Source organism: Pseudorasbora parva, chromosome 12, assembly GCF_024679245.1.
Source record: "Pseudorasbora parva isolate DD20220531a chromosome 12, ASM2467924v1, whole genome shotgun sequence".
In the NCBI taxonomy this organism is placed as follows: domain Eukaryota; kingdom Metazoa; phylum Chordata; class Actinopteri; order Cypriniformes; family Gobionidae; genus Pseudorasbora; species Pseudorasbora parva.
Window position 1 is genome coordinate 24420247 of NC_090183.1, and position 72089 is coordinate 24492335.

The 72089-nt window shown below is 38.3% G+C and overlaps 1 protein-coding gene across 1 annotated transcript; it reads left to right on the forward strand.

Moving 5' to 3' along the window:
- The first annotated feature begins 11842 nt into the window (after nucleotides 1–11842).
- znf644b (zinc finger protein 644b) lies at nucleotides 11843–43921 on the forward strand. The gene is made up of 6 exons (XM_067459553.1): nucleotides 11843–12429; nucleotides 29715–32465; nucleotides 32625–33173; nucleotides 40323–40448; nucleotides 40543–40648; nucleotides 40725–43921. Exons 2-6 carry the CDS (start codon nucleotides 29732–29734, stop codon nucleotides 40936–40938), a joined length of 3729 nt encoding a protein of 1242 aa, XP_067315654.1. The 5' UTR covers nucleotides 11843–12429; nucleotides 29715–29731; the 3' UTR covers nucleotides 40939–43921.
- Nucleotides 43922–72089: the final 28168 nt, after the last annotated feature.

The window sequence follows — 72089 nt, forward strand, 5'->3', positions numbered from 1 at the left end:
GAGGGACTGATCAACTAATTTAGAAGATAGCAATACATGACATGCCTAACCTTGCTCCAGTAGATGTAGCGCTAGTCTAATACCATAATTTTTAAATGAGCCCCAACCTACCATTGAGTAGTTATTTGAGTGACTGTTGCTTATAGGGCTGCACGATTAATCGTAATCGAACCGCAATCGCAATTTGCTCTGAGATCAGTAAATACTGCTCTGTCTGAAAGACTGCGAGTTTGAGTCACTTATAACATGCGTTTGAAAAAGCACGAAAGACGATGTGTTATTTTATAGTACTCCATACAGTGATGAAGTCTATGTCAATCAGCACTGCATTATAATATACTTTATTATTATGAAAATACCCTTGACGGCTTGAAGAACTCAAATACACCATTTTGCTGCAGTCGTGTTTATTGTCATCATGTTTAATCAAAGCGTCTCTATCTTCTGTTTACACCGCGTTAGCTTCACATCATTGATTTCCTGAAAAACTAACGTCAATTACTTTGAGGAAAATGTGGCGTTTTCCGCTCGAGGGTACCCTCTGGCTTTCAGTGTGAATTAAAAACTTTTGGGTAATCAATAATAAGAAAATAATACTTAATACATTTTAAAACTTAATAAACATGTTTTTCTTGTTCTTTTTTCCCCCCACTGTGGATGCACAAGAGGTTCATATTTTATATTAAAGACAGACTTTAAGATATTGATATCACAGATATACAACACACACACACAAATATATTTTTTTTTTACATTAACAGACCCATGGCCATCCAAAGCGCCTCACATTCTCTCATTTACACACCGACGGCGGTGTCAGCCATCCAGCTGGTCGGGAGCAGCTGGGGTTGGTTGTCTTGCTCGGACACCTCAACACTTGGTCAGGTGGAACCTGGGATCGAACCACCAATCTTCCAGTTTGTAGACATCTACATGAACCACTGAGCCATTGCCGCCCCTTATAGGCCTATATCAGGAAATGAGCCTTGCCACAATGCCTAGGGCAATATAAGTATCATTCACTGGTAAAGCAGACCTACTCTCTCTGAGACGGACCTGTATTGGATCACTGTAACACTCAGCTTAGGTCTTGCAACAGAGGCCCTGTGGCTTAATTCACTGAAGAACTGTCTGCATGTCTTATTTCTTGCAGTATTTCTATGTGTCCTTCTCATCTACTGTCTTTCTTCCCTAGAAGGATGTGACTGTGGTGGACAGGGAGAGTTTGAGCACTAATGATGTTTTATGGTGTCCGATTCCCCTTCTCTGGTGAGTTCCTGTTTACACCCTCGCAGCTGGACAATGTCCAGGCGCGTGTGTATGTGTGGAAGACATATATGAACTCATTTGTTGTTCTCTCAAGGCCAATATCCAAGGCAGATAATATAATCTATTCCTCTGAGATGTGTGAAGTGTTGAAATCAGTATCACAATGAGCATTATGTTTTCAGACATGTCTAGTACTCATACACATTTTTAAAATTAGTTTACTGTACTGGAACTCACTGTAATAAATGATGCTAGACCTTTACTCACATCTAGCTTCACTGTTCATATTGCAGCACTTGGTGTCAAGTTGAGTGTAATGTAGGCCTGTCTCGAGTCCGTAAATCAGCTACTTAAGAGTTCCTACTCTACTTGGCTACTATAAAATAGTTTTTGGCTGAGTATTCACTCGCACATTAAGCATGATAAATACATTTAATATCGTATAACAGAGTTATGTAAGATATTAGAGAATGTATTTGTAATGTGTTGCCACAGTGTTTCTGCTTTGTACGCAGTCATGCTGATCTTATTAGCTGCAGCGGCCTCTAGTGGTCATACAGCATTATTTTCTTCCCAGCTCATATTCACATTCACAAATGTCAGTCGGAAAACAGTTTCTCGCCATGTTTCGTGATTTTGGCAGTGCAGCCGCTTGTCTGTTTTGAGAGAGAGAGAGTGTGTGTTCACCATGCCAGAGTCTGCATTCCAGTCATTTGCCGTATGCTCCCTGAATATGTGCACATTTGCAGCTGGTTGTACAGGATGTTACTTGGCTGTCGTGCATTTTACGATGCCAGTGGAAAGAGACAGGGGGGCAAATTACTGAAATATAAACTGCCATTCTTCTGCACAATGAGACAACCACTCTAGGTTGAATCTAGGTTTCAGATTTGTCTAGCCTATAGCAAGTTAAATAGCCGATATTGTGCTTGTCTACTTCTTGGGAACGTTATCAAAAAGCTGAAGATCATAGTTGCTGATGATATACAGACCTTACTTGTATAATTTTAAAGTGAGCAACAACGGCGAGGATACAACCTTACCAGTCACACTTGTGATCTATAAACTAAACCGCACTAAATAAGAAGAATTGGCCAGTTGTTCAAAACGTTTAATCTGGATCCGAATTATATGGATTTGGAAATACCAAACTTTGTTATCCAGGATCAGGTAATCCATCTAACTTTTGCCAGTTTTTAAAAGCAAAATTGGGCTGGATCGCACTTTTTCAGATAATCAAATCTGGTTTACGAGTACTCTACGCGTTCTCTCACAAAGATCTTTTGACTGGTGGTCTTTTATGATTGTGGCAATGTAGTTTACAAACAGTGATAAAACACTCAATTTAATATAATATTTGTGTTGTTTGGGGATTATGGCACCAAAATCTGGTAAAAGTTTATTTTAGGGTCCAATTCAACTAGTTTCTTATTAGCATGCATATTATATTTGCTGTTTGTTAGTAAGTATTAAGCACATATGAATACCTTGTTTTGTATGATCATATTCTGCATCACTTAATCCTACCCAATACTTAAAGAGTTAGTTCACCCAAAAATGAAATTTATGTCATTAATAACTCACCCTAATGTTGTTCCACACCCGTAAGACCTCGTTGATCTTCGGAACACAGTTTAAGATATTTTATATCTAGTCAGAGAGAGTAGGCCTATGCAAGTGTATGCACACTATACTGTCCATGTCCAGAAAGGGAATAAAAACATCATCAAAGTAGTCCATTTGTGACATCAGTTAGTTTAATTAGAATCTCTTGAAGCATCAAAAATACATTTTGGTCAACAATCACAAAAAATATGACTTTATTCAGCATTGTCTTCTTTTCCTATTTTATTTTCAATCCTCAAATAAAGATTCAAAAGGTTATGAATCAGCGTATTGATTCATGATTCGGATCGCGTGTCAAACTGATGAAATCACGTGACATTGGTGATCCGAATCGTGAATCAATCAGCTGATTCATAACTGTTTGAATCTTTATTTGAGGACTTAAGCGATTCATTTGGAGCCATTAATGACATAAATTTCATTTTTGGGTGAAATAACCCTTTAAACTTAACAACTACATTACTGAGTCAGTACTTAGTAGTTTATTGAGGTAAAAGTCATAGCTAATAATTAGTTAATAGTGAGAATTTGAGCCTAATCTAAAGTGACCCAAAATCTCTCTCTTTTTTTTTTTTACTTTACTGTAGACTCCCAATAGGCTTAATAGGTAGCTTAATATCTACGTCTAACTTTATTACTTTAACAATTAAACTAATCAAGGGCAAAATAAAATAAAAATATATGCATGTGTGTGTGTGTGTATATTATATCACATGATGCAAATGTTTTTTGACCTTAAGCTTTATTACATTTATGTCTTTGAAATACAACCTTCTACTGGAATCCCAATCTTTTAAAAAAGTTTGGAACAACACAAACTGATGATTCGATCCAGATCAAAACCAAGATTGGATTTTGTAATTTTCTTTTTTCTTTTAAACAACCCATTTTCAAGATTTGATCCAATCTGACCCCAGATTACCGCTTATTTACTTGCAATTTATGTATTCATCATTGTCATTATACTGATATTCATATTTTTTTTAAAAAAGTGCTGTAGGGTAGACTGGGGCAAGTTATCAGAAAAATTATATTTCAGTAGAAACTAAGGTTTTAATGCCAAATAAACATTTCTCTAGTGATTGTATAGGTTTCAAAAATATATTTCAAATTGCCTTGCATGCATTACGGTATTGTTTTGTGAAACTAAACTAAACTTCTAAGAGCCTATCATCATATTTTTGTTGTTGGGTAAAAAAGTGAATTAAATCAAACCAAGACAGGGATTTATTTATTTATGGTTTATGTTTCCTGTCAAATCTATATGAAAACCCTGAAATAGACTATTCATTGGTGTTTTTTTTTTTTGACAACCTACCCCATATATGACAGCATATAATATAGATCATAAAAGGTCAGTGTGCTTGAATTGTGTAATTTTAATAATGGTGAAAATGTTTAATGGGGGTGGCAACTAGCCTCTTTCTCCCACTGATATAACATTTGTTTTCTATTTCACACTTTGCCAATTAAACTGAAAAGCTAAAATTGGATGATATTGTATGTAGAGAGCTGGGTTAGAAAAATAGTAAAACATAAACAAAAGAGGGCAAAATAAAAAGAGTGCCTTGATACATCATCATGGATTCCTAAGGCAGAGTTGATTCAACTTTGATTCCCCAGTGTAGTTATCTAGATCTCAGAGCAAATAATACACATCTGCACAGACATATGATACACTTGCTCTAATTATGTTTTTCTTTGGAAAAAAAAGAAAAGTTTTTTTTCCAAAAATGCTGCCTCTAATTGTCAAATAATGGAGATGAACAGACAGTGCAAATCTCTGACTTTCTGCTTAAAACGGAACGATCTACCAAAGGACTCAATTTATTTGACGGGACCCCATAACAAACATTCCAGCCAGAGGTCTTTTTTCCCCTCTGTACAGTGCTCCTGTAGCCTTGGCACAAACCCACCACTATCTTTTATTCTTTTGTAATAATACATTAAGTGGAAAACAGTGGGTCATTGACAATTCTCTTTCTAGAATGATCTGTAGAGGCGCAATACGGCTTATTGCAGTAATGAGCAACAATGGACATACCAAAATAATTTTTTCAGTCTTTTGAAGAGAAAAAGAATCGGTGATATGTAAAGCTCTTGTCTTTTTCTTCTTCCTCAGATATTCAGAGGAATGAAAACAAATATTACAGAAACATCCATTGCTGCCCTTATCTCCAGTGTGCAGAACTAATCAGTCTTCGCTTATTGCCCAAGGTCTCTCCATTTCTAATGAACATTGCTCGACCCCCCAACAAAGGCAACATCAAAGTTGAAGCCTTGCGATCAAAACAGCTCCGGCTTTGCAATCTACTTCAAATCCCGCATTTTTAAAACTTGTTTACAGAAAGATCAACTACAAAACTCCATGGGAAGACATCACTACCTCTCTGACATGAATAATTGAACTGGCGTGATAACCATAAACTCTCTGTTTTGCCATAATTGCTTTGCTAAAAACATTCACAAAGCACAGCACAAAGAATCGCAACTAAAGCTCTGCAAAGTTTACACACGTGCGATACTCAGTTAAAAGAGGTAGAGAAAGCCTCTGGCAGGGAAAGTTTTGAAACTCAGAGAACACTTTCAAACTAGGAAGAGAGACAATATAGAGTTGGAAAGTGAATGATTTTGAATGAAAACAAAAAGAAACAAACCTAAACCAAGAAAAATCCTGTCAACATTACCCACAACAACAAACTTCAAGAAGTTAAGTGGAGATTAATTCAAGACATTTACATGTAGTGACACTGAAAACAACAACTCACAGATTGACTACAAGGAGAAGCACGAGAAAGCAAATATCATTATTCTTTTTGGCTATTTGTGAGGGAACATCGTGTTTCTATTATAATAAAATGAAATGGTTATAAATAATAAATGCTGCAATTTAAATGATACCGTTTGATACACAGCACACAACACAAGAGAAATTGCCTGTCCTTCTTTAACAGTATTCCTTAAAAACATGAAAGCTATTGCAAAATGTTACATCTACTGAATTGTTGCATGAACACACTGGGAAGACTGATGCCCTATTAGGCTATACATGTATAATTTATCAGAATTCTTTTGAAGAATTCCAATTCATGTTGTCCAAGGACTTGCATGTCCATCCGCACAATGAGACTTTCTGCCACCTTGTGGCTTTGTCATCTTCTGCAAAGAGGAAGAAATGTTTTTGCAGTTCACATTGCATCTACTTATATGTTTCCATAATTTACACACACACACACACACACGCACGCACGCACACACGTACGCACACATATATTCAAAGTGATCAGGTCTTCAAAAGACATTATTAAACTGTGCCCCCACAAACATTGAACTTCTCCTATATCTCCCTTAAGGACAGGTGAACGCGAGACGAGTGACCTTGAATTGATGGGCGAAGGGAGTGAAAAATAGTCTTTCATTAATATGTTTAGGTCTCAGAGCTGCCAGTTAAAGAGGACGGATGAAACACGGTGTGCTCTCTGCGCTGCCCTGCTTTAAAGACAAACCACCTCTGGTGAAATGATGAACTCTCTAATCCTTTGTATTCATTCTTCTGCCCCCAGATTTAAACGGGTACACTGTCTCCTTTCTGCCTGTTAACAGGCAGCAGTATAATAATGTAGTTTCCTGTGATGTTTCGACACCATTGCTCCAGGCTCAAGCTTAGTCGGCAGCGTACGGGATCAAGAAAAAATGTGAGCCAGTGAAAATGGATAAAAATGGCCCATTGTACCCCAAGGTAGAGAATGATAACTACTAACGTGAGGCACAAACAGCATAATAAATTATTAGAGATTCTCTGCTCTTGTTCCAGCAGACCAAAATCAAACCTTTCAGCGTATGCTTGGCAGGCCATTAAAAGAATTACTTCATACTCTGAAAACAGAGGCCTAATGTTAATTTTGATATTTCATCAGAAATGTACAGTGCACACTCCAGATTAATTAACTTTGCTGTGTTTAATGTTCTCTGCAAGTAAATAAGGTGCTCCAGCATTGGACCCAGATTTTTTTAACTGTGTTGATTGTGTGTTGGTTCGAGGTTTACAGTCAGTTAATTTGATTTTGTTGTCTCATTACATGTCTCTCTGAACCCACGGCTCAGAAGTCAAACACATTTGATGCTAGTGCCTTGCGAAAGTATTCGGCCCCCTTGAACTTTGCGACCTTTCGCCACATTTCAGGCTTCAAATATAAAGATATAAAACTGTATATTTTTGTGAAGAATCAACAACAAGTGGGACACAATCATGAAGTGGAATGAAATTTATTGGATATTTCAAACTTTTTTAACAAATCAAAAACTGAAAAAATTGGGCGTGCAAAATTATTTCGCCCCCTTAAGTTAATACTTTGCAGCGCCACCTTTTGCTGCGATTACAGCTGTAAGTCGTGTGGGGTATGTATCTATCAGTTTTGCACATCGAGAGACTGCAATGTTGGCCCATTCCTCCTTGCAGAACAGCTCGAGCTCAGTGAGGTTGGCTGGAGAGCGTTTGTGAACAGCAGTTTTCAGTTCTTTCCACAGATTCTCGATTGGATTCAGGTCTGGACTTTGACTTGGCCATTCTAACACCTAGATATGTTTATTTTTGAACCATTCCATTGTAGATTTTGCTTTATGTTTTGGATCATTGTCTTGTTGGAAGACAAATCTCCGTCCCAGTCTCAGGTCTTTTGCAGACTCCATCAGGTTTTCTTCCAGAATGGTCCTGTATTTGGCTCCATCCAACTTTCCATCAATTTTAACTATCTTCCCTGTCCCTGCTGAAGAAAAGCAGGCCCAAACCATGATGCTGCCACCACCATGTTTGACTGTGGGGATGGTGCGTTCAGGGTTATGATCTGTGTTGCTTTTACGCAACTTGCAAACTTTAAACAACACTTTTTATGGATATCTTTAAGAAATGGCTTTCTTCTTGCCACTCTTCCATAAAGGGCAGATTTGTGCAGTATACGACTGATTGTTGTCCTATGGACAGAGTCTCCCACCTCAGCTGTAGATCTCTGCAGTTCATCCAGAGTGATCATGGGCCTCTTGGCTGTATCTCTGATCAGTCCTCTCCTTGTATGAGCTGAAAGTTTAGACGGACGGCCAGGTCTTGGTAGATTTGCAGTGGTCTGATACTCCTTCCATTTCAATATTATCGCTTGCACAGTGCTCCTTGGGATGTTTAAAGCTTGGAAAATCTTTTTGAATCCAAATCCGGCTTTAAACTTCTCCACAACAGTATCTCGGACCTGCCTGGTGTGTTCCTTGTTCTTCATGATGCTTTCTGCGCCTTAAACAGACCTCTGAGTCTATCACAGTGCAGGTGCATTTATACGGAGACTTGATTACACACAGGTGGATTCTATTTATCATCATTAGTCATTTAGGTCAACAGTGGATCATTCAGATCCTCACTGAACTTCTGGAGAGAGTTTGCGGCAATGAAAGTAAAGGGGCCGAATTTGTTTTTGATTTGTTAAAAAAGTTTTAAATATCCAATAAATTTCATTCCACTTTATGATTGTGTCCTACTTTTTGTTGATTCTTCACAAAAAATTACAGTTTTATATCAATCAATCAAACTTTTATTCAGGACACACACGGTCCAAAAACATATAAAACCAATACAATAATACCAATACACACACACACACACACACACACACACACACACACACACACACACACACACACACACACACACGTGTGAAAAATGTGGAAAAAGGTCGCAAAGTTCAAGGGGGCCGAATACTTTCGCAAGGCACTGTATAAGTTATCATGTGCTCATAAATCTACAGGACTGAGATAAGAGAATGAAAGCGAGCAAACAGAATTGTGTAATAATATATAAATTCACCAATAAAGTCCCTTTTTAGGGCCTACTGTATTTAAAAAAGAATTATGTAAAATCCAAATAAGTAAATATCTTTATTGCAAAGGGTTTAAATAATGTTTTACATGCGTGTTTAATAAACCACACTGTAAACAAAAAAAATGATCCGATTGAAAATTTTCTAGTGACTTAATGACATAATTTTTCAGTTGGCCGAATTGAAATTCTGTGAATTGATGCAATTTAATTCGCAGACATTTAATTCGGCCAACTGAAGTATGTAGATGTGATCATTCACTTGAAAATGTTCAATTGAAGACCTGCATTTTTTACAGTGCATAAACAATTATTTCACATGCACAGTCCTTAAAGGAACTCTGGTGAGAAATGAACCTATGGGTAATTAACAGATGGTTACTGAGTTGATCGTTCTCTGAGATGCGTTTTCATGAAAATCAAATGTAAAGAGTTGTATTTCTAAAAACAGATTCGCTTATAGCGCTTGTCTATGGGGCAAAGGTTAAGTGAAATTAAATCACTAGTTAATACCACTAACAAGGCTCAAAATAGCCTCACACTAACACAGTAGCAGAATGAGGGTCCCTACATGCAAACCGAAACATTGAGAACTTTGTTAGTGTACAAACAGTTTAATAAGAATATACTTTATAAACACAGTACATTACGCGTTCACAGACAGGCGCCATCTTGAAAAACAGTCTTGACGAGTCGATCCACGAACGCTGTGCTAAGTGAGCTGGTCAATAGGAATTAAAGGACAACTCCGGTGAGAAATGAACCTAGGGGTAATTAACAGGCACTCTGTTTACAACGTATCTTCTTATTAAACTGTTTGTACTCTTACAAAGTTCTCAATGCTTCGGTTTGCATGTAGGGACCCTCATTGTGCTACCGTGTTAGTGTGAGGCTATTTTGAGCCTTGTTAGTGGTATTAACTAGCGATTTAATTTAACCACCCTGTGTCTACCCTTTGCCCCATAGACAAGCATTATAAGCTAATCTGTTTTTAAAGATAAAACTCTTTACATTCAATTTTCAAGAAAACGCATCCCAGCAAACGATCTACTCGGTAACCATCTGTTAATTACCCCTAGGTTCATTTCTCACCGGAGTTGTCCTTTAAGTTTGTGAAAAGCTAATCTGTTTTTAGAGATAAAACTCTTTGATTTTCATGAAAACACATCCCAGAGAACGATCTACTTGGGGAAAAAATGCAGGTCTCCAATTGAACATTTTCGAGTGACTGATCACATCTACATTTTTTAGTTGGCCGAATTGAAAGATACAAACAAAGCAATAAACTGCAAATAGTAATGTCTATAATGTAAGATGCTTAAGACAGTGCTACTTGGCACTGTCGCTATTGTTTCCTGCCAAATTGGGCTTTTTACACTTTTTACACAACTTTTACACTGTTACCACGGGTTGTTTTTTTTAGTCTGCAGGTTGATGTGGCCACCTTCATTTGTTATGTTACCAAAAATCTGCACAAAATCAAATTGTTTGCATCTGAGCCACTTCCATTTTAAAACAAATACGTTTCTGATATCTGATCTTGTGTCTAAATGTATATATGATTCCCATTGGAATTCCAAGCCACCACAAGGCGAGGACCACACGTTTGCCCACAAAGCTCTTTAATGTCGTGAAGCACACGTGTGCTCACACTAAAACTTGTGGCTTTGTCTTATTGAAGTGGAAACTTAATATAAAGATTGTGCACACACATACACATTCAGGAGCATTGAAACTGGTTTAAAACCTCTGCCCTGTGAATTTTATAAATACAAATTTCTTAGCAATGAGGTGATACCTTCGCTGTTTTTGCAATTATACATTAAATAGAGATGCTGTATACAGGCAAAGGTAATTCTCTCTCTCTCTCTCTCTCTCTCTCTCTCTCTCTCTCTCTCTCTCTCTCTCGTTAATAGAGTGCAACAGTTGGGTTCTAGAAGTAAAAAAATTGCTTAATTTTCTCCACAGGGAAACAGATTTTTAACGATAACTCATAACAGATAAAATTCAGACAAAAACAATTGCACTTATATTAAAAAAATGTCCTAGCTCTTCCAAGCTTTATAATGGCAGTGAATGGGAGCCCAAAAAGTGCATCCATTCATTATAAAAGTAATCCACACGGCTCCGGAGAGTTAATGGCCTTATTAAACAAATTCATGGGTTTGTTTGCAAACAAGCAAAATGCCCTGGAAGATCTCTTTAGCTCTGCCCACTTTTAATTACGTAATAGAGTGCATATTTTGCATTAAACACAAATCCCTATGGGTGAAATGAATGGATATGAATATAATCTTACCATGCTATTTTACTTTAGATCTCTCAATCTAATGAAGCATAAATAAGCTGGTGAATATCCATTCAGTCAGATTTTGCAGAAACATCCATGAAAGCTTTTAATTGATCCATGCTGGCAAATAACCACAATAATATAATCACAATTTTATATAAAGTATTTTAATAGCACATCCATTTAGAACCAGAGGGTCAAAAATGTTGCATGGTACAGTTATCACCAAAAGAGTCATTTTGGGAGGATATTAATGTACACACAGATATTGGATACCACTTGAGCCCAAAGGGAATGTGACAGGCGGGACAACAAATCTGATATTTATCAAAAATGCAATGCGCTAACTGCATAACTGTGGTATTAGTTTAACTGTACATACTGTAAACACATGTTTTGCATAAAAAGGTGTTGCAACATGGCTGAGAACACCACTTCATCTTTCTTTTACGGTGCATAGTTTTATTCATGGTTTTTAAGGATTTCACACAGCTGGCATTTGTCTAATTTGTTTAGCTTCTACCAAGCAACACATGCTTTTGCGACATAATACCATAGTTTCCTTCCTGGTGTTCGAAAGGTAGTAAATTCATATGAATTTTAGGTCAAGGCTCACTAATTCTTCTACCCAGGGGTTAATATATATATATATATATATATATATATATATATATATATATATATATATATATATATATATATATATATATATATATATATATATATATATATATATATATATATAAAAAGATTCCAGTCACTAACAATGTCATGAAAGAAAACACATTTTCAAAACATCTGACATTACAAACTACAGTGAAAAGGAAAATGCAATTCAGGAATTAATTATTGTAACCCCACTAAAAGTTTAATATTTTTCAACAAGAAATGATTACAAGCACTTTCTGGTCAAATTTTAAAAAAAGCATTCCAGCCAAATATGATATTATTATTGACCACATCCTTAGGTGTGCAAGTCCACCTCCCCACCATCTTTTCTTGTCTTTTTTTAACACCAGCAGTAACTTCACCTAAGAAGAATTCACCCTCTGTCTCTGGAATAATCCATATCGCGAGCGGGGGATTTACAGTATGTCTCCACATCACCCCACTTTATAAAGACCCAATACACCAATACTCCGTGAAAAATAACACAACCTTATCATTAAAATATCTCTTTTAAAGAGCGTAAACATTTCTCTTGGTCTTAGTATAGGGTGTGATTTGTGTCCGCACAGACCGAACATCCCTCATAGAGTTTTAGTTCAACCTGCAGAATTTTAGGCAAAATGGCGACATTGTAACAGATGGAGGACGAAAAAGAGGACTGTAATCAAGTACCATGACTAACTTGTCCCATGTTATAGTGTCATTCTCTGGAAAGGTAGGTTTAAAGCTTACAAACGTCTTCCCTTGCCGGGTTTATGTTTAACCGTGTTGAGAGATGAGTGCGCGAGGAGTACAGTGAGTCCTTGCATGGGCACGAGAGCTTATAGACGGGCATCAGGTATGTCAACACCGTGCCAGTCACGAATCGTGCAAGCTAATATTTCACCCCTTCGCTGTCACACTATTGCTCTGAATAGTATTGCATTCGGGGGAAAGTTGGACGCTATTCTGCCATCTGATGTGTCTCGTTTCCCCCCTGCAAAACACTTTATACGCACTTTTACAAGGTGGGTGTCAGAATCGATCCAAAGCGGTGTCAGTCACTGCAGAGACGAGCCGTTTTTCCGTGTCAGCGGGGAGTTTGTGTCGCGGCCTCTAGTCGCGGGGTTGACACTTGAAGAGCGCAGACGTGTTTAGACGCTCTTCTTGAAGGCGCTCGGCGCGACCTTGATTGGAGGGAATCTGTACGCTACGCGTTTGCGCACCGCGACAAACAAACACGCCGGCAGCCTATTGCTTTCTCTTGTAAACCACAGTCGATCATTTTGAATGGTACTTAAAAATAGGGCCTATAAAAAAGATATTGCATGCCCCGTGAACTTTTAATAGGTGTAAATGCACATTTTATAGTCTTTTTCAATGAAATAACTGTACAGATATGTCGCCTACCCTGGTCGTTGAAATAATTTTGATAAATCCTGCTTCCATTAGTTATAGACTAGATGCACAAACTGTTTTGCTGCATGACAACTTTTTTGTTGAAGTAAAATCCAGCTTTCAAGTCACCATGAAATCAAAATGGTTTTATTTATTATAAATAAATTATTATAAATTATTATTATTTTAAAATTAGTGTGTGCCACATGTAATCTTCAAAATGATAACTTCTCCTCCCACTTTCAACAATAGGCTTGTTTGACCACATGCAGCAATGTGCAGACCGATTGGCGGCTGACTTGAAGCAGTGAATGCCAGGTCGAAATTTTGTCAGACGTGAGCGGCGACACCACGTGACTGTGATGTATGTTAATAAAGTTCCGCAAGACCTATTTGAGAGCAGCTGGCTGGTGCATTCTGCGCAGTTTCTTTAGAGTGACTTCACTGAAGTGGTACTTACTGCAGAGTCAAAAGACATTTAGTTACCTCCTCTCTGGAGCTCCAATGGGGTGGAGAGTTGTGGGTAGGGTTAGGGCGTAATTTGATATTCTAGCTCCACCCATTAGGGACAAATTACATTCGCCCCTCCTCTCTAGGACAACCTATCAATAGCAAACAACAACAACGATCAATCAATTCAGACAAAATCAATGTTTTTTTCTTGTTTGAGAAGCTGTTTTACTTGAATATGTCACAAAGAGGAAGAAAAAGACTGCCACAACTTCTGTTTCATGCTGACTTTAACCTTTTTTTTCTACCCTCTTTGCCAACCATGTCAAGATTCAGTGTTTTCATTTGCTCTACAGTCCAATGTTAGACTTGCAAGCATGCGACTTGTCAGCCGTAATTGAGAGACTTTCTACCTACACATAAAAGTTCACCTTTGATTATGTTTTTAATGAAAACTATAAATAACTGAAAAAATTAACTAAAATCATTACAAAGAGTGATATTGGACTGCATATTAGCACTGCCATGAGATTTAGGAAAGCATGAGGTTTATATTGTTATTTAAAAAAAATTAAAGTAAAAAGTAATTAATATCAAGTAATTTATGCTTTAGACAAAAAAGTGCTAGTTAGTCTGTATATTTCTTCTCCATCAATAAAAACAGTGCCAAATAAATAAATTAAAGAAACAAGTTAATTTAAGTCAATTTCAATTCCTGTGCTGTTATACAGTATGTGTATACATATACTTTATATTGGCAAACCTTTTGGGATGCCTGCCTTTACATGCACATGAACTTGAATGACATCTCATTCTTAATCTGTAGGGTTTAATATGGAGTTGCCCCACACTTTGCAGCTGTAACAGCTTCAACTCTTCTGGGAATACTTTCCACAAGGTTTAGGAGTGGACATTCTTTAAATTGTTTTAGAAGTGCATTTGTGAGGTCAGGCACTGATGTTGGACGAGAAGGCCTGGCTCACAGTCTATGCTCTAATTCATCCCAAATATGTTCTTTTGGGTTGAGGTCAGGACTTTGTGGAGGACAGTCAAGTTTCTCCACACCAAACTCGCTCATTCATGTTTTTATGGAACTTGCTTTGTGCACTGGTGAGCAGCCATGTTGGAACAGCAAAGGTCATCCCCAAAATGTTCCCACAAAGTTGAGAGGATGAAATTGTCTAAAATGTCTTGGTATGCTGAAGTATTAAGAGTTCCTTTCACTGGAACTAAGGGAGCAAGCCCCACACCATAATCCCCCCTCCACCAATCTTTACACTTGGCACAATTCAGTCAGACAAGTACCGCTCTCCTAGCAACCGCCAAATCCAGACTTGTCTATCAGATTTCCAGACAGAGAACCCCATTTCATGAAGTTTCCTACGCACTGATTTTGAGCTAATCCGAAGGCCACACTAAGTTTGGAGTTCTGTAGATTTTCTCTGCACACTCTGCATATGCTGACCCGGCTCTGTGATTTTACGTGGCCTACAAGTTTGTGACTAAGTTGATTTTGTTCCCAATAGCTTCCACTTTCTTTTGATACCACTAACTGTTGACCGTAGAACTTGACCACATCCCACAGATGCCGTTTGGATTGATATCTGGGGAATTTGGAGGCCAAGTCAACACCTCAATTTGATGTTGTGCTCCTCAAACCATTCCTGAGCCATTTTTGCTTTGAGGCAGGGTGCACTATCATGCTGAAAGAGCCCACAGCCACCAGGGAATACCATTTCCATGAAAGGGTGTACATGGTCTGTAACAATGGTGGTACATGTCAAAGTAACATCCACATGGATGGCAAGATTCCCAAGGTTTCCCAGCAGAACATTGCCCAAAGCAACACACTTCCTCAGCAGGCTTGTCTTCTTCCCATAGTGCATCCTAGTGTCATGTGTTCCCCAGGTAAGCCATGTACATGCACCCGGCCATCCACATGATGTAAATGAAAACGTGATTTATCAGACCAGGCCACTTTCGGATGCTTACGTGCCCACTGTTGGCACTTGTGGCTGTGGACAGGGGTCAGCATGGGCACCCTGACTGTACAATACATGTTGTACATTTTCCACAGCCCAGTATGGTTTGGCATTTGGCATGTTTGGCATCGGCACAAGTGACCAAAGGTTTGACTATAGCAGCCTTACTATGAATATTGACCCGGGAGTGCCCGTTGAACAGTTTTGGTGTAAATGGTAGAGTTGAGGTGCACATTTAATTCTGCCGTGATTTGGGGATCTGTGGTTTTATGTTTTTTGGATACAATCCTTGTGTGTTAGTTCCCGGACATTCCTTTCAGACAGCTTCCTGTTGCGTCGACAGTTTATACTGTTGGATTTGGTTCATTCTTTGTTATGGTATGTCGATATTACCCTGGATTTTGTGTCTGTCAATACACCAAAAAGACTGGCTGTCCTTGTCACAGATGAGCCAGTGAAACATGCACCAACAATTTGAACTCTGATATGTCTCCCATTATGTTGATCCTATTGAGCTGCTATAATTCAACCTTTACATTCTGGAATGTTGAATCAGTAAAGATTGGCAACCAGGCCGTTTATATAGTATCTTTAAACTCTGCTTGACCAATTAGGACTGAAACTACCTGTTGTATAAACATATTTAATAGCAAGGAAGGTTTGGCTTGTTGCTTTGAAGATTTTTGCTGCTTTGCTGTTGTTTCTGTGGACTGTTATTGCAAATGTGTGACTGACCCATGTATTGAGTTGCATATTTTTTTCCCCATATGCTCTAATTACCCATATTATGGATCATTAGTTCTTTGCAACTCTCTGTTTTCTCATTCTTAATTATCTAAGCATATGTTCACAATGAAGCTATTTTTACACACACAATGATCATACAGAAATCAATGCTTTGTTACCATATGCTGGATAAAGCAGCCCAGGAAAAACAAGGATATTTTCATGTTTTTATAATATAAAAACATATATTATATTATTATATATTATATTATTAGGAATTAATGCAATTATCCAATCAACCAATCACATGGCAGTTGCTTCAATGCATTTAGGGGTGTGGTCCTGGTCAAGACAATCTCCTGAACTCCAAACTGAATGTCAGAATGGGACAGAAAGTTGATTTAAGCAATTTTGAACGTGGCATGGTTGTTGGCGCCAGACGGGCCAGTCTGAGTATTTCACAATCTGCTCAGTTACTGGGATTTTCACGCACAAACATTTCTAGGGTTTACAAAAAATGGTGTGAAAAGTGAAAAACATCCAGTATGCGGCAGTCCTGTGCTAGAGGTCAGAGGTGAATGGGCTGACTGATTCGAGCTGATAGAAGAGCAACTTTGATCCATCATGCCTTGTTACCACTGTGCAGGCTGGTGGTGGTTGTGGTGCAATGGTGTGGGGGATGTTTTCTTGGCACACTTTAGGTCCCTTAGTGCCAATTGGGCACCGTTTAAATGCCACGGCCTACCTGAGCATTGTTTCTGACCATGTCCATCCTTTTATGACCACCACCTTTTATGACCACAGTCACCAGATCTCAACCCAATACAGCATATTTGGGATGTGGTGGAACGGGAGCTTCGTGCCCTCGATGAGCATCCCACAGATCTCCATCAGCTGCAAGATGCTATCCTATCAATATGGGCCAACATTTCTAAAGAATGCTTTCAGCACCTTGTTGAATCAATGCCACATAGAATTAAGGCAGTTCTGAAGGCAAAAGGGGGTCAAACACAGTAATAGTATGGTGTTTCTAAAAATCCTTTAGGTGAGTGTATCTATATCAAAAAGGCATTTTTGTGATAACCCCTCTTAGGGTAAACAGAACAGAACTAACATAATGTATTGCATGCAGATATCATAAATTTTTATATTAAATGTACAAAATAATTCAGGAATTTAGTCTGATTTAAAGGACAACTCTGGCGAATTTTTAAGTTTATCTTGATCGTTATATCTTTGTGAGTGCAGTCTATAGAAAAAAAAACGAACCGGATTGGTCCTTGCAACACAGAGTTATAACAGTTAATGCCCAGAGCCCCCACTCAGCTAAAACGGCGCTTTGGGGGCATAAACGTAAAGGGTGTCTTTGTGCCTCTTAACACACACAAAATAAAATGTCCGTCCAACATGAACAGGTCCCTCACACGACAACAAGATGCGTTTAGCCACTTAGCCATTGTTTAAATTCACCTGTTTTAGACAGTTAGCTGTGTCTCGTGCTGAAGTCCCGTGGGTAGACGGAAAAGCAGTTAGAATACCAACTCCTGCCTGGGTGGGGATGGAGGAGGGTAAATGAGCTCTGGAGAAACGTGATAGGCTGGTAGTACTGAAGGAGCTTATATTTGCTGGGATAGACGTCAAATTCCCATAGGTAGACGTGGTCAGCTGACATTCAGCTGATGCGAGCTTGACTAACATGCCACATTCTGGATAATGGATAATGTGCACATACCCCTAAAGCCACATAGCTTTTTGTCATGAGAAACTTCCAGTTCATTCAAAGTTCATGACAGAGCCCTGTCTCAGTCCATGGGTATTTGAGACTAGTCACATTAATATAATTTAAGCAGCAGTCTTAGCAGCGATTTAATGGGAAAAAATCTGATTACTAAAGCTAATTGAAGAAGGTCAAGACCGAGAGCAGGGCTCAGGCACACAAAATCTGCAACTCGCACGCTCACAAATTCATAATCAAATCCTATAAAGATAGATTACATAGCACTACTAAGTAAACAAAATACTTAATTTCACACAAATTGATTATGTGTCACTCAGCAAGGTCAAATATGTGCACAGACGCATTTGTGGAATGTGCAGAATGCTAAAAATCGGTCCCATCTTCCCCGTTTTTGCTTGGCTCCCAGTTCGCAGTGTTCTAAATGAAGACACGGGGGACTGTTTTAATGGAAGTACACTGGCCTGAATTAGCAAGCCAGCACTACTGCAGCTGGGCCGGAGAGATATTTCAGTAAGCTGTTGATCTAGCCAGAACATTGAGACCTGCATAAATCTATTAGTAGAAGAGGCCAAGAGAGAGATAGGGAGTGTGTGTGAGAGAGAAAGAAAGGCCTATTTATCCCGTGTTATGGTATGACTATTAACTGCTCATTCCATATCATTTAACCTCCAGCATGACCTCTCATTACAGCCAACAGACTCGTTGGTATATTACAATGCAATGTGCTCTATTACTTAAAAGAGATGGTAACCTTAATGATGAATGGGGCTGAGTTTTGGTGAATTAGATAGATAGAAAGATAGATAGATAGACAGATAGATAGACAGACAGACAGACAGACAGACAGACAGACATGTTATAATAATAGCAAATCCATGTTGCAGGTGGGTTTACAGGGAACCACAGAGTGACAATATTTTGGAAAAGACTGGTAGGGATCCTTCGGGTCATTGACCCGGAGATGAATATCTTTTTTCCTAAAAAATTTAATGTCAGCGCATTATACTAAAACATACTGACTTCACTCACACAGGTTATAACTACTTCTCCTAATTTTTTTTTATTTTTTATTTTTTTATACTTATTGGGGATTTTTCCCCAACTTGTTACACTTGTGATGTTAAATGACTGCCTTACAAAAAAGGTTAGATTATGTACCTCAATTTAACGAGGCCTATGGTCAATCAGTTTAAAATAGAACGCTATTCCTTCCCACAGACAACCCAAACCAGTGATTTTAGACTCGTCTTTTTTCATCAGCGATATTGCTTATTTATATAACGTTAGTCACAATGTAGGCTACACATGTGACTGTGATGTACTCTGCAATACGAGCATGCAAATGCAAAATGAATAGCTTTGTCAAATGACTATCGTTTTAACTTATATGGTGGAAAAGGTGACGTTTGCTAGAAGCTTTGCGTGAACAATCTGCAACGTATCTACGGTTGTATTTTATAATACAAAATAATATTAACCTTTGTCATTAGACACATGTTTTTTTTTGTATAGTACTTGGAGTTTCCTATTGTTACTGTACTAGCATCTTGCGTTATCTAGACAAGCTGTCTCTAAGAAACTTTCAATTTAATCAGAAATTGTTTAAACAGTCAATAAGTGATACAATCGCTACTTACTGCTTGCAGGAATACAGTTGTAATTGCCACTTTCTTCAGTTTAAGACGCTGAGCAAAGCTTGCTTGAAATGGGCCGGACAAACAAATGATCTTGAATTAAATTGTTGTGGTATCGAATTATAAACATCAACCAATACTGTTGACATTATTTATCTGTGGGAAGGGTAGAAAAGTCCTCACGTCCTCTGCACAGCCTGGAACATGATATGTGTCCATGAGAGCTGCTGTTTTTGCTATCCTTGCGTGAAGCTTGTTTACCTGCAGTCCCGATATTCGGCTCTGTCAGTTCCGCCTGACAATGAACATGATTGGACATATGCAAATGTTGTGCATATAAATGATCCCCAACGATTGCGCCACGGTTGGCGTTATGTTGAGAATCACTTAATTTTCTATGGTGTTTCATGCACAAGATTTACATAAGAAGTAAGAGGCAATGGTGTTTGAGACTCACAGTATGTGATGTCAGTGTACTGAACTCTTATTATTTCACTATGGCAAGGTTAATTCAATATTTCATTCTAGAGCACCTTTAAATACTAATTTATCGTCAACATTACTTTTCATTTTCCCCATACTTTTCATTGCAATTTTTAATTGCAATGATGAATGTTGTTATAAACCGTGAGGAAATGTCATTAAAAGAAGAGATAAAAAACTGACAGAATTAGGAAGGAAACGGGGAATGTAAGATTCGTGTCTTCGCTAATGTTGCTGGAAAGCTGGAGTGACAGTGCTCTGGCTGTCTGTACACAGCACCAGGGGTGTGTGTAATGTTCCAGATATTTGGTGGCATGTCTCAACACCTTGAGCTGAGGCACAGATGTGTGAACTGCTCTGATACTATAGCTGGGTGTGATCACCAGTCAAATTAAATCAGAGCTGTCAGTTACGCTTGTCAGAGGCATACTTCCCGTCAGCTTGGAAACCTGGCAACCTTCATCTTCCTCTAGCAGCCCTCCAGAAAAAGGCCAAAAAAAGGGGAATCTGGGTATAATGTTGTGTGAGCAAAACTGCCAAAATAATTTTGTGTAATTGGACAATGATCCAACAGAATCGAGATGATAGTGCGAAAAATGTTAACCTGTCTGCGTTCTGCATTCAAAAGATATCTTTGTCTCTGAAGTTTGTCTTGGGATGTGTGCCAAAATTATTTGACAGATGTGATTGTCACCGGTTAGTCCCGTTCCAAGTTGAGAGCTTGCCTCTCTCTTAGCGCAATTCTCACAACTTTGAAACAGATATGGCATGGGTGTCCCGGCAGTCAAGTAATCCACACCCTGGATAAGCAAATGAGAACACTTCTTCCTATTAAAGACATTATGAGGGAAGTTACATACACACGTAAAATCTTTCAGCTCACCAAATGCTACAGACTGGAGCTGCCTCAGGCTCCAGATCTCACGCTGATGACTTCACCACTAGGGGCCAGGATTTGATCACTAATGCTTTGTGGGGTGCTAAACTTGGTTACGGTTAAACATATGAATGCATCTGTCTGAAGATCTTACAGCTCTGCCATTCATAGTCTGTTTTAAATAATCATAGTTGTATCAGTATGAAATGTTGGTAGCAATATGACAGTGGATATATTTAGCTGGAAAACAGCTGGAAAATGAAAAAGTGTTGCTTGTTTTAATTTTTTTTGTACTGCATGATAATAGGTCAGTTGAACCAGTTATTATCCAGTTATCACAGGTTCTCGCATTAAAGAAAATTACCGCAGAGGAATACAATCCATCGGAACAGATGTGTTTGTAAGCGCCTACGAGAGATTCCAGAATCAATAGGACCAAGGCCGTAAGAATGTTCTATCGACGCTGAAGGGTGTCTCTTACTGAGCACCAATTAACCAAAATTAAATCCACTGTTTCTATTGATTGAAAGGGTAAAGGCAAAAGTTTGCCTGAGAATTAACTGTCAAGCCCCCAAAACCTTTTTCTTGCGAAATCCTTCAAGGTTGTGGTTCACCAATCTCATTAAATTTTCCAATTATTCCTGGAGTTGGATGTGATATTTTAGAGCTTTGAAAAGAGGTTGCAGGGTGATGTGTGATTATAGAGCATTTCTGTCAGGAAGAGATCACTGAATTATATGTGGTATTAAGAGACTAGATGAGAGTGTGTGAATGGTTTACCTTTAATTTGTACAATACAATTTTGAGCATGGCCGTGGAAGCAGAATAGCTATTGTTTATATATATATATATATATATATATATATATATATATATATATATATATATATACACAACAAATAAAAAGTCATGCTTGAAAGAAAAAGTCTCCACAAATACATTCACAGTTCACACAAACTTTTAAAAATTTTTTTAAAAAGTATTTTTCAACTATTTCTCTTACTTTTTTATTTATTTATTTATTTATTTATTTACATATATATATATATATATATATATATATATATATATATATATATATATATATATATATATATATATATATATATATATGTCTCAGTTTTTATATAGATATTTAAGTTGCCAGAGCCATCTGTTGGTCATCAGGGGTATTGGCTAGTGACCAAATACTGATACAGCCAGCTAGCTAAATATATATTTAAATTATTATCAATTAATTGATTGGAGATTTAATTGTATTGAATTTATTTAAATATGATCCGTACTTTACACTTTTGTGTGGCTAAAGTTACATTTCAAATGTGCAGATCTGTGACAGAGTAATATTTACCTTTTATGCTGAGTCCCACTTGCAAAAAGTGGGCACTTAAAAAAAAATAAAAAAAATTTTGCTTTCAAAATCAGTTCAGAATCAGTATATGTTATTGTTCCGAAATGCATATGTTTACACCATGTTTGTTTGTGTAGCTCAATATATGCTTTTTTTTTTCTTTTCTTTTTTTTAAAGAGATTGTCTTATCTCTTGCTTATCAAATTCTGTTTTTTGTTTGTTTTGTTTGGTTAGCTGCATTTCGACTTTGAGTACAACCAGACGGTTCACCAAGGAAAGTGGCTTCTGATATTGATAAGAGCACATTAATTGGAATAAAGAAGGAGGGCCTCTCCTTCTGTCTTTTGTATACATTTACTGTTATACTCATTAGCTTCCCGTCGTCTCCCAGCTAGCATCTTCTTTACAGCCTGCCGGGAGTCTCTCGGGAGGTTATTTACATCTCTCCATGGGGCTCTCTCTCAGGCTACCAAGCACACCCCCTACCTCTCCTCCTGCATGCAGGCAGCCTCCCCTTTGATATATTTGGGAGTTGCTCTGATTGAGTGGGGCTCTGGTGTTAATGACCAGTCTGGATGCAGCTCCACCCCCTCATTCAGCTTTAATAGATGCCATTGACAAGCAGCAGGGACTGATAAAAATGTGATGATTTTTTAATATCCTAAGGGAGCCTGTTCAAGGGGAGATGGACCACAAAGTGCAAGCTTTGCTTTATGTGGTTAAGAATGGGTCGTTTTTTTTCATTAGCAGAATGTTATTTTAGATTAAGTTTTGGTTAAACAAAATTCAGTTTGAATGTGTTTACATCCGTCAGTTTAGTCCTGATTTAGACAGGAATCCTCTGCCACTATTTGCCTTTTTCCACTTTTATTATGTTGCTCATCATGTCTTATAGCTTGCGCGGCACATTACGTTTTAAGAAAAGGTAATAAAAATTGTTTCATCCCGAAACCCGCGGCGCTTGACATTTCTCCAAATTTAAGCATATTGATGTCTGCTCGCTTAGACCCGATCCCGTCCTCAGCGCGTAGACAAGCGTCGACATTGACATGCTTTCATCTGATTGGTCACGTGTCTTCAGCAAAGCGGCAGTGACAAAGTTAGCTTTTTTCTTTCACACTACTCAAGCAAGACAGATGTATGTGAGTCTGCCCTGGATCACAGCGGCAGATACGCGCCCGTGCAGCCCCGTCGAATTTAAATCAGATCTCCAGTAATCATCACATTTCACATAAAGAAATATCAATGCCGTACAACAGCTGAAAAAGCGCCTGCAACTCATGACCTGAGAGGAAGTATATTTCATGGAATATCGCTTTCATATTTTACACAGGATAACGCGCAACAATCGATGTTTATTTTTCATCAAGAGATGTGATGCCTGGTAAAAGTAGCGGAATGATGCAACTGCCAGAAAACTTTCGCCCCCTTCTTTACGTGACAAACTCTTTGCATCATTCTTTAATGTGTGAGAGGCTACTGGTTTAAAGGCCTGTCAACCTGTGCTACTTCGCACCCACTGCCCAGCTCATGATAAGAGCGCCCTCATTAAAACTGAAACCCCAGACCTGCTCAGCTTTTTTCCTGCTCTCTTGCTCCCTTTTTAAAACAGAGAAGTTTTAAACTGACAAAGCCACGGGAAATCCCCATCAGACATCCCTCCCTTAATCCATCTAATTTTGAAAGGTATTGTTTAAGGCTTCAAAGTTTATATGGTTTAATCCTCCGCTAACACTACAGGGCAGCAAACGAGGCCATGTCAGCAGCTCTGGCACCACTAATCTACTTCACACAACAGAAAATCCTCCTTCTAGATAAGGTTGCATAGGTTTCCTGTGAACTCCCCTTTTGATGTTCCTTACCTGCTATTGAACATGACTTCTGTCTTAACCCAACTGTCACTCACTCCCTGTCCCCTTTTATCATGCCCAGTGACCCCCCTTTCCACTCTCCCCAATCCTAAATCTACCATCAGGAGGAGACGCCATTTCACTTGCTCTATTTTAGGAAAGAGTACTGAGGAGATGCACGTGACAGAGTCTTTGAGTACGTGTTAGCACTCTTTTAATTTGGGTTGAGGAAGGATGCGTTCTTTTGTTTTGAAATCCAGAGCCAAATTTGTGTGAACCGTTTTTAATCTGGGTTATTTAACAGAGTTGCATCACCTTGGCTATGAATGGCAACCCACTGGAAAATGCAACTTTTGCAGTGCTGTGGCGACCAATACCTTAGAGTTGGCAGCCTTGCTCTTGGTTAAGCAGCGGTTTGTTAGACACAGAGGGAGAGCTCGCTAAGGTAGCTGCCCCTGCACTCTGTGGAGATTGTGTATTGAAGCAGATTTATTGCTGAGCTCTCAATTTCCACACAGCGTTCAAAAGAAATTGGATTCTTGCCACTCTCTGCGCATCTTAGTTTCTTTTCCAAACGATGGGGAAAGAGGAGGGGGGAAACAAACAAATACATTTTCAAGGGCTGTAGTGTATGGAACCTGTATTGTGTGCAACGTATAGGGGCTTTCGCACCGGAGGAGCCTTTTCATAGTTCCTGGAACTTTTGGCAGAAGTACCCGGATTTTGGCATGTTTGCACCGCAGGAACAATTTTAGCTCTAGGAACTCTTCATTTAGCTCCTACTTCAGAGTAGGGTCTAACCAAGCACAACAGGAATTATAAGTGATGTAAGTGACCGCTGATTGACCCACCATTTTTAAAATAGCCGTCTACACACACACAGATTACAGCCTATATATTTACTACATAAACCAATAACACAGAAAACAGTGATAGATGGACCTCTCAACTAATTCATGATTGAAGCGGCATTGGACATAAACCACACGGCAAACGCTAATACTTTAATATTCTGTCTACTTTCTTTGTATAACAGATCTAATAATGTATTGGACAGGATACAGATCGTAAACGAATGAAGACGGAGAAATTGTTGAACATAACAGAAAGGCTGAAAGATACTTGAAAGATTTTCAAAGAACATCACATTATACACACCATGCCAAACAATAAGTGAGCTAAGACAAAAGAAAATAAAAATATGAAAGGAGAAAAAATGATTTTAATATGAGCGCGGTAAAGACTAAAAGGGATACAGCTATGGCCACTGGGTATGACACATCAACATTTCGTCATTTAATTACTGTATTTGCATTACTGTAAGGGTGGCTTTAGGGTAGTGGTAGGTTTAGACGTTAATATAACACAATCTGATAAGTAGCAAAATTATTTATTGCTATTTTATGTTGAGATTTTGACTTGTTATGCCTTTCTTGCCACCGTCAAAATAAAGGTCTGCCACACCGTCAAAATAAATGCCACAACAACAAGCGCGACTTATGTCACTTCAGAGTTTCTGGAGCAAATGCAACCAGAAAAATGGCCCTAGGGGAACGTTTAGTTTTTGGGGACCGGTTCGGGGAACCAGAACTGTAAGCCCAATATAACAGCTATCCAACGTATTTTCTTTCCAATAGCTCAGACAGTACAGCGACGTGCATGTAAATGAATGCCGTGTTTGAATAGTCAGACTTGTTAATTGAGACCTCTAAACTCATTTTACAAATCATTTATTTTATTTATCAAAATATAATATGACATTCCTGAATGTATCAGTGTTCCCTTGAAAAAATAAAATAAATAAATCCCAAAACATATCTTGTCCCATCAGCTTGTATGTGCTATAAAACCCAGTAAGAGTTTCCTCCTGTCACTGCTGCTCTGTTTGAGTTGAACTCAATGCTTTTCCTCAACATGGCAAGAAAATAAGAGAAAGACAGGCTCTCCTCAGACTCTGTGAGGTGTCAGGTTGAATAGCTACCTGTTTGTTTGCTCACAGCTGTGCTTTGTTAGTCTCTCACACTTGAGAGGCGGCTTCATAAATTCACAGTGTGTCAAACAAATCAATAACTCCCATTAACCAAGGAAGATTCTCTGCTCTGTACTTGAGGGGCCATGGCCTCTCTTCTTTGATTAGATGTGTTTTTTTTCTCTGTGATAGAGAAAGAGAGAATGGGGAAAAGAAGGACAGGTAAAATAAAAAAAAATAAAAAAAGAGAGAGAGAGAGAGAGAGAGAGAGAGAGAGAGAGAGAGAGAGAGAGAGAGAGAGAGAGAGAGAGAGAGAGAGAGAGAGAGAGAGAGAGAGAGAGAGAGAGAGAGAGAGAGAGAGAGAGAGAGAGAGAGAGAGAGAGAGAGAGAGTAATGGATAAAGTGAAATGGAGTTGGGCATGTTGCCGATTCACATAGACAGTTAACTGCTCTGACTTCTCCCACCTGGTCTTTCTGACTTTTGTTGTAGTCCTCTTTTAGGAGAAGAGTCTGAAGGAACTATGAGAGGTTTCACAGCTTCATCCAACTGAATGAGACCGAAATGTTTGGGTATTCAGTTTCTGTCTTGTAGCTTGCATGCATTAAAGGAAAGAAAGATACAGAAGAAAAATGTAATAAATGTCTTTGTTTTCACCCTAAGAAGATATTTTTTTAATAAAGATTAATTTGAGTTCTGTGACTGTGTCTCATATTTATAGAACGCACTTTATGTATCTCTGCATTTGTAGTACACCATATAATTGTATTCTTGGAACATACACTTCAAACTTTTGGCTTTTTGTCACCGAGTCTAGTAGGTGGAAAAAAAGTTAAAGATGCCAAAGTGGAACATAGCAAGTAGTTTGTATTCTCCTATGATTAATAAATATCCAAGAAAAGTTTACCTTCTGGGGTTCTAGAATAATGTGTAATGATAATATGCAATTATCACCTCTTATTTTTTTCAGCGGTAACCTCAAGATGAGGTGCAACTCGAGTGTTAGAACAAGTGCTGATGGAAAGAATAGGGGCTGAGAGAAAGGAGAGAGAGAGAGAGCACATGACATATGTGTGTCGTGTAAGTGTTAAGTGCTCTTTTACTTGTGCAGTTAATTTAGACTGATCACAGTGGGACCTCCTCTGATTCATTGTTGTTTGTGAATTCAAACATGTTCATTACTGAGCATATTTCAAGGAGAGAAGAAAGAGAGTTAGAGCGAGATTGAGAAAAAGAGCTAATCGCTTCAGATTGATCTCCGCGCCGAGCGTAAATGTATTTAAGCTCATAATCCTTGTAAATAGCTTCCAGCAAGGCAAAGGCAGCCTTTTAACATTGACTAAATGAAGTAAATAGAAGCGAATGAATTTTTAAAAGACGCATTGCAGTTGAACCCTGTTTGTTATGTATGGAACAGATCAGTGTGGAAACTGGAAGCTAATGAGGCCTGTAAATTTAAAGCTAAAATCATATTCCGAGGCTTTGCCACCCTGCTGTTTAGGGGTTTGCAGTGAAGTTCGTTTTTAAATGCAGAGCGTCTGTTCTCCCTACGAAAGCCCCTCACACCCCAACAGATGGAGAGAATATGGAGCTCGGAAGGTTTACCTAGGAGGTGGTAACAGTGAAGCCACTCATTAACACTGAATTTAACACTTCGTTAGCAACGCGGCTTCCTGTTGAGAGCAGCTAGTGCTGAATGTCAAATCCTCAGAGCATACACTGTGGCCTAGCAGGACAACAGCAAGCCTGGGCCCCTTTAACACACCCTTTAAACATAGTCCTGTTGTCCCACAGGTTTGCTGGTGTCGAGCTGTTGAAAACCATCAAATATAATTAGATCGGCTGATGACACCTGAGGTATATTTCTCTGGCTAGTCATGAGCGGGAGCGTTTCTACCTGAGTGTGTGTGTCTGTCTCTCTGTGTATGTTTGTGCAGTGTGCCAATTTGTCAGGTTTGAAGCAACAACAGTCTCGTGCTGGGATGTGCTTTGGCACCATCAGATAGTGATAAGACAGAATAATATGATCTTATTGGGGGTGTGCTTTGTTCCCATGGAAATTGGTCAATTTTAGCAGGCGGCTGAGAACTTTGGTGGGAGAAACAGGAAGGTTAGATCCCAGAGGTGCATTCACATAATTAAGCTTCCTCACCAGGACTTCCAGGGCTAACATTGGGGTGTGTTGTGAAAAGAAGCGGTGACAGTGGGTGTTTGGGAATCCATATTGTGTCACAAAAAAAAAGAAAAAGAAAAAAAAGACGGCCATTTTCTTTAGGCCACTATTAGTACATTTTAAAGAGCTCTAAATTATTTGATGCTCCCTGTATTTAGAATTCATTTTAAATACATGAATACATGATTTAATACAAAATTAACTCTTTTATGATGATTGATTTTAATGTTTGAATGAAAAAAAAGAGATTTTGGCCGTTACTGATAATTACTTAAAGCCACTTACTTAATTACTTGAAAGCCAACAATCAATGTATTGACCAATAAATCTTAATCCAAATTTGTTATATAATTTTTGAGAGTCTTATTACAAAAACAAGTCTCAATATTAAAAGCCATGTCCCAAGCACAATTATAATGTTCTCATTATAATATTATGTAGCCTATGTGACTAAAATACTGTATTTTCCTGTTTTGAAGTGATTCCAATTATATTTCAAGCTATTCAAAATCATCAATCAATCAATCAATCAATCAATCAATCAATCAATCAATCAATCAATCAATCAATCAATCAATCAATCAATCAATCAATCAATCAATCAATCAATCAATCAATCAATCAATCAATCAATCAACTTTATTTATATAGCACTTTTACAATGACTATTGTTTCAAAGCAGCTTCACAGTGTTAAACAGGACAATATTGCAACAAAATTAGTTTTGGCTAGTTTGATTTGGATAGTTTATAGAATGAAATATGACCTAATTAATACATTTTATTGGTATATTTAGTTGAATAACTTGGATCATAATTTTGGAAGTAAGGAAATCATCCGTTATTTATCGGCTTTAATAAATCAGTCAAATTTTCTTATTGGTCCGATACCGATTAATGTTAAAAATCAATGTATGAGCCGATACAGATATGTGGGCCAATACACTGTGCATCCCTAATTAAGAAATATTTAACAACTGTCCTGCTATCATATATTATAATATATTTAACAGAACTGCCTAACTGCTGCTTATTTGCTTAATTATTTTTGTAAATAATTTTGAGCAGCAAATGCTAATATGTGGTGCTGCGTACAAGATCATGGGCTTCAAACAACATACAGAAAAATGCAGAAAAAAAGATGCAACATCAAATGATATCAGAGAGAGGACTTTCTTCATAAATACATTATAACTTTTTACTTTATTATATTATTTTACATTATTTATTAAAAAAAACCCATATGAAACCAACATGAAAACAAATAGTACTTTTCTAAAATCTTGACACAAGTTTTTCCCCCCTTTTCTATATTACATAGTCCACCATGTCACTGACCCTTAGTTATATGGACATGCTGATTTGAAACTGATCACTTGTCTCTCTTTCACAGACCGTGTTGTCTCTGTTATGGCGGCAGTAAAAGAGAGCGCAGAGGAAGACAAAGAGGTAGAATCGTCCTATGACGCTCAAGAGTTGACAAGCACATCTTCTCCCAACAACAACAATAACAACTTGGATCCACCAGAGCCCCTGCCCTTGGACAGTCACCAAAACCCTTTAAATGGAGTCCAGCCGAACCCATTTGTCTGTGGTAGCTTCCCTGCTGCCCCCAGCACAAACGACTCATTGCCTTCAGGAGCACTTGTTAATGGAGCTGCTTCACACTGTACCTCAGAGGAGTCCTGCGTCCACAACAAAGACATGTCCCCTCTGCCTGGGACAGACACTAGCCCTGAGGTGTTACCACCTCCCAGTGAGCTTCAATCAGACACCCGGCAGAAAGCAGAAGGGTGCGCCCTAAAAGTGCAGCCCGCACGGGCCTCATCTGAATCAAACAACAGTGACAGTGAGGCCCCCCTAGATGTGCTGGTGGGGGAAGGCTTGGATAACAGGCCAATCAGTCGACTGTTGACTAGAAAGGGAATCAAAGCAGGGTGCTTATGGGACTTTGATTCTGAGTTGTCAGAGAGTTCTTCAGATGACTGTGATGGTATAACTTGGGGCCTGGAGGAGAAGTTCATGCGGATACTGTTGAAAAGCAGTGTAGCAGGTGATGAGGTAAGAACAAAGGTGGAGATTGATGGAGCTCCACCTGCCAACCAAAGACGGAGGATGCGTAAAAATCACGCCATGGAGAGGGCTGACACTGGAGGACATGTTTATGATGGCTTTGATTACACATCCCAGAACTCCCTATCTGACGAAGACTCCGATTTTGAGTCGTCCATTAACAAAGAACATGCCTTCAGGAAAGAGCCAGAAAGTTTGAAAGCATATGCCGGCTTGCGCCTGGAGAAATACTGCGACAAGTCAGCCGCCATGAAGGAGCTAATTTCAAGCGAGAAGGAAGAGAGATGTGATGAAGGTGGCAGCGACATAGAAACAAACACCTACATGGGTGAAAAATTGGCACGGTTAAAGACAGAGACAAAAACAGGCGAAGAGCTGTCCTTCTTCCCGTGTTCAAAGTGCAACGATAATTTCAAGGAGAAGAGGCATTTGCATAGGCATATGATGTATCATTTAGATAGGAATAAAGAGGTGAGACAAGAACACGTTCCCCGACCCTTTATATGTAGAGAGTGTGGGCGTTCATTCCGAGACCTAACCTCTCTGCAAAAGCACATTATAATCCACCAGGTGCGGAGGGAGAGGCTGATGGAAGAGATTAAAGGTTTCAGTAAGATAGATGTCGAGGGAAGAAGAGCTTGCCTTCAGTGTCCCCAGTGTGTCTTTGGAACGAAATGCCCCAAAACTTTCGTCCATCATGGCAAAACTAATGAGAAGGAGAAGTTGTCTTATAACTCAGAGAAATGTGATCACATGACTATGAGTGAAATGGAGGCACACGAGTGTACAGCTCATCACAATACATGTGGCAAGAATGGCAACTCTTTTGTATGTCAAAACTGCACATTTAGAACTACGAATAGATATAGTCTCAGAAAGCATGTGGAGCTCATCCACGGGCAGCCATATTATGAGAGTTATGAACCTCAGCCACATCGCAATATGGATGATCACGTAAAAGCTTTGTTTGACCAACCTAAAACCAAGGACCCATCTTTACTGATGCCAAAGAATCAAAGCACAAAGAACTGGTCTGTTAGGGACAGAGGTGAGCTGCCCTTTAGGTCCAATGGCTCAGCTGACCTTAATGTGAGAAGCAAAGAAACACAAAAAGCCAGTGACGGTTTCAGCTCCTCGTTGATCAAATGGAGCCCTGGCAGCCCAGCAAACAAGCTGTCACCATTCTCACTGAGAAGTGACAAGCCAAGCAAATTATCCCCTCTGCCTACAGAGAAAATAGACGTGACAACAGGTCTCCCGTATGTCGAAGAAGACAATCAAGAATATGAAAGCGCTGTCGCTGAAAAGAGGACAAAATATCTTTCCAGCTTTGACGTACATCTTACAGCGAAAACAGAGATCGTGAGTAAAGCAGCCTGTCTGAACCCTGGCACTGAGAGCCATCCCAAAGATCCTTCAACTGGCAGTACTTTAGCGCTGCAAACGCTGAGGCACAAAATACCATCGAAAAGAAAAATGTCAATCCCTTATCGCAACACCCATGCCAATATTCCTCATGTGCGTCTTCCAAAATGTGAGCCTGAGTCTCCACAATGGGACTTTAGCACACCACAAGAGGGAGATGACAAGGAAGGTGCTCAGGATTTTAGCGACTGCACCAAAGAGTCTCCCGATCAATTTTATAGCAGTAGCCCCAGTGATTATTTCATCCCTTTCCACAACAACATTCCTGACTATGCCAATCATACTAATCTAGACAATAGCAGAGTGGAGGACAGTGATGAGATTTGTACATTTATAGTGAAGGAGGAGTGTATTGAGAGTATAATAAGTGAGGATAACCCTGGTCATATTGTTTATCAGCAAAGTGATCCTTATGCAGAGTATATTGTCAACCCATTGTCTTTGGTGGGCAGGAAGTGCTGCCCCTACTGTCCTGCAGTGTTTGAGTCCGGGGTGGGCTTGTCTAACCATGTGAGAGGACACTTACATAGGGTTGGGCTGAGTTATGATGCTCGTCACGTGGTGTCACCTGAGCAAGTGGCATCTCAGGACCGCCAGCCTCGCATACGCAGAAAAATCCCCTCAGTGAATCGCAGAATCAGAAAAGGTGATTATTGTTCACCTTTCCTTGTTCAAGTCATTGTGATTTTAGATAATGCTCTCAAACTAAAATCACACATGCATAACCTATATTTATGTATGTGTACAAACATTTCTACAATGTAACTTATTAATTTAAAGTAATTATGTGCTTTCATCATGGCAGATAAGCCAGAGTCTAAAACCGAGCACACCTGTCCCCTGTGCCTGGGCTGGTTTGACACTAAGACCGGCCTCTCCAATCATGTGCGGGGTCATCTGAAGCGGATTGGCAAGCCTATTTCGGGCGCTAGCAAGTCACCTCTCTGCATTCTGACAGAACTTCTTCAGGATGAGGCGGAGTACAGGAACATTATGAGGGTGTTTGGTTCCAGACCACACTTATCAAAACCTTTTGTCTCTCAAAAGTTTGCCAACAGCGATGGACTGTTTCTTACATCCTCTGGCCTTCCCATGAAGATCCATCATGCCACCGGCACACCAGACGAAGGGCAATGGACTATGATCAGGCCCCCCCAGGTCGACAGGGAGAGGGAGAGGGCCGATAAGGTCCGATCTAGCACTTTAGAGGATCTGCTGGGAAGTAGGAAAGTGGAGCAGGAAATGGAGGTCGAAGGCCACTCAGAGGATGCCAGGACTCCTTTGACCATCTCCTACACTAGTGACAGCATACCCAGATCACTATCTGTGGAGATGGATCCTAACTGGAGCCAAGGTTAGGAACCACACAATCACTAAATCGTGCCATTTGCTGTTACCCAGAAAACAATACTACATTTCACAAGTTCACACTTACATATAATTTATAGAGTAAATTTAAATGCGTATTTGGCATGCTGTCCGGGGGAAGGGCTTCGAGCTCGGACTTCGGCCCAAAACCAGAGTACCCCCTTGTATGTAAGTAGTGATTTGGAACTAAAAAGAACAAAATGTGGAGAATTGGTGGTGGAGGGATGCTGATAAACTGTCAACAAAATGGAGGTAAGACAGCTGCGTATATATACATCTTTTTTGTTGATTAGCTGAGTACTCTCCACCTGTGTCAATTATCTGAACGAGCTCCTCCCGAACCTTGCTTAATGAAAGCATAATTTCTTTGATAATAGCCTTAAACAAACCAACAAGACAATGTTTGATATTCCTGAAAATCTTTATCTGGACTTCCATAAAAAGTGATAGTCCACCCAAATATGAAAATATCTCATTCTAACGTCTGTTCTATGGAAGCAAAAAATAACCTAATTATTACCTATAATTAATAAACGCTAATTGTGACTTTTTAGAGGAGATATAAAGAAGTTAAAATTGTGAGATATAAACTGACAATTTCGTGATGAAACTCGCAAATAACTTTTTTAATCGCGAGTTTATATCTCACAGTTCTGAGAGAAAAGTAAGAATTGCAACTTGTAAACTTGGAATTGCGAGAAACAAGCTTCCATACCTTCCTAATCAAAATGCAATAATAATAATTCATTTTTTGAGCTCTTTTTCACAGAACAACAGTTCATAAAGACTAAGTATTCAAATAAGTAAATAAATAAATAAATAAATAAATAAATAAATAAATAAATAAATAAATAAATGCACAACTCCAAACTGGTTTATTGAGGGGAAATGATCAATGTATAGCATCTTAATTTTTAATTGAAATATGCACGTCATAATAGTCTTTTGGAAAATAGCAGAAATTCAGTGAAAAGTGCTTCACCAAATGCCTTGCTTATGTTTAATTACATATGCCCATTTAGCATCAGGTTAAGTGGTTGAAAAATAATTAGGCTTGTAATTGGCCATTCATTTCTGTTTTCTTGTGCATTGTGAATGGACAAAGAGAGCTTGGAAGTACCATTTGATACTGAGCAATTTTAGTGAAAACAAAACCCCTCCATGACAAGAATCTTTTGCCTGTTCACTGACAGCTGAGCGTGTGATCTGTCTTGTTTCGAGTGATGTTGAATCAAAGAATCTGAGAGTGACAGACAGGTGAGGTTTTAGATATCTGGGTCACAATCCAGCGTTGAACATTCTTTATTCCCTATGCATAGGGTTTTTATTGTTGTTAGTCTTTTGTTAATAGTTATAGCCCTTGAAGTGCAAATAATAAAGTAGTTTGTTAAGTGCTGTAGCATTGATTTGAGATATTTACAGTAAGCATGGATAGAGATGATCAATACAGTGTAGCATGACTGCACAGCTTTGTTTTACAGCCGCTCTCACATGTTTTTCCACCTCTACTGCCTTCATTATTTACAGTGCACCTTAAAACCCAATTTCAGTCATACACTCCATATTAAATATGTATGACAGACGCCTCATATTTAAGACAAAGTTCTCTTCCTGTAACCTTGAAGTTGCCAGTTGATGCCATTAAAAGAGAGAGGGAACACAAGATTCAGAGAGTGCAGGGTAAAAGTTTGCCACTCATTGAAATATTGTACCAGGTACAAAAAGAATGAATGTCATCAAAAGTGGCTTTGAAATTCAAATGAAAAAGGCATAGTGCTCTTTTATGTACTACTGGAAACACATCAGCTGTATTTGCACGTTTTTGTTTCATGCGTTCCCAAATAAAACTCTCATTTAATTAATAAAAAAAGCTAATTAATGAAGTTTGACAATCAAATTTATTTCACATATTGATCATTTTAATTGTATATAAATTGATTAGTAAATTTGATTTGACTGTTTAACCAGATTCATATAATCAGATCTGTTTCTTTATGTTCTGCTATAACTCTCTGATTGGAGGTGGAGCACAACTGTAGCAGGCAGGAAGTGAAGCAATGTGCACAGTTAGAAAAAAGGACCTCTGTGCTTGTTTAGATAGCTACACCGGTAAATCATGACTTTTTAATCATGATATTTGTTCTTAATCAATTAAGACTAAAAAAGCAAGGGTGGGCATTGACATGTTCAGTTCAGTAATTAACTAATAGCTCTGTTTTTACCTGTCAATGTCTGTAGGCTATTTGAATAAGAAACTGTCATTTCAAAAGGAGTTTTGTGGATGCCCTTTTGTTACTATTACACAGAGTGACTTGTTCATATGTATCTGTCCATTTTCCATTAAGTTTATTAGGGCTATCAATTAAAGTTTTTTGATAATTATTGACCAAGAGAGTCTAGAGAATTAATTGTATTGCAATGGCTTTATCGATCGAGGTTGAGGGAAAAAAACCTAGGACTAATTTGCAAAAGTATTATTATTTTTTTATATTCTGAAATTTTTAATGAACAATTTGATTGACAGCAGTGGTTCTTGAGGGAAAGTTTTTCCAAATGAGGATATCGAACACATGATTATGTGTATGTGTGAAACTCAGCGTGATTACTAAGACTTAAAACTTGTTAACACTACCTGGTGACTGAATCTTTCACATTTCTCATAGAACTCTAGAGCCATGTGTCAAACACGCCCACAGAGTTTAGTTCTGATCGGCCTTTGTTAACCTTCTCTAATAGGCACTCAAACTTCATTGGCTGATGGTGGCTATATCATTTTGAGATACGCCAGTATTCTCACAGACAATCATGGTACCTTAGACAAAGACACTGCATGACAATTTTCATGTCATTCTGACAAATGGTTAGGTGTTTATAGCCATTTTTTGTTTTTCATTTTATAGCACCACAGTGACTAATCACCACAAAAAGTAGAATACAGAGTTTGGTGGAAATATAGGTGCTGGTCATATAATTTGAATATCATCAAAAAGTTTATTTTTTTCACTAATTCCATTCAAATTGTTAATTGTGTATATTATATTCATTCATTACACACAGACTGGTACATTTCAAATGTTTATTTATTTTAATTTTGATGATTATAACTGACAACTAAGGAAAATCTCAAATACTGAATTTTGGATTTTCCTTAGTCAGAAAATCTAAAGAAAATAATAATATTGTGAAATGGTTCAATATTAAAGACACCTGGTACAAAACTCTAATCAGTTAATTAACTCAAAACACATGCAAAGGCCTTTAAGTTGTCTCTCAGTCTAGTTCTGTAGGCTTACACAATCATGGGGAAGAGTACTGACTTGACAGTTGTCCAAAAGACAACCATTGAAACCTTTCACAAAGAGGGCAAGACACAAATGGAGTCGCAAAAGAGCCTGACTGTTTACAGAGCTCTGTGTCCAAGCACATTCATAGAGAGGCAATGGGAACGAAAAGATGTGGTAGAAAAAAAGTGTACAAGCAATAGGGATAACCGCACCCTGGAGAGGATTGTAAAACAAAACCCATTCAAAAATGTGGGGGAGATTCACAAAAAGTGGACTGCAGCTGGAGTCAGTGCTTCAAGAACTTCTATGCACAGATGTATGCAAAACATGGGTTTCAGCTGTTGCATTCCTTCTGTGAAGCCACTCTTGAACAACAGACAGCGTCAGAAGCGTGTTGCCTGGGCTAAAGACAAAAAGGACTGCTGAGTGGTCCAAAGTTATGTTCTCTGATGAAAGTAAATTTTGCATTTCCTCTGGAAATCAGGGTCCCAGAGTCTGGAGGAAGAGTGGAGAGGCACACAATCCATGTTGCTTGAGGTCCAGTGTAAAGTTTCCACATTCCGTGATGGTTTGGGCATGTCATCTGCTGGTGTTGGTCCACTGTGTTTCTGAGGTCCAATGTCAACTCAGCTGTACTGCACTCCATTTAGAGCAGTCCATTGCATGCCGCATTCACATTACTACAGTAATTTAGGCAAAAGGAGCCCCAACTAAGTATTGAGTCCTGTACATGCTCATACTATTCATGTTTATACTTTTCAGTTGGCCAAGATTTCTAAAAATCCTTTCTATTGGTCTTAAGTAATATTCTAATTTTCTGAGATACTGAATTTGGGATTTTTCTTAGTTGTCAGTTATAATCATCAAAATGAAAATAAATAAACATTTGAAATATATCAGTCTGTGTGTAATTAATGAATATAATATACAAGTTTCACTTTTTGAATGGAATTAGTGAAATAAATAAACTTTTTGATGATATTCTAATTACATGACCAGCACATTCTCATTCCATTCAAAAGTTAAAGGGTTAGTTCAAATAAAAATGAAATTTATGTTATTAATCACTCACCCTAATGTCATTCCAAAACCGCAAGGCCTCCAGAACAAAGTTTAAGATATTTTATATTTAGTCCGAGAGCATATGCAAGTGTACGCACACTATACTGTCCATGTCCAGAAAGATAATAAAAACATCAACAAAGTAGTCCATATGTGACATCAGTTAGTTAATTAGAATCTCTTGAAGCATCGAAAATACATTTTGGTCCAAAAATAACAAAAACTACGACTTTATTCAGCATTGTCTTCTCTTCTGTGTTTGTTTTCAGTCCTCAAATAAAGATTCAAACGGTTATGAATCAGGGTATTGATTCATGAATAGGATCGCCAATGTCACGTGATTTCAGCAGTTTGGCAGTTTGACACGCGATCCGAATCATGAATCAATCTGCTGATTCATAACCGTTTGGACTGAAAACAAACACAGAAGAGAAGACAATGCTGAATAAAGTCGTAGTTTTTGTTATTTTGGGACAAAAATGTATTTTTGATGCTTCAAGAGATTATAATTAACTAACTGATGTCACATATGGACTACTTTGATGATGTTTTTATTACCTTTCTGGACATGGACAGTATAGTGTGCATAAACTTTCATGAAGGAACAGAAAAGCTCTCGGACTAAATATAAAATATCTTAAACTGTGTTCTGAAGATGAACGGAGGTCTTACAGGTGTGGAACGACATTAGGGTGAGTCATTAATGACATAAATTTCATTTTTGGGTGAACTAACCCTTAAAAGCCATTTTAGTAAAAATGGCCCCTCCCACTTTTAACATTTTGGCGCTCCCAATCGACAGTGATTCAGAATTTTTTAATTAAAAAAATAAAAAATAATAATTGATATTCAGATTCCAAAGACTATTTCTGCACTGGTTTGGTTCTAATCAGTTGAAAACCCTTGGACTAGTTTGCAAACTCTGCCATGACCCAGCTGCTACTACAGCACAGAATGAGTTAGAAACCATCCACACAGGAAACATTCTTTAAAAAAAAAAAAAAAATCAAAACACAGTGCCATAGAATGGAGCATAATGTGGAGTTTTGAAACCTTGTTAAGTTTTCACAGTGTTTTGGCACTCATGTTCCAACCCCCCAAAACCCAGCAACCATTTGACCTCAACATGACCAACCATTATAAAATAGTGCAAACAGAATGCACCAGATGGGTGCATTCCCAAAAGTATCATTAGCCAACTATGCTCGCAAGTTCCGTCGTTATCAGCATTGTTCAACAAGTCAGAATTTCTCAACCATAGTTCTAACAAACATTTGCAAATATTATTGCAAAGTTGTGTGGTTGGAACACAAGTTGATATTCATTGCTATCTATATATTTAATTCATAATTTAAACTAATTTAAATTACATCTTTTAGTGTTTGTCAAGAGATGTAAAGCACCATTTTTGAAGAGTGCGCATATTCTTTAGTACGTAAGAACGAGTCTATTATTGAATCTGAAAATAAAGCAAAATAGAAATAGAAAAAAAAGAGCATTAGTCTTTAGATGCCATGTCCATAATTTATAGCAAAAAATGCCATTAATTCAAACTCAAATTAATTAATTAAAAGAAGTTATTATCCATCACCTGTGTGAAATCAACCAACGACATTTTAACAACAAATTTGTGACAATTCATCATTAGCTAGTGATTAGCTAGTTGATTTCTTCAATGATACATCATACTATTGTAGTTAAAGGTGCTTTATATAAGTTTTTCATTTTACTAAAGCATACAAATACCATTATATGAGATATTTAGGAAATATTTATATTCACATACTTGTTTCTCAGAAAAACAATGCTACATCCAGATATTTTACTTTGAAATGTGCATTCCAGGTCGGCATGCCTGTTTTTGCCAGTTTACCCAATAGTATTTCGACACCCTGGTTCCCAGTTGATGGAAAACTTTAGTCATGGAAGCCAGCAAACAAACTGGGTCAGAGATCGCAGATTCTACCTGACCTAGATGTAGCCTCGGCATCCATCTAAAAATCTCTATGAATGAGAGCATCAACATAAACTTGCGTGTCCTCAAGCTGGCAACCCGTGAATATCTCGAATATTTAGAATTTGGACTGCAGTACTTATTTCGTCCACTAGCTGTCAACCCTACATACCGCACCTTTAAGCAGCGAGTTATGTCATTGTACAGGAAACGTACCCCAGAGTAACAATTTCAAATGTGAAATGGATTTCTGTGGGCTGTTGTCTAATAATAATTGTTAAATAATTTGGAAAGTAATTAATTATTTTTTTTCAATAATTTAAATAGTTTTATTAAAACTTCTAATCAGTTGACAGTCCTAGTTTTTATGTTTTATTGTACTACCCTGTATTATTACCACCAGAGCTTTAAGATTCATATAACAGCTGTAGATTTCCATTAACTGGACACATTTCATCTGAAAGTACAATACGAGCAGATGAGTAGTTTCAAACATTGCCCCTAAAAACAAACAAACAAACCATCAAACTGATTGCTGATACTTGCTGAGAACATACAGTACAAATACATATCCTTAAAAACAGTGCATAGCCCATCTTTATACAATGAAAACAGATGGAGTGGGAGGTGATGACACTCAGGGAATCACAGTTTTATTTTCTTCAAGCTGCTGTGTTCCTTTTCTAAATTACACGCTCATGTAGCCATATAACCGTGCTTTTGCTATTAATAAAGTCATGAGTGGAGTGGAGATACAGAGAAAAGAGCACGAGGTCATCTAACTGTTATTGAAATACTCATTAGCTCAAAACTTTTTTATTTCTGTGTAATCCAGAGAAGTTTGAAGTGAATAAGAAGATCTGCATCCACTGCAACGCGACGTTCCACAGCGCCGTAAGCCTGTCCAATCATCTTCGAGCGTATGCGCGACGGAAGGAAATTGCCTTATTAGAAGGAACAAGTAGGGTTTCATACATGTTCTTCCAGTCTGTCCTAATTTAATCATCTAGCCACTCAGCTTTTCATTGATTATAATTACATTGTTGGTTTCACAGCATATGATTGCAAACAGAAGAGGACGAGATCAAGGCCTGGGGCCAAAAGGAAGGCGTTTTCATCTTCACACGCCGCCTCTGAAGTGATCTACAGAATGACCTGCAGGTACTTTGCAGCACTCCTGTACTTCATCACCGCACTCTCTACTACCAGCTCTCATATCTTTCTTTCTTTCGCACAGGTTCTGCGATCTGATCTTCCAGGGTCCTCAGTCAATTCAGGAAGACTGGATCAAGCACTTGCAGAGGCATCTTATGCACACGAGTATCCCCGGCATGGGTGCAGGTATGGTGGAGGTTTCAGCGCTGTGTAAAGAGCTGTGTTCCCCATCTCCCCCTGAGCGCCTGCTCCTGGATACACACCCTCCTCTCAGTCTGCCTGAGGGGGTCTCCTAAGCCACGTTTACACACCAGCTACGCTTGCTGTACACCTGTTCTGCACATGTTCATAAACAAATACACATATAATACTGCGTATACATCTCTATACATGAATACAGAATAGAAATAGATATATATAATATAAATGAAAGATTTTCTTATAATGCTTATTATACATTTTCCTCTGATTTATTTCCAAATTTTGTTGTATCAATCTTCGATTGTTCTTAAGGGCATGCTATTTGCAACATAGATTTAGATTTTGGCTATATTTAGATCTTGGATGTGCACAATTAGGCAGTCTCTTGCTTCAGACTGCACTTCTCGGCTGCTGTGACTCGCAAGTCTCCAAATCATTGAATTCAGAGGTCACTGTTTAGAACACGGCACTATGACGATCAAGATCACTTGACTTAATGCTATTTACTGTAATTTTGCGCCGCAAAGTTTATTTACACTGACATGTATAACCAATTTTTAAGAGAGTATATTAATATCATAATATATCTACAGTAGTGCTTTATTTCTGGTTAAAAGTTCTTATATTTACGCGTATGCCTCATTTAACACATTAGGGGAACAAAATGTCATATTGCATAAACTGGGCATTAGAGCCCAAAACATGTAAGACGCAGTCTATTACAATGTTTCAATGCTATTATCAAAGAAATGAACTGTGAACTTTATTAATATCAATGAATATTTTTCAAAGCTTTCTAGTTGTTTAGTAATACCATGGGCAATACTGTCATAATGCAATATTAATTAGCGATATTAATCTATATAATGTCAGAAAGTCATTGTACTATATTATTGTTGTAAGTTGCTGAAACCCCATGCAAATGCTATTTTTGATCATCATTTTATGGTGCTACAATGTTAGGTATATCACACAAAAGTATGATAACGCAACTAATTATCATGCTTTACTTTAGGATACTAAAGGGAATCTTTACCAGTCATTCTTTCTGAGGTAAATGATTTCTTAGCATTTGATTGTAAATAAAGCTGTAGGTAAAGACCAAATGGAGCAATAGCCTTGGTCAGCCCTTCAAATAGTTACCATGTAACTATGTGCCATTATGGTGATGACAATGTGCAAGCACATACCGATCAATTAAGGTATACAATGTGTTAATGAGCCGAGCAAGCGTTAACACGTTGTATTTATGTCTCTGTTAAGTCACTAATAGCCAATTAAAATGTAATTGTGATTTAAACCTTTGCATCTTTTTCTGCTGTAATACTTATTTACTTTACACTGCCACTTTGTTGACAAAGGCTGCTGTTATGTAAGTATCAAGGATCTCCAGGATATCAGCTCTGTCTTTGTGTGGAGGAATAGCTCTGATAATATCAGAGAAAGCGGCTTGACCGGGGTTCATCAGTAAGCGTCTGGACCGGGAGGCGACCTCACAGTTTGTCCCGGGCAGGGCTTAGACTGGCGATCAAAGCTGTACAAACCAATTGTCATCACGTTCCTCCGGAGGGAATTTGGAGTACATTAATGCCCCTGCTTTGGGAAATAATTGTATCTCTCTGTGACTTCATTAGGCTCTCCTGGACAAATCAAAAGGCACTCCACCAAGGCTGGAAGCTGCATGGTGGGCAGACAGTGTCCCAAAGGGCCGAATGAATAAAAAACGAGGGATTATAATGAGATTGAGCTAACCATGACCAGGATTGAGTTTTTCCATTATACCATTGGCAGCTTTAAGAATGAAGTGGACGAGGGGGGAGGCAGGAACATAAAGAAATGTGTAAGATCCACACCAGCCATCTGCCACAGGGGTGTGCGGCTGACAGACCAGAGCACGCTTATCATTAGGCAGTGAATCAAAGAGGCCTGCTCTCTGGAGATTCCTCCATTAAAACAGTATACAAGTGTCATCACTTCTCGGTGTGCAAGAGAGCACATCTTATCGGAATCGGGAGGCATAATGACTCGGCTTAAGATAACAAGAAAGAGGCTTTCTATTAATCACCATATTTTATTTGTTAAATCAAACCTCCACAATGTATAAGGAAGAGATTGCATGCTATGTTGTTTCATATTAATGGTGTAACCTTAGGTGGTAATTAAAATCGCCCTCTGGCGGATAAGCACATTCTTAATATTTCATTGGCACAGTTGTGACAGGCAGACTAGGGGCCGCGGGAAGGATAGAGAGGGTTTATCTCACATTACATGTATCTCCCGATCATAGTCTCATGCAGGTGCACCTGAGAAGACACTGTTGGTTGATTGATTGATTGATGGATGGACACTCTTGACCATTTCTTAGTGTTTTTCTTGTCTCCTAAGACTGCCACTTGTCTTGACTTACTCCTCTGAAGTGGCAGGAGCGACTCAGGGATCAGGACCAGTGGCCGAGCCCTCGCCGTTGTCAACAGTGCCCTTGCTTTTGCTTTCGGTCATTCCTAAAGTGTAAGAGCCTACACTTCCTCTGTGAAAAAGAGAGAGAAGAAAAGAGAGGGTGTGAGAACAAAAAAATCAATAGGTTTCCATTATCTGGTTGGGCAGTGTCACTGGCCTGTCAATGATCCCGCTACAGTCCCGGCACAAGGGTGAGACGAGCCCCCAGTCAATCGCCACTGACAAGAGGAAAACATGCTGACAGCAACCAGGAACAAGTCAGAACACAGATTTGCACTTCAAGCGCTCGTCCGAGGGGGCGGTGTGAGGGGCCACCAAACGACAAGGGGCCAGACTCGGGCTGAGAGGGGGGCATGGCAGAGGGGGCTCTGGCCGGGTTTTCACCCCCGTGTCTGAATGTCTCACTCCCCCTCGCAAACGCTTTTATCCCTGCATCAATTATTTACCTCTGGATACACCAAAGGAAACCCAGGTGCAGTGATTGTGGCCAAGAGAAATTCATCACCTTCGTTGTTGCCACAAGCTCGAGCTCTCTTTTTCGTTCCTTCTCTTTCTCTCTCCTTTGCTACCCGTTTTCCCTGTCCCACAAAATATATAATAAAAAAAAGTAATGAATATGCATGCAGGTGTATTTTGTGTCGCTGAATGTAGATCATTTCAAATGTAAGCAATCTACAGTATCTCATGGTTTTAAGTAATGTGATGCATGAAAACACCACAACTCTTTAGTTTGTTTCTTTTTGGCATAAGCTTTGTGTGTTTAACTTAACCCTAAAAGTTAAGATAACTTTCTTTTTTTTATATTCATTCTTTGAACAAATCAATTGGACAAACACAACAAATTAAGTGGTGTTTACAAAAAATAAATACAGTGTAGAGTGCTTTGCCGCTAGAGTATCTTGTCTAGAACAATGAGAGACAGCCTAAGTTAAATTCAGTTTTGCAGACTCGTTATGGGGTGTTAGTATCAGCCCTCCAATTGAACCCTCTTAAACCAACCCTCTCCCGCTGACCGCTGAGTAAGAGAGACATCAACCACTCCACAAAACCAGAGAAATCAATACATTTTGACAAGGATGAAACCTGTTTGGGATGCACCATTTTGGTGCTCCAAAAATATGCTTTAGCCCTTGTCACATTCAATTATATCTGTATGGCTTGTCTAAGGTTCACCACAGTCAGCTTTTATATGGAGCAGGAAATCCATTCCTCTTTCTCAGTGTTTATATCTGTATTTCTTGTATGCTATGTTTTTAAACTGTTTATTCTTAAACACTAAGGTGAAATTCCAATTGCACTGTTACTAATTACGTGGAACTAGGTCTTATAACAAAGGTTAATGAGAAATTAGCTCGCCCATTCGCTCTAAATTATTTCTAATGGACGGTTTTTTCAAAAGGCTTCAAGCTCTCGGGGCATCATCTGACATGCGGTACAGAGCCTATTAATTAATGCACTTTCCCGCCAATTGTTTTTCAATTAGTCCGCCTTCTTTTTTTTCCCTGAGTTCCCTTTCCTTGTCTAGTGCACTAATTCGGTATAGTGGATGACTGCAGGGAATTCAGGTTAATATGTTGACAAGCCTCGAACAATAGCGAGTCATGTCGCTGTGCACGCTCGACTGGTTCGGTTCATTTCAGCAGCTGACAGCAGGTCCTAATCATCAGCTGCCCTAAAGACACGTCATTACATACCATTATGACGACATAATTACAGTTGGCTATTTTAAAATGTTTCCAATTAATGGGCAAATTGATATGTAATATGTAGCATTAATAACGTATAAGGGAAAAAATCTTGAGAATTTTCATTTCAAACAATTTGTTATTATTAGATTTTAGTAGGCTAGACTATACGTTTTTTATTAATTTATTATTCATAAATTTTATTAAAGCATTTAGGTAGCCTAGATAGTGTGCAATATGTCACTGTTGTTTACATATTGGACATAAACCCGACATGTGGTTGCATGGAGTTACAGAAGAGGATAAAGTTACATGCTGTAAATAGCAACCATTCCATTAAATAAGAACATAAACGTGTCAGTAGCCTACCTTGCTCGGTCTGTAGCTAACATGCTGAAAATCCCAACAAAATAGCAGCAACTATAATAATAAAAATAATGTTTTGAAATGCTGCTGGACTGTTTGAAGAATGAATGAATGCCTGTATAGGAGCTTTAGGTGTGACTGGTCACTGAGCAGCTGGCGCTCATCCCTCCGGGCGCACCATGACCTGCTTTTCTTACCACACTAAATTGGAGGCTTGACAAGCCACAAAATGAAAGTGATTTGAGTTGGATTCGGGAAGAAATGCAGAATATGAGCCAAAAGTGACGAGTCGGAAGGGTATCCCGGGCATGAGACATCACGCGTGAAACATACGGCGCCTTTATTGTCCATTCATCACATAGGCCTATCCTGTTAAAAATAGCCCAAATAAATAGTCTACATTTTCCCCCAACGTTATGTAAACCTAGCCTATACGATATAAGATTAATGAGCGTGTTGCAAATCGCATTAGGCTAAAAATATACTATTAATTAAATAGCTAGGCTACTAAGCGACTTAATTCATACTTGCTGTATCCCATTGGCCTACCTCGGGGTGTAGGATAGGCATATAGGTTGTAATGGGTTAACTCGTGATGATAAAAAAACATGTTATGCTTTTCTCACACTTTGGAGGAAATAACAACCATATCAAAATGCAAGATTTCTCTCTTTTCTGTAATAAAATGCGGCGCCAAATTGGTCTTCCCAGCTCCGTTTGCGAGTGTTAATTGATCGTTTTCAAACCAATGAAAATGTAGAGAGAATTGAGCCAATCAAATAAGATCGCGTATGCTGTGTTTGGCTTGAAGCCTCTGTTTGCCTTGTAGTTAAAAAAAAAAAAAGTATTATTATTTTATTTTGAAACGTAGCCTACACTGCAGTGGCAATGCATTGCAGATATTGGCCACTAGGAGTCACTGCACTGCAGTTAAGATCCAGGCACTCACATTTGGCTACTGTCAGATGCTTTGTTGAGCCAACACTAAACGTTTGAGATGAGTCTTCCTAACTGGCTTTTAACCTAGCTACTCACCTAAAAAAAGTTGTAGTGTATAAAATTGTTAAATAGGATTTTATGGGTAAATCAGTAGTTGTGATTAACACAAATATAAACGCTAAATAAAATAAAGCAACATCCAATAGCCTACATATAGGCAACGTCCTGTATTTTCGATTTACACAATCTTTCCAGAATGTGTAACATTAATTGTACGGGTATAATGAAGCAGACCATTTAGTTATTAAAGTATTTAGTTATTTTAGTTATTAGTTATTTATTTATTAATGCATTTGTATAATAATATATTATTTAATTAATATATTAAATAATATTATTATTTGTATAATAATATAAGACTGTGTAGGCTATATATAAACAATAACATATTAAACTAGACTGCATATATATATATATATAGGCCTATATATATATATATATATATATATATATATATATATATATATATATATATATATATATATATATATATATATATATAGCCTACTTTAATATTTAGACAACAATTTAGACTGGGATATGATTTGGGAAGGAAGAAAGGAGGGAAGGAAGGAAGGGAGGAATGAACTCCAAACTATCCTCCACTTTGGGATTGTGCCATCTAATTTTAGAAAGCTTCGCCTCACGCAGAAAAACGAAATAATTTTGCATTTACTGCGCTGACATGTCTGTTGTTTCAGTGCAAAAACAAACAAACAAACAAACAAACAAACAAACAAACACAAACTTGCTCGCGCGCGTCATCCTGCCGTGTGTTTATTCCTTTACCGTTTAAACGTGGAATATCTTCACCGTAAGCAATGCTTTCTTTTGCTTTTTGCTTTGTTGATATATATATAATTGCGACCCAACTGTATACTACTGTTGAGAAATGTGTCAGGCGACACGTGAATATATAGAGCAAATGACAGAAACAGAGGGGGAATAAGTGACAGTAGAAAGACGCACGCAGCAGTACAAAGGCGCGCAGAGCTTTGAGAGCGCAGTTTGTTTTAGCGCACATCTCCCGGGCTGAAGAAAGAAACTAACACGCCCTGTTTAAGAAACAAACATGCAGATTAGATAGGGGTTTGACAGACACTCTTTACTTGCAGATTCCAGGTCCCATCGCGCTTATACCAACACAAATAGAGCTGCAGAACCTGCTTGACTGAATGCAGTACCTTTCAGCGATAAATGCCAAAAAAAAAAAAAAAAACCACATTTAAAATTTGACAATTTTTAATGCTACAGTTACATTTAATACCTAAGCACAGGTTATTAATGTTAATTATTTATTATACAATAACCGGTAACACTTTATTTTACAGTGTCCTTTTACATATGTTACATGTAGGCTACTTATCATATAATAACAGTAAATTATGCATAATTACATGCAGCTAACCCTCAACCCAACCCTAGCCCTAAATTAAGTACATGTACTTAAATATATAACTACACTGTAACAATTAAAATAAAGTGTAACTCAACCTTTCCATTTAATGTTAGGCATTGATATCAAGCCATTTTCTCTATTCCATGTTAACTCTGATTCATGGCACAAACATATGTTTTATTCAGCTGAAAATATGGTGGTGCATATGTGCGCCTGGAAAGTGTTGCCATGTTTCACCTGCTGGTGTAGAGGCTAACATTGCAGGTGGTATGCAATCACTGACAAACATGTTAACTGCTTTTATCTGGCATGATCAAAAAGAACTGCCATTGTTTTTTGTTTTTAACAATTTGCCCTCTCTACGTGTTCTTTTTTTATGGTGCTGTTAAGGGTCATATAGCTGACGCGGTGCGTGTAGATATCACAGCTTGTCCAGGGAGTTGTCACCTGTTATGCGTCTGTCACCTCCAGGCTTACTAGCTACATCCTGAGCTGTGATCGTTGCTCAATCCTGCCAAAGTTCAGAAACATTTTGTAAAAACAATGTGACACTTGTGCCAAAACACGCCGGCTCACCACGAGTTTATAAGAGGTGATAACGACTTAATTATATTTGTATAATTTCATAATTTTTCATGATATATAGGCAATCAAACATGACTTCTTAGAAGGTCCGAAATGTGGAAAAGTCCACTCAACACAGTATCACTACACTGAAAAAATATATTTAAAAAATAAGTTACCTGGTTGCCTTAACATTTTGAGTTCATTGAAATAAAATATTTGAGTTAATACAATGAACATTTTTGAGAACCGACAACCTTTATTCAAATATTATTAAAAGATTTTGTTAGCATATTGGGTAATTGTGTGTGTTTTATTTGTGAAGACGCAGTGAAACATGCCAAATTGTGGTATTTTCATGATTTATCTCATTTTTTATGTGGTTTAGATATTTCCTTCATTGTATCAACTCAAATTTTTAATTTAAATAAACTCAAAGTTTTAAGGCAACGAGGTTACTTACATTTTTTATGTTAAACCACCAATATTTTTTACAGTGCACATGGTTTAACACAACATTTAATACAAGGATATACAAAATGGTGTGAGATCAGAACCCCAATCTGCATAATTTGGGTTACAATTACATTGTAATAACTAAGTAATACAAATGAAAAGCAATCAGTTAATAAATCATCGCCTATTTCCCCCTTTTCAAATGGTATTGAATATAGTGTATTATTTGCTTCAACTGAAAATTAAATTTAGCTTTTGTGTTGAACTATATTATGGGGTCGATGGACATAAAATCTGTAGTTTGTCACGTTCATAATTGGAGTCAGTCAGGCTGAACAATATTGCGATTTTAAATTAGAAGCGCATGGGCCTTGTTGAATTGACTGTTAAGTATTCTGCCCGCTTCCAGACGCTGTCCAATGTTGTTCTAATCACTAGATCAACAACTCAAATCTACGGGAGAACAAATAATGGAGATGAAATGAGCAAATGATTAGCATACTGTGAAAAGTACAATGCGTTTCTTATTTAGCATTTAGATAACTGTCTGTCCCAAAGAGCAAAGCTTCAAAGTTGAACCCAGTTTAGGAGAAGGGAATTAATTCTCTCTCCTTCATGCTTCATTGAATCTCTCATTACCAAACTTTGTCTGTATTGATGTTAGATTTGATTGAAGATTAGAGCATTTAGCAAATCTTGCTTTTGCGCATGTATCAGGTTTTTCAAGCGCCCGCTGGTCAATACCCTCACTTTTATCCTGTGTCTGCTTCATTTAAACTTCATCAACTCCATCAATGAACTGGAACAGAGAAACGTCCCCGTGGTACAATGCTGTTCTTTTGTTGGATAATTCTTTACTGCCCCCCCCTCTTTCTCTCTCTCTCTCTCTCTCTCTCTCTCTCTCTCTCTCTCTCTCTCTCTCTCTCTCTCTCTCTCTCTCTCTCTCTCTCTCTCTCTCTCTCTCTCTCTCTCAACCACTAAACCTAAAACCGCACAATGATGAATTATTTCAATCAATATGGTAATGAATATTGGTTTGAGCTTTCAGTTTGTCTGGCTTAACAATGTATATGACAACAGTGATACTCTCTCCTGATGTGCATGTCAAACCCATCCCACTTTTTTTACAGCCCTATATTTCCACTGACAGTGAAAATTGTTCATATAATAGAAAATGATGTATTCTCACTTGGGAGATGTACTTCCAATGAAGGAAGAAATCAGGGTTGCCTGCTATCTTTCTACTCTGTATTCCTTGCAACCCACTATAAATTATGAGAAATGCAAATACGCAAGACAGCTAGTAAACCACACCATTGTGTGGAATAGATCATTCATGATAGGTTTGCCAAATATGTGGTGTTATTTGTCCCCTGTAGTGAATACCTAGTTGCTTTGACTTTGTGCCTCTATAAAGTGAGACGTGAAGCAGTGCATCATATTTATACGGCTACCCGAAGACCCATTTCCGGGGAAAATGTACGTCTCCATCTGTTGCCATACTAATGAATGTTCTGCCGTCTGAGCCCATTCAATGGTAATCATATCTTTAATGATCAAGTGGCAAGTGATATACACCTTTCCATAAAGTCCCTCAGATTCACATTTCAGCGGGAAAGGGCTGTCCGTATGTCACACAGCACACGGCAGTACTCTGCCCATTTGTTCTGGTTGTAAACGCAGCAAATTAGTCTCCAGTTGCCGGAGTTCAGAGCAATATATACTGAAGAACCACAGCACCACAGAGACGTTCTATAAAGAGAGTGACATACTGCCCCTCTTTTCATCATAAACTATGGGTACGCAACACCTCTGATAAGTTGTTATCCTTCTTGAAACATTTTATTTTGGGACATATATATATAATACAGTGCTGATTTAATTTATATTAGGGATTAGTCTCAATATTGTCTCAAATCTCTAGGTATTACATTGTCATATTCACTACCTAATTTTGATTTTAAATTGCTTCACAATAGCAAACAACTTTTAATTAAGGTGGGCTTTAGACAACGGAGTTCTATTTAGTGGGTGAAGTCATGGGGATGTTCATCAGAAAATATTGGGTCACGCTCCCAGTTTGCATGGCTTAAAATGGTGCGAAGCAATCGCTTTAAAACGACCTTCGGAAATGCACTATGTGAAGGCAACACTTGCATTTCACCGCAGTGTCAGTAGGTGGAGTAAACAAGCCCTGACCCCACAGGAGCAAGGGTTTTGAGTTAAAACGGATGAACTAAATATAGGTCCTCATCTCTTGAGAAAACGTTTCAGTAATTCAGAACGACTGCTTCTCCATTTCACACAGGATGTTATCATTTGCAGTTCTTGCAAGAAACAGTAGGCTCCAAAAACGTAACTATTTCTATATCGATTGGAAAGGCGTTTTAATCTGGTAAATTGTTGACGGTGCTTTACAGCTGTCTAATAGTGTTTTCCTCACCTTCAGCGCGAGAGTCCCAGGATGTTCGCATACACGCAGAGGTTTTATATTCAAAACCTGTCCCAGCAAGGCATCTCATTATTCCTGTCTGAAAGTATTGGCACACAGAGAGAAGTGTGATTATTGGTGATAAATGTATAAGTTTTACGCTTATCTTATCCATTGGTCTCAGTGTGAGCTCTCACCCAGAACGTTCCAAGCAAATGGGTAAAATATGAACATGTAGGAGGTGAAGATTCTCTATTCTCCAAAAACAGATGCACATCTAATAGAATATGCATAAAATGTTGAGCTAGCATTGACAGTGACTGGTATGCTAAGATAGGAATGTTGTTGTTTTTTGTTTTTTTACAGCTTGGCGCAGGTAACTTGATTTATATCCTGTGAATAGTGTTTTATATGTACACTGTCAGACAAAAAGGTACATTTCTGTCACTGGGGCGGTACCCTAAGGTGCAAAACCGAAAAGGTACTAATATGTACCTTTAAGGTTCTATATGTACCTTTAAGTTACTCATTTGCACTCTTAAAGTACTGATATGTACCTTTTAAGGTACTAATATGTACCATTTAGGGGTGAGTAAGGTACAAAGAAACCTTTTCACCTTTTCAGTGACATAACTGTACCTTTTTTTCTGAGAGTGTAACTAAATTTGAGTATGTTAAAAATGCAATTCATATGATGACTTGAATACACTTTTGATGAGTATAAATATATAAATCCTATCCTTGCCAACCTAGTATGTTTTTGTTTTAGGAATTTTGTTTTTTTAATAAGGATAAAATTCCTAAAAAAAACATACTAGTTTGGCATAATATACAGCATTTCAACAGTGCATATTTAATAATATTGCTTCACAGCTTAATAAAATAAATAAATAAATAAAACAAACTCATTGTGAATCCAACATCCAGAAACGTTTTGTGAATCTAGATAATTTTATATTTTTTTTTTGCATGGAAGGCTATTTCAATCAGGTTAGTTTGGTTGTAAAATATCTTGTGGTACTAATCCTTTAAAAACAAAACTGATGTTTTATTTATTTATTTATTTATTTTTTACAAATTGTTTTGATTAATTTTTTGATAATTAAAAAATGACCTTGACTTGTTAAATATCTGAGACCTTGACATATTTGTTTTTTTGAAAATAACCAATTTATCATTATGTATTAAAGGTGTAATCTAAAATTGTTATGACTTTTTACTTCACAAGTTATTAAATGTGATTTAAACTAGATTTTCCTTTTCTCAAACATGGACATATATATCATGTGCCATGTTTGCAAATGAGTTCTGATTTTTTTTTTTTTTTTTATCATTGATGATATATTGGATGTATGATGTGTGGTATTGCATGTTAAAAGACTGATAGGAAGACAAAGTGTTTGTGATTGGTATTTTTGAGCATGTAGTGTGGGCACCAGCGAGAAGAATTGGATGGATTCAACAGACTCTGAATAAAGCATTCGCTCTATTCTCTCTCTCCCTTCGCTTGTCTTTTCATCTCTCTCAGTCAGTCTGGAAACAGCTGTCATGTTTGACTGACAGACTAACATACACTCGACATGGCCAGACTCTCTTGTGTGAAAGCCCTGTTCTCTCCCTCAGCCTGGCCAGAGCTGAGACACATGTCAAGAGAAAGCTTTTCCATCTCTCTGTTCAAACTCATACCACACTGCCAAAAAGAGAGAGAGCGAGACAGACGCTTCACATCTCTTGCTTTGCCTTTAATCACAGTCAATGTCTGCCGTTCCTTACAACTGCTTTCATGCTGTGACTGGTCAAAGATACGTGAATGAGATGTTTCAAAGTGCTAAACCAATTTAACAGGCATTCTCATATGAAAGGAGACACAATGGTAGCTGTTTAGAGCAGTCATCAATACCATCCACAAAGACTACAATGAGGGGACAAACACCTCACTTCACAAAGGACAACATGTTTATTAATCCCTGCTCTCCGTTACCGAGCTTTGCATCTTCGATGACAAAGCGCAGTAATGATTTACGACAGCTGTATCTTTCTATTTGCATCGAGTGGTTGATGAGACGTCGTCATTGATGTAAGACACGGTGAACACCTGAAAGGACCTCACAGGAAAATGCACATGCTTTTTACCTACATCTTTGTCAATGTGTTGTATATTACAAAACACTGGTGTCTTTGAATGAATGCTGTTTTTTTTATCTGCTTATCAGAGGTCTTGAAGTTTATTGAGGCTTAAGCTGACACTGAAAACGACCAGATTGGAGATCTGTTTTTGATGTCAGATTGTAATAATGGCACGATTGAGAGTGTATGTGTGGCGAGTACAGATCATGAGGGCTGCTGGAGTGGTGTTAGTGTTTATTTGAGTGTGTTGTGTGTTGGATAGAGGACAGGGCAGATAGATAATGATGTCTCCGGTGAGGTTTGGTGTGAATCTCTTAACCCGTATTCCCAAGTCTAGGGTTTCCCCACCTTCTCTCATACACAGCCCCACCAGTAAGGTGCAAATAACCTTAACTGACACCCAACCAGGAATGTATTCATTATAGTGAATATCATACAGCATCATCATTAATGCTTTTTTTAAATTATTATTTAACAAAAAAATGAGCAATACTGGTAATACAGCAATAACAATCTCCTTTCACGAGATAACTTTATTTATGACTAAATAAGTTATTTGAATTGACACGATTTATTCATGTACACCAGTTCCACACAAATGAAGTTAAATTAATAAAAAAGTTTTTGTTTTGTTTTGTTCAGTTATTATTTATCAGAAAATATAGTTAGTTCAACTATAAAAGCCTGATCACACAAAAATTTGTATCAATAATATGCAACCCAGGCTCATTGGAAATACGTGACGCTGCCCACATTTTTGCAACACCCTAATTATGTACCTCCAGGTATGTTTACCTGCACTTTTGGGGTTAAACGTCCACCGGAGGCGCTAAGTGCTATTATTTTTTTCTCCATTCCCAGACTGATCTCATGAAATGGTGTATATATGACACGCCAATTTGTATGCCATTTTGGCGTGATATCAAGACGCATAATCGCTTTTTAGTGTGTTTATCAACGCCGTTTCATTCTATCCCCCTACATTGCCCCTACCCCTAAACCTACCCATCACACACACAGCCCCTAAACCTACCCATCACAAGAAACATTCTGCATTTATACATTTTCAAAAAAACAATTTAGTATGTTTATAAATCCATTTACCTTGTGGATACACACACATATTATGACACATTTTGTACGCCTAACTCAATCCCTTCCCTAAACCTACCCATTTGTGTATTATAAAAAAACAGAATATAACAGGCAAATATGACTGCATACATAATTTATTCAGAAAGTACAAATATCCCAAATTTTCCGAGGCCAAACGATTGATTTGTGTGAAGAAAATCCCCAAAAGCGATCAGAACGTCGAGTCCATCTGCCAAAGATTAATAATAAATTTCAAATATTGCTGCCGGAAGAAACGTCACGTCAGGTTTGACGGCATTGGCTGCTGTGTGTCTCGTGACCAATTGCATCATTACGTCAGCTTTGATTGTAAAATGCAGTTGGCTCTCATGTGTCTCGTGACCGATCGCGTCATTCAACTTCACTCAAAAAAATTACTCTTTGAATGAACATAAAAAAATCATGGAAAGTATTTCCACATAATTAACTTGCTTTATTTCAGCATTATGCAATTCTTTTATTCACGTTGGGTCAACTTAATTTATTATGGTTGATTCAACTTATTTACTATGGTTGGGCACAGCTTAATTTAATAGTGTCAGCTCAACTACACAAATTTGTTGTAATCATGTTGTATTAACTTATTTTTTTGTTGTAGTTTTGACTAAATTATTTTATGTCAATCCATTTAGATAAAGTAGGATAGAGAGGGATAGAACTGATGCCCATATGTATTCTATGGGAGCTGCGTCACATGAATTAGTTTTCTTTATTTCTATAAAAACTATTAGTCAACAACACTTGATCAATTGCTAATTGTAACATGCAAGTATATAATCAAGTAAAGCATCTCTCATCACTGGTATTAGCACAGTTTCAGAACAGCATAGCTTAACCACAAGATCTACAATTCACGATAATGGTAACCTCAAAAAAACAATGAACACAGCATAACTTTAAATGTCAAATATAACATGAAAACATTAACAGGTCTTTCCCTTCACTAAAAAACACATTAAACAGCACCTCATTTCAACATTTACTCTCCTGAGACATCTCTATGCAAAGCATGCTGGGAAATAGAAATACACCGCCCAGTTCAGTCAGCGCAACATAAATGATTCATGTAGTCTCAACACAAATGGTTTAGGTTAACTTAACATTTAACAAATTTTATTTCATTTAACCTAATAAAATCAAGTAAAATGACACTTGAGTAAAAAACAAAAGATTTGTGTTGTTTCATCTTATTTTATTTAAATAAACTCAGCAAACAGCTTGAATAATTTTTTTGAGTGTTGTGTGTATCATTTGAATCAGAAATATGAATGAACGAGTGCGTGTGTGTTCTGTTTTCGCAAAGCAGCGCGATCATCATTTCAACGACTAAAACATTAAGATCAACTCTGTTCTTCACATGAAGATATCGCATGACTTCAGAAGACTTGGAATGCAACATGAGTTAATACTTCTATACTGTTTTTTGGTCAGTTTTTGCAATAAATACATGCGACTGTACATTTATTTGCCTGTTACGTGTTTTATATTGTTGAGAGTGGGTTTAGGGTAGGAGTAAATATTATCACTTAGTGCCTCCGGTGGACGTTTCATATTTTGGGTGTTGCAAAAATGTAGGCAGAGTCATGTATTTCCAATGAGCCTGGGTTGATAATATGGGTCACTATTGTGTGAGTGCCCGTGAACACCACCAGAAGCCATTCCAACCCGGTCTTCCTATCATAGACTACATTACCCATAATCCTTTCCCCGGACTCATTAGCAATCACTGTTTACACCTCTTTGTCTCATTACCTCATTACCTCGGCCTATACCATGTTCACTCAGTTGTTCACTGCAAAGTCTTGTTTGTGTAACAACTGCATTTCTGAGTGTTTCTATGGTTTCATGTATCTTGGTCTTGAATTTCTTGCCTTCTCTGTCGATTAACTTTTTGCCAGTCTCCTCTGTTTTGTTTGCTTGAATGGACTGATTTCCTGTGATGACCTCTTGCCTGTTTTTGGACAATGATTGTGGATTACCCTTTTATTCATTAAAGCTGCGTTTGGATCTCCTATACCTTCTGTCTCAGAGCGGTTCGTTACAATGTGAGAGTGTAATGTCGTGGAATGTATACACCAACATGAGTTTTGCCGTGCATATGGTTTGCAGTTTTTCACATGCATTTGATACGCACTTTATGGCATATATACACACAAAATCCCCATCCAACCCAATAGTGTGTCATATACAACCCATAAAGTGCGTGTCATATGCATGCAAAAAACTCTGTACGATATGCATGTCAAAACTCATTTTGGATTATACTTTCCATGACATTGTACACTTGTACTATTGACACGCATTCTCACGTGATCGTGTTGAAACTATCAGGTCTCATCTTGCTCAAAAACATACTACTATTGCATACTATCCGCCATACATATTATCTGATATTAGAATGAGTGTGTGCTTAAATCATAGTATGTCGAAATAAACCTGGAAGATGTACGCATTAGTGAAGGGGTTACTACTAATAATGATTGAAATACTTGAAAGTGTTAAGGTGTTTTGTGACTATAAAGTGAAATGTCCAGTGAGTGGCCCTATAAGCATGTTTAGTTTTGTTCATAAAAAAAGTTAATCTGATGTAATGGAGGCCATGTGAGAGCTGTGCAGGTAAAGCTCACTCCCCTGATCTCAAGAGGCGCACTAGTGACTAAGGTTAGAGTATGCAGTCTTTAGCATCCTTGTTAGCATGCGTGCTTCCCATCCTGGAGTCACCGATTCGAGTCCTGCTCGGAACAGGGCGAATAGGACTTGCAGGGTTATACTGGTGCCGTGACCCGGATGGGAGTGAGGTTTAGCGGGGTAAGTGTAATGGAGGCCAGTTAGTGAGAGCTGTTCAGGTAAACCTCATTCCCCTGACCTCAAGAGGAACACTAGCAACTGACACAAGAGACTGTGGTCTTTAGTGCCTTTGATAGCAGCCCTGCCTCCCATCCTGGAGTCACTGATTCGAGTCCCACTCGGAACGGGGCAAGTAGGACTGGAGGATTTACACTAGCAAGGAGAGATTTGTTTTTAGAATCGATAGATAGAACACTGTGATAGAACACTATTCGACAGATATAACACTGGCACTGGCAACAATGAGAACACACACATCTCGCGGTCATCCTGTAGAATTCAACCAATTAGATGACAACTCCAAAACTCCTGAAGTATGTCCAGATAAGTGTGCCATATCTGTATTAGACATTCAGCCAGTGGTCCATGGGCGTGATGTCTGAGACTGAGACTACCCTATACCTAACTGACAAAAACATAGCAAACATAAGATAAAAGTTTTATTTTCTGAAGCAACCATGCCTTTTTATATTGTTTATAGTTTATAGTCTTCAAGCTTCTTTATCATGACTTATATTTCACAGGACTCCAAGTCAACCCATACCATAATGTTATAGCAGGTGAGTTACAGAGCAAGTTCACCCAATCAGAAAAGTCATACACATGGAGCAGGGGTAACACTTCAAAATAATGGTCCGTTGTTATTATTAGATAACTATGCAGGAAGTAATGCAGGACTAATAAGTAGCTCTACATTAACACTTAAGCTACTATTAACTAATATAGAAACAAGCTGAACTAATCAGTAAGTAACATCCAATTTAGGAGATAGTTCCTTATTAAGTAATCAATAATTACTGACTGAGATTAACCTCATTAATAACTATTAACTAACTGACCAATTATTTTATTACTTTATTCAGAGTAACAAACGACCATTTTTAAGAACTACTAGTGATCTAACAATGTTTTCCACTTTAAAATAATGGCCCAGACCACTAGAAGTTCCTACATAATGACTAGGTAACACTTAAGTAATAGTGATGCATTTTATGAACACACAATTTCTGTTTTTTTTTTCTTTCAAAAAGACAATTTCTCACATCGTAGACATGTTAATGTTGTGATTAGTAATTAATTAGTAATTCTTTATAATTTGTCCTTGTTACCTATTAGTTATTAGTGATGCCAGTCTCCTTCAGTAATTATTAATTACCTAATAAAGAACTATCTCAATCCTGAATTCAATATTACTTACTGATTAGTTCAGCTTGTTTCTATATTAGTTAATAGTAGCTTAAGTGTTAATGTAGTGCTACTCATTAGTCCTGCATTACTTCCATACTTCCATTAATAATGGACTATTATTCTAAAGTATTACCGAAGCAGGTTATGTGCAGGTTTGTTATATAGAAAAAACACACTCACACGTTTGTAATAAACAGGTTAGTCCTCTCTGAAGGGGTACATGAAGGGGTCTATGTGCTGTACTGATTAAATGTCTAAAATTTACAGATTTCTGCAACAGATTCTGTTGTGTGCACAAAAACCGAAAATTCAGCATGTAGAAAAGTCAGCATGAAATCAAAATTGAAAAATCTTTTTTTCACCCTTTTTTTGCAGAATATTGCAGTGTTTATTAAATGATTTATCCGTGCACATAATTTTTTTAATCCAAACCCGTGGACCCGTAATCAAAAACACTAACCTCCCCTGCCCCCCAAATAACATCTGTTCTCTTCATGACGTATGTCTTGGCAGAGAGTGAGAATACATATCCTCCAAAACTGACTGCAAACTGGCATTAAGATCTGCCTCTATGTACAGAAGTTAGCAACACCCAACTTCTTACAATCCAATCAATCCAACCCTATATCATACATTTTCCAGCTTCATTCAGATATGTCACAATAGGAAATATTGCAAATTCTGTTTCATGCCGACTTGCTTCATGTTTCTGACACTGTCCCCCTTAATGACTTCTAGGATTTCTAACAGTTAAATTCTCTTAAGTCTGCATTTGATGGATCCTTAATATCAGCAACATATCTGGGTACTTGCGTATCTTTTGTACTTGTGTTCATGAGTACCTAAACTGAACTTTTAATAGTTGATGATGATGTTTGAGAACACAAGGACGCAAGATCACATAAGAACACATTTTGAGAAACGGCATGTCAGATAATAGATCAGTGATTCTCCAAAAATAGGGGCTTATTTTATACAACGCATATACAACTTTGATCCTAATTCAATAGATTTCATCCTACGTCTAAACTGAAAAACAAAATAATGTTTCAGGCAAAAACTGAACATTTCACATATTGTCAATTGTGTATGCCAAATAAAGAGCCTGCATGTCAGTTTTGGTTGCAGTTTCACTTTCATGGCCCTGTCCCAAATGGCACCCTAAACCCTCATGGTCTTCTTCTGAGTCCGCACTTTCACAATGTAATGCCGCTTTGACTGCCAGGTAGAAGTCCTCTGCATAGCTCGCAAACTTGCGGGCTCAGCTGAAGTGCGCATCAACGGCACATAACAGCCGCAAATGGGGTGCTCATGCACTGTTCTTTAAGCTTAAATGACGAATGGGCACCCTACGGTCTCGTGGACTTAACGGACATGCGCACACAATGGCCATTGTAAGTCCACAAGACCGAAAGTGCACATGAAGTGTGCCATTTGGGACAGGGCCTTAGACTGTGGGCCCTATCACACACCCGCCGCAATGCGACGTCAGCTGTGACGCAAGTGTTTTTTGCTAGATTCAGCCAGACGCAGTTATCATTTTCACGTCCAGTGCCATGCTGTTTAAATAGCACATGCAATTGCACTCATCTATTTGTCCATTTGCATGCTGGTCTGAAAAGTGGTGTCCAGGCGCATTGTTGACTGAAACTGAATGCGATTGCACCATTTATCAACAAAAACCTGGTCTAAAGTCAATGGTGCAGTAGTTTTTGTGTTATTTAAAGGGCGTGTTAGTAATATGCACCTATAGGTGGGTGCACAACGTGCTTATAATCGGCTTATTATACACACACAGGGACGTGCATCATAACTAAAAATGAAAGGATTCCCTCTGGAGAATTGTTCAGTCTTTCCACTTGCAAATTCCTGCATTTAAAAAAACAAATCTGCCATGGTGCAAGTGCAAAATTTGTCTGGCGCCCCGAATATTTTTTCCATCATTAAACTAGCAAAAGTGTATTCGGACATGCCCTAAATGTACCTGTGACACGTGCTTTATACCATGCACTCAGATTGTTAAAATAGGGCCCTGTGTCTCATTTCGAATACTGCTTCCTTTGGAGGTCACATTTGACTGCCACATACATCATTGAGGGTGCTTCATAGCAGTGAACTGACCACTACATTCTAAAGTCATTGAAAAATTACAACAATTTATGCTTCACTAGATATCACTACATCCTTTATGACATATGCGGCTGACAAATGCAACTTCTGGACGATGCCACAGAATTGTGTCTGTAGTGAAGTGCACAACTCAGGAAAAACTCCAACAGTCTTTAATCTAAAAACAAAAAGGATAAGAACAAAAAACAACTCCGTACACAAGACAAATAATGGTTAGACTTTACAATACGGGTGCACTAATATGCATTAATTCATGCTTAACTAATGCACAGATAATCATGAGTTAATGTATGACTCATGAAGAACCATGAATAAACCATTTAATAATGATTACTGCATCAGCAACTAATGAATATTCAATATAATTAATAGATTATGTAATATATGAATTGCTATTAATCAACTATGACATCACGTATTAATTCCCTAATAACATTATATTATATTAACTAATAATGTAAATCAATATTATAAAGGTATGTTGAGGCACATGGCTATTTTGTCAACTAATTGTAAAGTAATATGACATTGTGGTTGAATGAGATAATATTCATGTGCTTCAACAAGTAAAGTCACAGCATAACGATACCTTTGGAAATCATTAGCTAATGATTAATTCAAGCAGACAACTAGAAGTTGAAATGCATGGCTTTGACCCCTTGTGGTATTTGACCTATGAATTTACGATAACACTTTAGGGTTAATTTATTAACTATTAACTAGTTGCTTATTAGCATGCATATTACTAGGATATTGGCTGTTTATTAGTACTTATAAAGCACATATTAATGCCTTATTCTACATGACCTTACTCTACATCTCTTAATCCTGCCCAATACCTAAATTTAAATACTACAAAAACTACCTTACTAACTATTAATAAGCAGTAAATTAGGAGTTAACTGAGGCAAAAGTAATAGTTAATAGTGAATATGTGTTCCCCATACTAAAGTGTTTCTGAATTTACAGTATTAGTTAATAATATAATTGTCACATATCAGTCTGTTTCTGTTGGGTTTGTTGCACTTGTTACATATTCTTTTGTCTCTGTTTCCCGTCACTTGTTTGTCTCCATGGTTTCCCTCGTTAGTCTAATTTAGTTCAGCTGTCTCTGTTGTTAATTATCTTGTTTCTGTTTGCTATTTAAGTTCCTCTTGTTCAGTCACTTTTTGTCCAGTCTTGAGTTATGTTTATAGGTGTTTGGTGTTCTGTTTCAAGTTCATTTGAATAAATTAATTGTACAATTCTATTGGCGCTCGTGTATCTCGTGATTGATCGCGTCATTCTAAAGAGTCGTCTCTTTGTGTATCATTTGAAGGAGAAATATTAACAAGTGTGTGTGTGTTCTGTTCACAAAGTGGTTTGGAAGTCCTGGATCTCCTCATCTCTGCTGCACCACACACCCGTGACTATAATATAATATAATATAATATAATATAATATAATATAATATAATATAATATAATATAATATAATATAATATAATATAATATAATATAATATAATATAATATAATATAATATAATATAATATAATATAATATAATATAACACCGGATTGAATTTGGATTTCATGAGAGTTACACATTCTAAAAAAGTTGGGACAGGTAGCAGGCCGGAAAAGTTAAATGTACATGTAAGGAACAGCTATAGGATTTAGCATAATTTGCTACTTTTTAGGTCAATTGGCAACAGGATTAGGTATAAAAAGAGCTTCTCAGAAGGTAAGATGGGCAGAGGATCACCAATTCCCAAATGCTGCTGTGAAAAATAGCGGAGCAACATCAGAAAGGAGTTTCTCAGGGAAAAATTGCAAAGACTTTGAATTTATCATAATCTACAGTGCATGCTATCCCATAATCTGGAGAATCTGGAACAAACTCTGTGCGTAAGGGTCAAGGCCGGAAAGCCATACTGGATGCTGGTGATCTTCGAGCCCTTAGACGGCACTGCATCACATACAGGAATGCTACTGTAATGGAAATCACAACCTTGGCTAACATGGATTGTGGTGTCAGTAAATACAATCCACCGTGGGTCAAAAAAGATCCACAATCCACATATAGTTAAAAAAAGAAGCAATATCTAAACATGATCCAGAAGAGCAGACATTTTCTCTGAGCCAAGGCTCATTTAAAATGGACTGTGGCAAAATGAAAAACTTCTTGGTTACAACTGTAACCGTAGTTCCCTAAATAGTTCCCAATGCGTCAATGCATTGGGAACGCCCCAATGTGTTGGCAGAGTGTGAGTGTGTTCCCATGAAAGGGAACTGTGCTGTGCTTAGACAAATGAAACATTTTAAGTTCTTTTCGGACAATTGGGAAGCCATGTGATCCAGATTAAAGAGGACAAGGACAACCCAAGTTGTTATCAGCGCTCAGTTCAGGAGCCTGCATCTCTGATGGTATGGGGTTGCATGAGCGCATGTGGCATGGGCAGCTTAAACATCTGCAAAGGTACTATCAACGCTGAAAGGTATATCCAAGTTCTAGAACAACATATGCTCCCATCCAGATGTTGTCTCTTTCAGGGAAGACCTTGCATTTTCCCACATGAAAATGCCACACCACATACTGCATCAATTACAACATCATGGCTGCATAGAAGAAGGATCCGGGAACTGAAATGGCCAGCCTGCAGAACAGATTTCACCCATAGAAACATTTGGCGCATCATAAAAAGGAAGATGCGACAAAGAAGACCTAAGACAGTTGAGCAACTAGAAGCCTGTATTAGACAAAAATGGGACAACGTTCCTATTCCTAAACTTGAGAAACTTGTTTCTTCAGTCCCCAGACATTTGCAGACTTTTATAAAAAGAAGAGGGGATGCCACACAGTGGTAAACATGGCCTTGTCCCAACTGTTTTTGAGATGTATTGATGCCATGAAATTGAAAATCAACTTATTTTCTCCGTAAAATGATACATTTTCTCAGTTTAAACATTTGATATGTCATATACAGTATGTTGTATTCTGAATAAAATATGGAAATTTGAAACTCCCACATCATTGCACTTGTTTGGAATTGGGTTTGTAATATATGTTATTAGGGAATTAATATAATATGTAATACACATTTAGCTGATAAAAATTTAATGATTACTTAATCTAGCATATAGAATGTTCATTAGTTACTGATGCAGTAATCATTAATATATGGTTTGGTTCTTCATGAGTCATACATTAACTCATGATTATCTGTGCATTAGTTAATCTAGTGTTTTTAGTCTAGATTTTAACTGAGACTGTGTCAGCTTTCCAAACAATGCTACTGTGGCAGTACGAAGGGAGAGTTAGAGATTTAATTCAGCGACTACACCACCCTGGAAATCCGCCAGGGACGATAACAAGCAAATTCTCTTTTGTTAAGACACCACAGGCTCGTTATCCATATGGGTAAAGAGACGCAAGTCATATGTATAAGAAATTACCACTTTATTGTATCAATGTTGAACAAAAGACAAACGTCAGAGCAGGAGTCGCCAATCTGCATCCGACACACACAAAATGACCAGAAGTGGAGGTATCTGGAGGGTTGGGCCCACTGTCCAATTTGGAACGTTCCCGTGATACAATACACGTCCATACCATACGTGAAGATTGGATACAAGAAAACACACAGCACTAGGTGTGAACACCACACCATGGCAACACGTTACCCTCCAGAAACTCCCAGCTCCTATAACAAAACAAAAAAACAACAACACGATGAAAGACAATCTGAACAGAAACCAAAAATAACAGAATACAAAATGAAACATTAGTAGTTAAAATTATCCCTAAATTAAGTTAAAGACAAATTCACACTTAACATTCACTCGAACTTCTGGCAGTCCAGTTACAATGTCAGAGTGAGGTGACATACGTTGACTGAATACACACAGTACTGATATACAGCCATTAGAATCAATCAGGTGGCAGTCGGCGTAAACAGATCGGCCAGAATGAACACTCAGACCTCAGAGGCGATAATCTCAGAAACAGTTAATGTTAGGATGATAAAACTAAACAGCATAATGATGAAACTGTGGTAACAGCAGACTTGCAGGAAAACCGAGTTGCAATAAAACAGTCAGACTTGTACTAAACTAGTAACTCAAAACAAAACCCACGAGGGGGCAAAATACATAATCAAACATAACTCAAAACATTCCAACTGGGAAGGAGGGACAGACCAGGGAGAGACGGACCAGGGCGGGACGGGAGGGCTGGACCAAGGGGAGCACAGGAGGGACGGACCAGGGCGGAACGGACCAAGGGGGGCACAGGAAGGACGGACCAGGGCGGGACGGGAGGGACGAACCGGGGGGGCACAGGAGGGACGGACCAGGGCGGGAGGGACGGACAAGGAAGGGGTAAACAAGGGAGAAATAGGGAAAATAAAAAGTTCAAGGGGCCAGGATGGCCTGCAGAGTTCAGGCGGCCAGGGCGGGAGCAGAGCAAGATGCCTGGGTGGTGCGGGAGGAGACAAAGATTCAACCGGCACCGGCACTGGGACCACCGGCACACGATCCACCGGAACTAGGACCGCCGGAACACAATCCACCGGCACAGGGACCACCGGAACACGATCCACCAGAACTGGGACCACCGGAACACGACCCACTGGCACAGGGACCACCGGAACCACGGTCCACCGGCACAGGGACCACCAGAACCGGGACCACGGTCCACTGGCACAGGGATCACCGGAACACCATCCACCGGAACTGGGACCACCGGAACACGATCCACCGGAACTGGGACCACCGGAACACGATCCACCGGAGTTGTGGATGACACTCTGTGCTTCTCCCAAGCATGCAGGACTGCCACCACAAAACCTCCCATTACAGCCCTCCAGGCCATGTCTGGACTCGGGACCACCGGAACTGGCACAGAGGGAGACCTTCTCTGCTGAGTCCTCATAGTAAGGTCAGATCATTCTGTCACGTCACAAACACAAAGGAAATTGAGCGAGGACTCAAATGCAAGGGAAAGGTGATAGTGATGTTACGTATGACACTGAAGCTTCGATGCGCGTATTGCGTATGCGAGACCATTTCAAGTGAAGCTCCGTATCGGGGTGTGTATTGGTTTCCCAGAGTCTCGTGATCGATGACAAATGAAGCCTCACTTTCTGTCCAATCACGTGCGCGTCAGGTTCGAACTCCAGATCGAGTTGTTGGCTCAGTCAGTCTGGTTGATGAATTTGTGAGGAGAGTGCTGTACTTTAAAAGTTAATCAATAAATTACATTTAGATAACCAGAATGTATTTGTCACTATTTATTTATTTGTCTCTTTTTTTTTGGTAAAACATTTGCTTTTTTTTTTTAGGTAATTTGGTGTTAGGGGATATGGTGATGGTGTTTGTATTTAGAGTAATGAAAAAAAAAGAGTAATGGCCTTTCCCTATCTGGGAATATTTTGAGTGTATAGTCCAATGTGTGTATGCTTTACAAAATAAATTGGGAACTACTGTCTAAGAGAAGAAATAGACTCAGCCCCAACACTGTAAAACAGCTTTTATGTCTTAATAAAACATTCACTGTACACAAACATTATCATTGCTAAGTGTCATAAGCACATTTAATGATCTTATCACACAATGGCCTTATTCACTATGTGTGTGGAGAGTATGCCTACTTTAATCTTCTTGAATCACATATATAGCTCATTTAGATTTTATTGTCACACTTTAATTGGTAAATTAATTTATTTAATGGACAAATTAAACACAAAAATGTAAGGCTTTTATGTGTACACATTGAAACGGTGTAGTGTGTTGTGATTGCTTTATCGGACAGAGCGTCGATCTTCCACAGACTTCTGCCCGCTTTATTTTAAATAAGCGCCACATGGCACTGTTCCTGACACTCACGACGCCTCAACTCTTTTCCCGAAATAGTCAGGGTAACGCCTCACTGCTTCATGAGGCTTCGTTTCCCCATCCTTAAAAGGTGATTTATTTACAAAAAAACAAAAACAAACTCAAAACAAAACCCACAAGGGGGCAAAATACATAATCAAACATACCAACAGGGAAATCACAGGGATCGGGAGACGAAGACATAACAACGATCTGACCAAGACTGACAAACACCAGGAGCTTATAAAAGGGAACAAATGAGGCAGGGACCGAGGGAACAGTTACCCCAGACACCAAATGAACACGGACAAACAATAGAATTTAGCTTACCTACACATAACAACAGCCTGCACACACACATCACCGCAGGGCTGCAGACCAAACATTCCCTCACTGAATGGTGGCGCGCCTTCGCCATGGGGGCGGAGCTTGAAATGACGCACCCTCAGGTAGCGGACACAGGTGCTGCGTCCCAATTCGCCTACTTATACTACGTCCTAAAAGTATGTACTCTTTTTGTGAAGAAAAAGTATATACTTTTGAGTGTGTAGCAGAAAAGTATGCAAGCTTCGGGACATACTACTTCGCCATCTTTAACGGACTCTGTCGCTTAGTTACGTGCATCCCGTCACCGTTTAACTGTACTGTCAATCATCGTCAGATTCGTCACAGTTCAAATCCTCCACATTCAGATTAATCTCTTACCGTATCGGAGAGAAATGTAGCCGCTCGTTGATCTGCCATTTGTGGGTCTTTAATGCAGAGACTCTCCTCATGTGTGTGCAGTTTAAATATAATGATGCATTTAAAAGGTAATGGCCAAACGTGTCATTACAAAAGTTCACAATGCTGCTGCAGGTGAAATATAATGTGGACAACACTGAATAAATATATTTTTGTCAGGTTAAATATTGATAGTTGGTCACTCAAACCCCTTTATCTAAACTTCTCTACTTAACCGTCGAACTCGCACATCCGTCATGTTTGTAGTTTTTAACGCTTTTTATCCGCGTTTGTAGTTCTAGTCGAATCCCCATACACCTCGCAGTGGGTTGTGGGCAATATCAGCCGTTAGAGTGCCCATCGATTCATACTTCGAATTCGGACCGGAAATAGTAAACCATCCGGGAATCTTTGGAATACTCTTTTCAACATACTATGATTTGGGACATACTAATTCTATTTTCGAATACTATTTAGGATGGATAGTATGCGAATTGGGATGCAGGGAGGGTTTTAAATAGACAGGCCTCAAATGCTGATAGGCCGTCACTCTAAATCCAGGGGAGGGAACTTGCTCACCCTGCTACACTAGGAAGACTGTTCCAGAGTTTAGGTGCTAAATAGAAAAATGATTGACTGCCTGCAATTGATTTTGATATTCACACCCTGGTTCTAGTAAGAACTCGAGCTGAAGCGTTTTGGACCAGCTGCAGTTTATTTATTAAGTGAGGAGGGCAACTACCCAGTAGAGCATCACAATAATCTAGCCTTGAACTCATGAACACATGAACTAACTGTTCAGCATTTTGCATTGAAAGCATGTGCCGTAATTTAGATATATTTTTAAGATGATAGAATGCGGTTTTACAGATGCTAGAAATGTGGCTTTCAAATGAGAAATTGGTATCAAAGCGCACACCTAGGTTTCTAACTGACAACAAGGACTTGACAGAGCAGCCATCAAAGACAGTATTCTAGGTTACTACTTGTGGAGTTTTTTTTGTCCAATAATTAAAAAAATATGTTTTTTTCTAAATTAAGTTGCAGGACATTACTAGTCATCCAATTTTTTATATCACCTATCCATTCTGTTAATCTTGTGAATTGGTATGTTTTATCAGGGGATGAAGAGATAGTAAAACTAACGCCATAGAATAACGCCAAAAATCTTGTGAATTGGTATGTTTTATCAGGGGATGAAGAGATAGTACAACTAACGCCATGCTTCCTAATGATAGCTCCCAGTGGTAGCATGTAGAGGATGAAAAGCAACGGTCCTAGCACGGTGCCCTGTGGTACTCCATACTGAACTTGTGATCGATGTGACATCTCATAATTTTATCCTACACACTCAAATAAGTATGATTTAAACCGCACCAATGCAATTCCACTAATGCCAACATAATTGTCAAGTCTATACAAAAGAATGTTGTGCTCAAATGCAGAGCTAAGATCCAGTAACACTAATTGTGTTGTGTTGTGATGATACTGCCTTTTCTAGTATTTTTGACAGAAAGTGTAAATTTGAGATTGGCCTGTATTTTACTAATTCTGCAGGATCGAGTTGCATTTTTTAATAAGTGGTTTAATAATAGCTAATTTAAACGTTTTCGTACATATCCTATTATTAAACATGAATGAATGATATTATCAAGGGGATCTATGACCTCTGGAAGTATCTATTAGTAGCTTAGTCGGTATAGGGTTGAGCATCCATGTTGTTGATTTTGATGATTTAATGAGTTTTAGACAATTCTTCCTCTCTTATAGCAGTGAATGAGTATAATTTTTCCTCAATGACACTACAAAACACTGTCTGATGCGTTTGACTGTAGTAGATGGTTGAATAATTATAATTTTCTTCCTAATATTATCAATCTTGCACATGAAGAAGTTCATAAAGTCATTACAGCTGTGCTGTTTGCATACGTCAGAAGTTAAAGCTTTTTAATTTAGCCACTGTTTCAAATAAATACCTAGGTCTGTGTTTGTTTTCCTCTAAGAGAATCGAGAAATAAGCAAATCTAGCAGTTTTTAAGGCCCCTCTGCATGCAATCATGCTGTCTTTCAACGGAATCCAAAAAACTTTAAGTGCATTAATGCACAATTCATTCACCTGCTCTTTGTTTAGATCATTAGTATGCTGTGTAAATTGCCCTCAGTCTGCTCTGTTCTTTGTCAAGGGGTTGATTGTGTACTATGTGTACACACTTTTTTGTGCTCATATATCAGAAATTACAATAAATGTAACAATAAACAGAAATTACAAAATGCAATTACAAAAGTATTATTTTATATCATCAAAATGTATTAATTATATAAGATTTCCTGAAATATGTCTATATGTAATTTAAAACACAGCTTTAAACATAGGTTTTTCATGATTATTGTAAATCTTGTAAAAGTGCTTGAATTTCATACTTAAAACTAGAATAAACCGTTCATAAATTACATTTGAAATTTATGCATAAGTCATGCTGCATTATTACAGCATAAATGAAGCTGTAAATAAGTCAAGTAAACATGAATAACCACAGTAAGCTTCAATTTTTAAATAGGATGTGAGCTGTCACAATTGCATTAGCAAATATGTGCAGCATTTGAATTAATTTGGATAAGCAGTTAAATCTAAAATCTTTTTTTGAGAGAGAGAGAGAGAGAGAGAGAGAGAGAGAGAGAGAGCACAGATGGAATGTTTAAAAAAGTATTATGTATTAACATTTTTAAGTTCTCATTTCTATTTTATAGATTAAACCCCTTAGAACCTGCTCATGCACCCCCTTTCAGGTAATCCTTTGGGGGAATCATTGGTGTAGTCTCCTAATGTACTGATGCTTCATAAGACCAGATGCCTCTAATCCACAGTCAAAAGTCAGGATTTGAGTTTTCGGCTCTGCCTTTTATGTCAAGCCATACTAGAACAATCAAGACGTCATTTATATGTGGTTTTGGGGACGTGGGAGTTTTGAGACGAATAAAAGATCTGTGAGTTACAGGCCATCTGCGATGTGATTGTACTCTCATTCTTTTGAATAGTGTAAAATAAAGACTTTTATAGCACCTTGCAGTGTTTGCTCATCTGCAGGACCAGCCCCTGCTCCGCAAATTCAACACAACCGGACTTTGCCAAGGAGGATCTAATTTAACTAAAGGGAATATATGCATCAAACAAAAAAAAGAAAACGGATGAAAAAAACATGCAATTATGTCCTTGATCAGGTTAAGCTTTCCTTTGCCAGTGCTCCAAACCACCAGCGTTTTTGAATCAGCCTCCAAATGGGTGGCATCTAGGAGCTGGGCCAGTCCCGAAAAGCATTCCCCCTTTCCCCACAGCTTTCACTGCCATCTCTCCATTTCTCATTCCTCAGATCAGCGTCCAGGCCTCTCCTCTCCTCCCCTCTCCCAATCCCTTGCTCCCTGTTCCAGATAATAGAGCACTCTGCCTCTGTTAGGCTGCCAAGGGCTGCAGCTCTGCCCGCTAGTAATGACCTGAGGGGATGGCGCGTGACAGGCCGGCTATAATAACGCCTCCAGCCACGGACAAAGCAGCCCCCAGGGCTCTATTTTTAAATACTTTATACTTTACAGCAGGGCTAAAAGTCATTTATTGTTTTGTAGGTCATGTGTATGGATGGGCAGTGGTGTGTGGGTAAGTACAGAGCTAGAGACAGTGGAGACATCCTAGTCACTCGCGGTGAGTGTTTGCATAAAAGGAGGAGGGATTTTTAAACAGGAACAGAAGGATTTAAATGCAGCAGGTTGTGCGGGTTCAGTCACAGCGTCACTGGAGGGAGCTGTGCTGTAAATGTGACTGTTCACAAAATATGTTAAATTCATTAAACGACTGCGCTGTTGCACAAGGTCTTGCCCTTGAGTGTTCTGCAAGTCATTTGTAAAGATGGCTGTAAAGCAGAAACATGCAGAAAGTGTGTCGGCGGTGGTCGCTCTGCTTCCCTGCGGCACAGGGTCTGTCTGTCAGCATTTTCCCTCCTCACCCCCTCCAACAGAATCAGATCAGCCCCTTAGTGCCTTACATGATTAAGCAGGGACATTTGACGTGACTGACAGGTGCTTCCACCAAACTCTATCCAAAACTGACCTGGTGACGTTAAATAGAGAGGAGATCTTTATCAGGGTTTTTCAAACTTTTGACTACCTTCTACCTGCACTGTTAGTGATCTCTAAATCCCCCAGCCCTCTCTTTTAACTGTAAATTTAATTTGTGTACAGATCCTTTTTAAAAGGGAGACAGACAAATCTGTTTATTTTCTATTTAGAATTTTTGTTATGCAAAAAATGACTTTGTTATTCCAAACCTAAGATGACATATATATAAAATATAGATAAATATAGCCGCAAGCGTCAGTCTTCGCAAGCACTAATGGCCCATGCAGATGATTAGCAATTTAAATGTGTCTTATATGATTTTTATAGCAAAGTCCACCTTGAATCTTCACTGAAAATTAGGGTTTGATCATCATGGCCCGATGTCTCCAACATGGCTTAGTTTAAGCCAGGTTTAGGCCTTAGTTCAATTAGGACATTTAAGTAACTTTTACATTTACATTTACATTTACATCATTTAGTAGACGCTTTTATCCAAAGCGACTTACAAAAAAGGGGAGAGTAATAGAAGCAACGAAACAGACAAGGCCAACAACCTGTAAGAGCTGTAAGAAATCTCAATTAATTAGCACAGTACACAATTTTTTTTTTATTTTTTTATTATTTTTTTTTTTAGACATCTACAACAAAAACTCACGTATGCAAAATGCCGAACACTGGATTTTGATAGCTATGATAACAACCCATTAGGACTAAGGCTGTTGCCCCAGCTGTTGTTGTTAATGCAGATTCAGTGGCCCAATGGGTTGGTTTTGTATGGCA

Coding starts and splice junctions, on each gene's coding strand:
- znf644b (XM_067459553.1), top strand. CDS start 29,732: ATGGCGGCAGTAAAAGAGAGCGCAGAGGAAGACAAAGAGGTAGAATCG. Junction 33,174..40,322: donor GGATCCTAACTGGAGCCAAG/GTTAGGAACCAC, acceptor TGTGTAATCCAG/AGAAGTTTGAAGTGAATAAG. Junction 40,449..40,542: donor TGCCTTATTAGAAGGAACAA/GTAGGGTTTCAT, acceptor TTGGTTTCACAG/CATATGATTGCAAACAGAAG.